The sequence below is a fragment of the Haliotis rubra genome, unplaced genomic scaffold, assembly GCF_003918875.1.
Source record: "Haliotis rubra isolate DU_JTF1 unplaced genomic scaffold, ASM391887v1 Scf1185, whole genome shotgun sequence".
Classification (NCBI taxonomy): Eukaryota; Metazoa; Mollusca; class Gastropoda; order Lepetellida; family Haliotidae; genus Haliotis; species Haliotis rubra.
This window is the reverse complement of record NW_025765098.1, coordinates 1-72,089: the sequence shown is the minus strand read 5'-3', so window position 1 is coordinate 72,089 and position 72,089 is coordinate 1. Positions and strand designations below refer to the sequence as shown.

Sequence of the window (72,089 nt, the reverse complement as noted above, 5' to 3'; positions counted from 1 at the left end):
CGACACGCCCATATCAAACACACATTTGGGAGATCGTTGTGTCTACACCCTTAACCTGCTTCATTCAAAGAATTCGTCGTTATAGACAGATTAACTTTTTCCCCAACAAATGTACTCCATTGTGATTGTACTGTTCAACTGTAGAGATAGGACACGCCTAACTTGAAATGAACATGCCATTGTAAGCCGTGTACTATGTATTTGTGATCAACAAAACATATTCTTAGGGAAAGGTGTGTAGAAAATAGTTCCCATTTAATTCCTGTTGTGCATGACAACGTATTTGTTACCGCCACGTGATCCGCACGCGCCGACAAATAATGCGCATTCGATCAATAGCGCCATATTGTGCTGTATTGCATAATCCGGCTGAAATAGACCCAACACAGACACACATGTCACCCCGGGTCAGTAGCTGTCAATCAAATGTATATCTCTTGCACATAGGTCACCCCACATCCCGCCAAGTTGGTCCCATGCTGACCCGTTTATACTACACACCTGGGTCAAACGGGAACCATGGGAGGGATTGGCAGCGGGAGGGTCGGGAAATATTTCATCAGATGTCTGAAAACGAACAAAACTGCATGTACTCATAGGTATTTATAAATTCTTTTCGTAATATGATAAAATAACAAAGTCTCAAATTTATGCTATACTGTGAGGCTGTACCACTCTGAAACAGTTTCATTTCTTCTTTTGTGCGATCTGGTAGGCAACAGTAAATGCAATGTCAAATATGTTTGGAAAAAAACATTAAAACATTCTCATTCTCTATTCTACTTGACGTTTTGGAACCGACACCACCACTCTGTAAAGTTTACTCCACTGCTAATAAATATGAAAACGATATATTTATCATCCGACTCGTCAGTTCTCGCTGCTATATGGCTGAAATAATGCCAATGTGACGGAAAGCCCAACTCAACCAACCAACCAAGCAACCTCTTGATATTGTTTGTAATATTTTGACTGATTCTAAATTTTCCTGTGTGTAGTTTATGTAGCCGGGAGTTTAGTTTACATCTAAGATACAAAGTGAGTGAGTGACTTTAGTTTTTCGCCGTACACAGCAATATATCAGCTATATGGCGGCGGTCTGTAAATAATCGAGTCTGGACCAGATAACCCAGTGATCAACAGCATGAGCATCGATCTGCGCAATTGGGAACCGATGACATGTGTCAACCAAGTCAGCGAGCCTCACCACCCGATCCCGGTAGTCGCCTCTTACGTCATGCATGGGTTACTGAAGGTTCATTCTAACCCGTACTTTCACGGTTGTAAGATACACGGAAGTGTGTACTGTAAATATATTGTTTCGAACTAAATGTTATTTCGTTTCAAACCCAAACAGTTCCATGATCGCATTATGATCACTTAAACATGATCGCCCGTACTGTGGACGAAGGTGGAACAACTGTCTGAGGCCGTAGATTTATGTCCCTTGTGAGTGAGGGGATCCGTGAAGGTCCGGGTTAGAACTGGCCTTCAGCAAGCCATGCTTATCGTAAGAGGCGACTAACGGGATCGGGTGGTCAGGCTCGCTGACTTGGTTTACACATGTCATCGTATCCCAATTGCGTAAATTGATGTGCATGCTGTTGATCACTGGATTGTGAGATCCATAGTCGATTATTTACAGATCTCCGCCATAGAGCTGGAATATTGCTGAGTACGGCGTTAGGCAACAAAGAAAACAAAACAAACATGAGTGATCATGAATACGCCCATGCATATGGTTGTGGGTTCGACCTCATCATATTCCAGTATTGTCCACACCACATCCGTGCTCGTATTTAACACATAGATTTTGTGAGATTAAATTGTTCAATGAATTTATGTGTAGTTATCTCACACAAGACTAAACAGTTAACTGTACAGTTCAGAAAACTATGACGTCATATACCTATACTTTCAGTTTACGTTTTGGGTATTTCCATGTTCAACTTCCCTTTTTATGAATGTCATGGCAGTTTATACGGCGGAAATGACGTCATGCGCCGTTTAGGATATGACGTGACTTTCACAATATTTGAAATAACTCGAGTGTAACGTTTACGATGATGTCAGCTTAAAAACATATCGGAAAAATCAGATTCGATGACAACTTTATCTTCTAAAACGTCGTTTGGTTACTGTAGCTTTAACGGCCTTCGTTTGTATAATCCTGGCCAGTATTTCTCTTAGATTTTATGTTCAGAGACCGAACCTATTTCCACATTTTACCAGCAACATGCGCTTCTTGTTCTACCAATTGTCATTCAAATAGTTCTTTAAATACCTCCTAGTCAGGGGTTACTGTCAGCGATTGCCTCTGATAACACGATTACTGTCACAATGGAGTTACGTATGATCTAAGTTTATTCCAACATGCTGAGGACATGCATTATCGGTTACAAGATCTAGACTGTCCAAAAATTTCAAGACATTACGACGCACTTCCATATCCACGCTTATTTCAAGACCACATGTCAGAGCTTTTACGTCTCCGCCCGAATATGCTTTGTCAAACAGCAATTTATGTATTGAATAAACCAACACAAGCTCTTGTTCGTCTGCCTTTATCTAAACGGATATCGCCTGCCCGGGCAAGTGTCAAGTGGTGGAGTACTTCGTTGCCCATGGCAACCAGCGCGTGTCAGACGGCGATCGCCGCCATGTTGAATTCGCGAATCTCATTCATAAATAGCTGTCTGAAAATAGAGCTGCGTGTTGGTACAAGCGTGATATGGCCAGAGATAGGCGTACTCAATACTCATTCATGTTTACCGTCCCAATATGTAATACACATGCGCGTATTCGGTGAATACTTGCTCAAACAGACGGACGTCGCTGATCTGCACGGTGACGCTGGACGACGTCGCCTTGTATATTGATGAGCATTTGATAAGCCAAATGACGGAGCCCGGAATATATATAGGTCCCTCCACTAAGACGCTATTAAAGGATGTTCTCTTTAACTCGTGATCAATTGCTTGTTGATAGCAATCAGTCTACAAATCCTCTGTGACCTACCGTTTGCATTCTGTTGTCAATAGATGTGCTATATCATGTCCATATCGCTCCCCGTGTGCACTGTCAATATCGTTAGATCACTTGATTGGTGAAATATTACAGTGATTATTTTCATGTTTATGCAGTGGCTTAATATAATCATGTAAGTGATCTTGTTATCTGAGGCCAGATCTACAAGGTAGTTACCAAAGCGCCCCTAATGCATCGAACTAGCGCTGTATAACCAGGAGACTTCTCCTTTTCGCACTACTTTTGGGAACCTTTGGGTTAAGCGGCTTAAGCCTAGTGGTTAAAGCGTTCGCTCGCCACGCCGAAGACCAGGTTCGATTCCTCAGATGGGTAAAATGTCTGAAGCCATTTCTGGTGCCCCCCGCCGTGATATTGCTGAACGATTGCTAAAAGCGGAGTCGAACCATATACAGTCACACTGCCAGTTTCATCGAACATTTGAGATCAGACAATGTTGAAACAAGTCATCGAGAGATATATTGCCATGCTACAAGACAGTTAACCCGTATGATGCTATAATGTTATACGGCACTAGCTTTCAAAAGTTTATACAAATGTTAAAAAAGAGTCACAGGGGGGCACGTACTAGTATCTATTCTCGACATTGTTAAAGTAAACTGTCTTTGGAGATGTCGTTATTCTGATATAAATCGAGATATGATGACAGCAATTCTAATTAAGGCAACATTGCAACGTCGAACACGTGCCCTTTGAGGTACGGCAATGTAGAATGGCAAGGTGCACACTGTCAACCGAGAACTACAAACTTGGGCCTAGATATTCGAAACTCTCTTAGCGCTAAGATAGTCGTAAGTGCCATACATTAACATTAACTTACGACTATCTTAGCGCTAAGAGAGCTTCGAAAATCTAGGCTTTGGTCATTTGGACATGATACAATGTTAATTCTTAAGGATTAAAAGTAATTCGAAATAATAACTGTTTAATGAAGCTTCAAGCTTCACCAAGCCATCGGGGCGGTGGGGTAGTCTAGTGGTTAAAGTGTTGGCTCGTCACGCCGAAGACCCGGGTTCGAATCCCCACATGGGTACAATGTGTGAAGCCCATTTCTGGTGTACCCCGCCTCGATGTTGCTGGAATATTGCTAAAAGCGGCGTAAAACCAAACTCAGTCAATCACCAAGCCATCTTAACTGGTGTATTATTAGATCACAAGGTATCACACAGTATCCTGAGATATTGAACTTTCAAATGTCTGATCGCACAGTCATTCGATACATTGAACTGCTGCTATGGACTCAGACAGTCCTTTGATATTTGATATGGTTGATTCCCATGGATCATGCATCCATTGATTAACAATATCTTTGTTAAAAGTAACTGATTGTAAAGTCGTAGGAAAATCCCTAACTGTACTTGTCGATCATTAAACCTTTTCTTACTAACCATTATAAGAACAATACCAAAGGCATCTTTTCATGAACAGTATTTGATGTTTGGTGTTCGAGTTTAAATGTGCTTAAGAAATATCATAAACCAGTGTCCCAGTAGAAATCAATGCATGCTACATTCATTCATTCAATCATTCATTCATTCATTGATGGTGATACTTCCACCCAGGAACAATATAGAGCAGAAACAACTAAACCTTGTCAACTCTCTTCTCAGATAAAAAGACCAATGAGTAATGAACGTTCAAATAATAAAATCTTCTTCCGTGGACAAAACCGTAGATAAACCACTGTCAGCCTGCCTCGAAGTACAAATACCCATGCCGTGGGTATCTGACCAACCATGATCAACTTTCTGTTCAGGATGAAATATATCGAGACTCACTTCAAAACACTTCGAAAATCTGTCTCTGCCCCGGAGATCTGACCACACAGTATAGACAAGATTTATTGGCAATCATGTGATACCCTCTTGGGCATTCATTTTGCTATTTACCACTTATATCACATGTAATAAACTCATTTAGATAGCTCTCCGTTCGTGTATAATAATCGGTTCTAGATACAAAGGAATTTCAAGTGTACGCGCGCATGATATACCTTTTATGAATACACAATGCTTTTTAGAAACTGGTCAAATGTTGTAGCATATGTTTTCATGTTAAAAAAGTATACATGGATATCGATACACACACACAAACACACATATATACATAAACAAACATATATAAATACAAACATACACACACACTCACACAAACATACATAATACAAACTCTCACACAAACATACATACATAAACACAAACATGCACACATACACTCACACAAATATACATACATAGATACAAACAAACACATATACACTCACACAAACATACATAATAAACACAAACATGCACACATACACTCACACAAACATACATAAATACAAACATCACACATACACATCACACAAACATACATACACATAAACACAAACATGCACACATACACTCACACAAACATACATAAATACAAACATACACACATACACTCACACACTCAACATATCTTTCCATCATCCATTCCTATTTCATACCTCCTTTCCTTCTTTTCTTTTCATCCTTCCTTCCATCCTTCCTTTATTTTCATACTTCTTTTCAGTCCATTTTCCTTTCCCTTCATATATACTATTTATACCTGTCTGTTCTATACCTTCTATTTCTTCATGTCTATTTTCATCTCATTATATCCATGTTTCTATCCATATACCTTTCATGTCTGTCTTTCCATTTATTTTCTGTTACCTTTCTCCTTATGTGTCTCCATGTCCACACCTCCTTTCTGGTTTCCTCCACACTGGTCTGTCCTGTCCTCCTTATGTCTGTCCATGCACTGTCTCACTGGGTCTGTCTGTCTGTGTCTGTCTGCATAATGCTCATGTCACAAAACTCTAGGCAATGTCTCCATGGTCTTTCCTGGGTCTCTGGGATGTGTCTACTGGAGCATCAGTGTGTCTGGGTCATGTCTGTGTCCTGTGTGCACTGTCTCACTGTCTCCTGCACTGTGTCTCCTGCATCATGCTGGCTGCATGTCTTGTGCGTCTCTTGTGTAGTTTCACTATATTGTTCACAGAGATGTATTTTGTAACAACATACAATTTCTCTAGATGATGTTGGAGCGTATATAGTTTCCTGCGCCAGTGTATATAACAGAAACTAAATAAAGATTCTGTTTGCATAAACACTGTATTGGCTATCAGAGGGAAAGCCTACACCCCAGCTCTGTGTCACTGAACAGAGTTTATGGAGACACGTCGTTAATTTCTTGTCAGCCCTATATACTTGTTTCATTGAACTCTCTTCAGAACGATCTCTCATAGTCAAATCGCAATACATTATTTAGTATGTGATGAAGTTCTGAAAGGAATAAAGACTCTTTCAAACACCACCTCACAACGACCTTTCAACACGATAACCGACCAGAACCATTTGTCGTCATCAGGTAAGGATGACGTCACACTACACAACCATTTATAGCAATTTAAGTCTTTGACATCTCAATTATATACTAGATAAGACTGGTGTGAAGGAACTGCTGCAACACGCCTCAGCCCTGACAGGCACAAGATCCCACATTAAGCCGTTGTTAAGCTAACAACAGTCCCCTTGATGCCAACATAGCCGTGTGTTTATGTTGTTAGAATGCTATCATCTGACCACTGATGTGATAAACGACCCAGACATATTCAAGTGTGGTAGTGGACTTTCGACGAGGGATTAAGATCGGATATCGGGGTTAAAGTAGTACATAAACAAGAAACACTGCTTGTGACAAGTTAGAGGCATTAAATAGGCATGTCTCTTTTCGCAAACGTATGGAAGTTAAAATGTGTTTGTGCTTTGCGTGTGCGAGTATGTGCGTTCATGTGCGTGTTGTCACCGCGTGTGTGTACGATTGCGAAACTGTGCGGATTTCCCTTTTCGTATGCACGTGCGTGAACTATTTAGTTTCATGATTGTGTTCCCGTTCGCTTACGTGTTCATGCACGTGATCGTGTTTGCGTACGTGTTCGTGGAAGTGCTTTTGTACGTATGTGTGTACGTGTTCGTGTACGTTTTGTGTTTGTTTCAGTGTACGCGTTCGTGTACGTTTTTGTGTTCGTGTTCGCGTTCGGGTATGTGTTAGTGTGTGTACGTTTTTGTGTACATTTGTGTACGTGTTTGTATTTGTGCGCATGTACGTAATCGTGTATGTGTACATTCGTTCGTACATGTTCATGTAAGTGTTAGGGTACGTATGTGTGTGCGTATCCGTGTACATTTGTGTTAATTGTTTGATCAGCATTCTAGAAGTTGGTGAGTCAAAAAATGAAACCTACAACTTTATGGATGACAACTTCTTGTTTATTGCGTTGAGCGACGTTTCGATGTAGTTTCATCTTTATCAAGGCTTGATAACAATGTAAGAATCTACATCGAAACGTGGCTCAACGCAATAAACAAGAAGTTGTCATACGTAAAGTTGTAGGTTTCATTAATTACATTCGTGTACGTGTGCGCCGCCATGTATTTGTGCTGATCTGTTCGCATTCGCAGCAGCGTAAGGTCAATGTCATATCACAGATATCAATGTCAGCCATTATATATATGATTGTAATAATTTTAACTGTAAATCAAAATAAATGATGAGGTAAGGAGAAACGGGTTACAACATCGCGTTCAGGATTATTGCACATATAATACTTGTTTGTGTGGCCCCTAAGTCCGGGCGTGTGTCAGCCTCATAGTGCTGGCGTAGTTTTACACAATGCTCCAGTTATACAGCGATACCCTACACATTATATTGACTCAGATCCGAAGTTCTCCTCCACCTCTCCTCCGTAGCGTTATGGTAATCCATGCTTGTCGTAAGAAGCGACTAACGGCATCGGGTGGTCAGGCTCGCTGCCGTGGTTGACACATGTCATCGGCTCCCAATTTCACAGATCGATGCTCATGCTGTTGATCACTGGATTGTCTGGTCCAGACTCGATAATTTACAGACCGTCGCCATATAGCTGGAATATTGCTGAGTGCGGCGTAAAACTAAACTCACTCACTCATTCACCGTAGCGTTATAATACATGTTTAGCCCCACCCCTACCGCTTCCTCTTTCGCATGACACCACCCCTTAATCATAACACACCCCCATCTCACATAATGACCAGTCCCTTATAGAAATGCCCCTAATAGAACCCAGTACAGGCATCGATTATAATGCAATGTCTTTAAATGTCCAAGGTGTGAGGTTCGTTTGAACATCGTTTAGTACAAGAGAGCAAATAAAACTTCAAATTTTCTCTTGAGATGATATTGATTTCAAAACAGCAAAGAGTATGATCCCGACGGTATATCATACCTAACTGAAAGTGTTTGAGTGACAGAATGAGTGAGTGCGGTTATGACAATATTCCAGCAATATCTTGGCTTCGGATACCAGAAATGGGCTTCACATATTGTATCCATGTTGAGAATCCAACCCGTCTTTGGCATGACGAGCAACCGCTTTAACCACTAAACTAACCCACCGCGCCCCTAACCAAACGATGATGGCATGCATAGTGTCCTTGCTCTTCTTTGAAGTCGAACCTTATCCTGCACGTTTGACATGGAGTCAAGTAAGATGTTTTCCAAGTAAAACCTCCAGTGTCTAGCGTACTTTGATATGACAGTTTCAATGCCCAACCTGTTCCTTATACATGTTGCTTTACGGCACGTTGTAAATCTGTCACAGCACATCGAGAACATAAGGACTGTTTTGCTGTGTTCATTTAGACACCTTAAACCCTGACAATGCAATGCATCTACATGGGGTTGTTTGTTTATGTGAAAAAATATAATCTCAAGAGGTGCCTGAAGCACGATAAATATATACACGACTGACAGTAAGTGTTGGACTTTGGACACCATAGCACGACAGATTCCAACACGAGGTCGTCATAGGAACAACAAAAGATACTTCAGTTACTGGGATCACTATATATCATATACACATGTACACATATAACAAGTGATTCGATGTGGTTGTCCCTGTCGTATGGACAGGTGACTCTGCCACAAACAATTTTTAAATGCAGTTGAATCATTGCGATACCGACACATGTCATTTTCACACATGACCAATACTGTTTCTTCTTAATAATATATTTGTTGAACAGAGTGTGTTTGAGGCTTTGGTTATAAAACAACAATACACATATGGTCACAATGGCAGACTAATGTTAGAGACCCTGTCCCGGACATGGTAGACTTAGAGGGAAATACAGGGAAAGAGACCAAAGCATTGCGTCAGATTGACATATTGCAACTACTTCATACCATGAGACGATAGTGAGTGAGTTCAGTTTTACGGCGCTTTTAACCATATTCCAGCTATATCACGGCGGGGGACACCAGAAATGGGCTTCACACATTGTACCCATGTGGGAAATCGAACCCTGATCTTCGGCGTGACGAGCGAACGCTTAACCACTAGGCTACCCCACCGCCCCCATAAGACGATAACAGTCAAGAATGGGCTTCAATGTACTCCTAAAAACATAGGTGTGTCTTAAATTGAGATAACACGGTAATTTATCACATCAGCAATAGGATTGCAGTATTTGGTGGGCCGATTGCTCTTCTTGCTAATGAAAATAGTTGTATAGATTTGTTTGCACACACAATAAATTACGTTTAAAACGAACACAAATGGACCACTAGTAGTTATAGTTGTACTCATTTCGACTAAAACATGCACTCAAAACCGTTCGTTATATGCATATTTGTAATAACGTAGTTTACGTGAGTATTGTTCAGTGATAAATATCTAAATATAGATTTCGAATTTAAGAGAAACATTCGTATACTAACCTATGTCCGAATATACATATGTTTTGTCTTGTCTGTAGATATGTTACAATGGTATGTTCTAAAGGACACAAAGACCCGTGTTCGATTCCCCACATGGGTACAATGTGTGAAGCCCATTTCTGGTGTTCCCCGTCGTGATATTGCTGGAATATTGCTAAAAGCGGCGTAAAACTAAACAGACTCACTCACTCAAGGACACAATCGTTGATTATATAAAGCAGATTACAACACCTACACTCAGACTTTAAATTCTGAAGTGGGAGTACATCAGAGAGATTGCTTCCCTCCTTATGATTTCAGGTTAAATAAATAAAACATCAAGAAGCTTACAGTTAGTAATCTCAATATTGCCATTGTCACCACGTGGCACAAGTTTTGGAGTCAAAGGTCTTTCAAATAGGTCCTTATCAAATGATGGAATAAGTAAAATGAAAACTTGAGTTTAGCTTATGTCTCGTAAATTACAAAACTATGAGACAAGTCAATAAGCCCCTGGATACACATGCCTCCCACAAATGTTTACTCATAGATGGCCATTGTATGCATTATGACTGCTGACATATCTTATCTTTGTTCTAGATTTACAAAATGGTTCTGATCTTTGGCTTAAGACCACACAGGATCGCCCGTATGTAGAGCTTGTTTGCTTTTGTTGGTTGCATAAATTAAAGTAAGATTCAGTGAAACATATGCAGTAAACTACTGTTAGAAAGAAGGGACTACTGGTTTTAGGTCGCTATAACCGTAGTTCGTTACACTCATTACCACTAAACTATACTCATGCCAATAATGGTTGTCACCCCCTTCAATTTTTTTAATTGGAGAGGGGGTGTGGTGTGTGTGTGTGTGTGTGTGTGTGTGTGTGTGTGTGTGTGTGTGTGTGTGTGTGTGTGTGTGTGAGGTGTGTGTGAGGTGTGTGTGGGGGTTGGGGTGGGGAGGGGGATGACAACCATTATTGGCATGAGTATATATTGCAAATTTGATGAGGTAGGCATTTTGTTCCTTACAGCTGCCATGGCACCTATGTAGGGCCTAGATATGAATAATTTTTAGAATATAACAACAGCTCGCCTGTGCTGCAGATTTCTTTGGCGTGCATATTGTCAGTCGTGAGTGAGTGAGTGACTAAATGTGTGAGTGAGTATGGTTTTACGCCGCGTTTTGCAATATTCCAGCAATATCACAGCGGGGAAAACCAGAAATGGGTTTCTCACATTGTGTTCATGTGGGGAATCGAACCCGTATCTTCGGCGTGACAAGCGAACGCTTTAACAACTGGGCTGCCCCACCGCCCCTGTTAACGAAAAGACATCTTACACATGAACTAGCGGACCTACAAATTGTAGCATGTTGCGTATTTACTTGCATTTAGCTATAACCGAGGTCCTTGTGATACTCGTGCTCTCAACGCGTAGCTATAGTCATGTGACATTGTGGCATTACTCTTCAAAACTGGTGTCAGGTTAAAACTCGAATTTGCTTGTTTCGATTGAAAATAACGGGATTTCATTTTAAGTAGTATTTATTACTGCTTATACAGTTATACAGTTTATGAACGTCGAAACAAAGGATGACCGATCTTTCTTATCGGGATCAAGTGTTTCTGCTTATGTACACAGCCAGTACCACTGTAAGTTCAATATTACACTGTAGTTATGGCAATAGCATACACTAAAAACTTCCCCGAATGGAAAAGTTCAGACGTTGCATGAACGACAATAGAGGACAAATGTGCAATTGTTTTAATGAACAATGGCCTATATTTGCACAAAATCATAGTTCAAATTGGGGACCACTTGAACAATGTGGTAAATTGTTAAAGTGGTAAAGTGTCGTTCACGCTGCAAATCCATCAATCTTCTTTGACGGAGACAAATCAAACTTGAATCCGAAAAAGTTAACCGACGGTGTGACGTCACAATGATGATATTGTCCTGAAATCTCTGATGGGATTTGATAAAAAATGTTATTACATTCTTTATTGAGATCGAATATGTATATTTGAAATGCTACATATCGTAAATGCAAATGTGTGATATGAAATGAGTGATCTGATTCTTTACCTCAAGAAACTTTTTTTATTCCCCAAAGATGTTTATTCACTCTTTATGCCTTCTCTTCTGGGTTATTAAATACACATATGTCAAGAATCTTTACAAGCTCAGGAAACTATTCAACCTCTCAAACAAGAAAATGACAGTCACATTGACAGCTGAGGCCACACTTGTCAGATATGTACTTCCTCGGACTGTACAACCCGAAGAGACAGACTTGCAACGATATCAGAAGATGTCCTTCGTTTCTGATATATCTGGGGCGATGGGGTAGTCTAGTGGTTAAAGCGTTGGCTCGTCACGCCGAAAACCCGGGTTCGAATCCCCACATGGGTACAATGAGTGAAGCCCATTTCTGGTGTCCCCCGCCGTGATATTGCTGGAATATTGCTAAAAGCGGCGTAAAACCAAACTCAGTCAGTCAGTCAGTCTGATATATCTACAATTGCAAGAAGGTTCAGTCCAAACGTTTATGAAACGTTTTGGAAACCCACATGAAAAAAACCGTTTTCAAAACGTTTTTAGAAGGTTTCTAATGTTACTCGCCGTCGTTTTGTCAGAACGTTTTTAAAAATTAAAAAAACTCCACAAAATTACGTTTTCAAAACGTTTTTTTTTAACGTTTTTAAAACGTCACGGAAACGTTTTCATCTGTGTTAACTGGGATGCCGCTTTTAGCAATATTCAGTATATAATATCCAGTAACATCACGGGATATATAGACTTCACACATTGTATCCATGTGGGGAACGAACCCGTGTCTTCGGCGTCACGAGCAAACGCTTTAACCTCTCGGCTACCCTCGACAATCAGAGAATAAATTGATTTTAATCAAATTTCACTCGTTTCCAAGACAAATGATGACGGAATGTAAACGACAAACCGGCAAGAGGTTAACAGCATGAACAACTAGTAATGCATGGGGCACGAATACACAATCAGCCAAATCACATCCGAATTTTCTCTGATGTGAAAAGTCCGCGGATGTGTCGAATTACGTGTCAGAACTGTTTCATTCTGGTGGAGTGAGTGGAGAGAGTTTAGTTTTACGCCGCACTGTAAATAATCGAGTCTGGACCAGACAATCCAGTGATCAATAGCATGAGCATCGATTTGCGCAATTGGGAATCGATGACATGTGTCAACCAAGTCAGCGAGCCTGACCACCCGATCCCCTTAGTCGCCTCTTACGACAAGCATGGGTTACTGAAGATCAATATTCTAACCCGGACCTTCACGGGTTCATTCTGGTGGAATAGCAAGGTTAATGTATCATTGAATTTCCATGTTTTGTTCGTTCCACTTGCAGAAGCGTTGTAACAGTATTGGACCCCAGCAGGAGATTCCAGGTCTAAACATTCTTGATACGGGCGAGGAGAAAAACAATATAATCACCCTGACACGAGAGTTGTGATAAACTATTCAAATGAACTGACTGACTGAGTTTGGTTTCACGCCGCTTTTAGCAATCTTTCAGCAATATCACGGCGGGGGACACCAGAAATGGGCTTCACACATTGTACCCATGTGGGGATTCGAACCCGGGCCTTCGGCGTTACGAGCGAACGCTTTAACCACTAGGCTACCCCACTCCCCCTATTCAAATGAAGGGACGGTGGGGTAGCTTAGTTGTGTTAAAGCGTTCGCTCCCCACACCAAGGACCTGGGTTCGATTCCCCGCATGAATACAATGTATGAAGCCCATTTCAGGTAATCTCCCGCCGTGACATTGCTGGGATATTGCTAACAGCGCCGTAAAACTAAACTCACTCATTATTCAAATAAAAGGGTATATACTTTTTATTATGTCATCGAAGCACACGAGTGCCTCCCAACCAGAAACACGATCTTTTCAGGTATGTCGCAACTGGCAAAACATGTGAGCATTTGCGGTATTTCCAAATATTTATTGAAAGGACTTGCATAGAAATCTGGTACGTTTATCACTTTATCATGCCGGTGACATGTTTTAACTTTGGCTAGTATAAATTGGATGTGCCGCCCCACCCGAGAATTCACGAGACTGCACGAGATTTGATCTCTAGATGGTGCCCGTAGGTCACCTCCACTCTTTAAACAAACCACAAATCGCCATTGTACATGCGTAACTGCTGATTTACTTCCTATAGTTATGAAGCACTCGAGACTTTTACAAACCCGATGTCAACACGCAGAGCTTTTGGAAAAAACCTTCGGGCTAAAGTGCCACAAATTCAGCTGTGGCCTACCGTACCAAGCACGGCTCCTCCACGCCCACCACGTTATACTGCTGTATTGTGTCGTCTCTGCCGTCCCTGGAGATTAGAGCAGTCTTTACGTGACTACCCTTGCATCTTCCATACCCTCCCAACACAGCCCTTCTGCCACCTAAGCGTTCACACCCGTGTAGAATGCCTCAAGAGGGTGATCCACCCTGATATAAGTATGACAGCGTTGAAAACAGCCGTCATTTATCGCAATGACTATTGACAGTATTAGTCATCAGTACTAGAAAAAGGCAGGTTTATAACGTGCTGTAACTGTTCTGTATTTGAACTCCTTTAGTAGACCATAAAAATGACTAATGCTAAATACTATTTGCTTCCTTTCAACACTAAAAATGTTATGACATCTCTGAGCAAGAACTAAACGCCTGTGATATTTGTTTTTGGAGATATATAACCTGAAGTTATCATCTGTCAAATAAATAGTAATTTAGTAACTTATCTGTTGACGTTTTGTGAAAGAACGTTGTTTTCCAGTTGTCTTCAATAAAGGAGGGGTGGTGGCGTAGCCTAGTGGTAAAAGCGTTCGCTCTTTACGCCGAAAACCCGGGTTCAATTCCCAACATTGCCGCTTTTAGCAATCTTTCAGCAATATCACGGCGGGGGACACCAGAAATGGGCTTCACACATTGTACCCATGTGGGGATTCGAACCCGGGCCTTCGGCGTTACGAGCGAACGCTTTAACCACTAGGCTACCCCACTCCCCCTATTCAAATGAAGGGACGGTGGGGTAGCTTAGTTGTGTTAAAGCGTTCGCTCCCCACACCAAGGACCTGGGTTCGATTCCCCGCATGAATACAATGTATGAAGCCCATTTCAGGTGTCTCCCGCCGTGACATTGCTGGGATATTGCTAACAGCGCCGTAAAACTAAACTCACTCATTATTCAAATAAAAGGGTATATACTTTTTATTATGTCATCGAAGCACACGAGTGCCTCCCAACCAGAAACACGATCTTTTCAGGTATGTCGCAACTGGCAAAACATGTGAGCATTTGCGGTATTTCCAAATATTTATTGAAAGGACTTGCATAGAAATCTGGTACGTTTATCACTTTATCATGCCGGTGACATGTTTTAACTTTGGCTAGTATAAATTGGATGTGCCGCCCCACCCGAGAATTCACGAGACTGCACGAGATTTGATCTCTAGATGGTGCCCGTAGGTCACCTCCACTCTTTAAACAAACCACAAATCGCCATTGTACATGCGTAACTGCTGATTTACTTCCTATAGTTATGAAGCACTCGAGACTTTTACAAACCCGATGTCAACACGCAGAGCTTTTGGAAAAAACCTTCGGGCTAAAGTGCCACAAATTCAGCTGTGGCCTACCGTACCAAGCACGGCTCCTCCACGCCCACCACGTTATACTGCTGTATTGTGTCGTCTCTGCCGTCCCTGGAGATTAGAGCAGTCTTTACGTGACTACCCTTGCATCTTCCATACCCTCCCAACACAGCCCTTCTGCCACCTAAGCGTTCACACCCGTGTAGAATGCCTCAAGAGGGTGATCCACCCTGATATAAGTATGACAGCGTTGAAAACAGCCGTCATTTATCGCAATGACTATTGACAGTATTAGTCATCAGTACTAGAAAAGGCAGGTTTATAACGTGCTGTAACTGTTCTGTATTTGAACTCCTTTAGTAGACCATAAAAATGACTAATGCTAAATACTATTTGCTTCCTTTCAACACTAAAAATGTTATGACATCTCTGAGCAAGAACTAAACGCCTGTGATATTTGTTTTTGGAGATATATAACCTGAAGTTATCATCTGTCAAATAAATAGTAATTTAGTAACTTATCTGTTGACGTTTTGTGAAAGAACGTTGTTTTCCAGTTGTCTTCAATAAAGGAGGGGTGGTGGCGTAGCCTAGTGGTAAAAGCGTTCGCTCTTTACGCCGAAAACCCGGGTTCAATTCCCAACATTGGTACAATGTGTAATTTCTGGTGTCCCCCGCTGGATATTGCTGGAATATTGCTAAAAGCGGCGTAAAACAGAACTCACTCAATGAGAGACCGTAATGATATTCCAGTCAACATGGAAGCAATGTAAGTATTGTGATATTTTGTACACAGTTGCACGAAAATGATGCTGAAAACAACCAGGTCTGTTTAAATTTTTAAAAGTATAAATTTAAAAATCTAATTTAAAATTCAAAAACACTCGACGCAGGTGCAGAATGAAAAACGAGGTCAGTTGTAATTCACCCCAGTGTTTAAAACACTCATGTCATCACGTTTTAAAAATGTCATGCTGCTTTTCACACCCCATAATCTTATAACAAAAGCATGAAGCCTCCCGGTAGAAATAGCATGGACATCAAATGTTTTCTTAAACCGTTATCATCCCGAAATCCAATTCCTTCCCATCAGCATCTTTCAGATGAGATACATATATCAGAAAGAAAATCTACATACTTCAAGCAGAATAACGGAAGATGATTCAAAGGGTACAGTTTTTACCGTTAAGGTATTGTGTGAAGGTATTCTCAGAGGGATTATATCCCCATTTACGCTGGACCTATCGGTGACCGTAGGAACTGATGCAGAAAATGAAGCTAGCGGGGGTATAGCTGGCACAATACATAACGTTGCCCTCTAAACTACCCCGTATCACATGTCTTGCATAAAGAGCCTCGTGTATGTTTTATTACCCTCGTGCTGGCGACATACAGGCTTTCGGTAAATTCCAGGAAAGCAGTCGTGTGATTTTTGTATATATAAAAGTTCAAATGTCGTTTCAAAGTGTTGATTTTATTGGCTTGAGCATGACACAACAGTTTTAACGTGATTTACGAGATATACCGTTATTCATTGCTTTGCTATCTAAGATTAAAGTTTCAGTATGTTTTTATCAGTTTACCTCCCGAGACGCTGGGTGAGGAACATCATCGTCCGTGACAACAAATAATAAGCAACGTGAGCTACAATACAAGTAGCAACATTCCAGACACCACACACGTGATTTGTAGCAACCGTCAGCATGTGATGACAAACATCAACACAACATATCATAATAAGTTTGTTGATATTACACTGGTACAAGTATCAGTATGACAGTCGGTACATATCATTAACAGTGTTTAATACAATACAACACAATTGTATCGATGTCATGTCGACAAGCGTCAAGTTGACAATTGTCAACATATCACAGCATAAACTTGTGATGACGGTACTGACACTCCGCCCCACTATATTGTCACTACACTCATACAAAACTGACACTGTATGGACGCTACACTGTCACAATGTTGTCACAACGCTGACACAACGCTGACACAACACTGACACAACACTGACACAACACTGTCACTAAACTGACACAACACTGTCACCAAAGTGATGCCCCGCAGACACAACGCTGACACAACACTGTCACAATACTCTCACCAGTGATGCTTCGCTGTCACAACAAGGATACAACACTGCCAAAACACAGTCACAACACTGTCACAACACTGATACAACAATGTCACAACACTGATACAACACTGTCACGACACTGATACAACACTGTCACAACACTGATACAACACTGTCACAACACTGACAAAACACTGTCACAACACTGATACAACACTGACAAAACACTGTAACAACACTGTCACAACACAGTCACAACACTGTCACAACACTGACAAACCACTGTCACAACACTGATACAACATTGACAAAACACTGTCACAACACTGATACAACACTGTCACAACACTGATACAACACTGTCACAACACAGTCACAACACTGTCACAACACTGTCACAACACTGACAAAACACAGTCACAACACTGATACAACACTGACAAAACACTGTCACAACACTGTCACAACACAGTCACAACACTGTCTTAACACTTACAAAACACAGTCACAACACTGATACAACACTGTCACAACACTGACAAAACACAGTCACAACACTGACAAAACACTGATACAACACTGACAAAACACAGTCACAACACTGACACAACATTAATACAACACTGATACAACACTGACAAAACACTGTAACAACACTGATACAACATTGACAAAAACACAGTCACAACACTGTCACAACACAGTCACAACACTGATACAACAATGTCACAACACTGATACAACACTGTCACAACACTGATACAACACTGTCACAACACTGTCACAACACTGATACAACACTGTCACAACACTGACAAAACACTGTCACAACACTGATACAACACTGACAAAACACTGTAACAACACTGTCACAACACAGTCACAACACTGTCACAACACAGTCACAACACTGTCTTAACACTTACAAAACACAGTCACAACACTGATACAACACTGTCACAACACTGACAAAACACAGTCACAACACTGACAAAACACTGATACAACACTGACAAAACACAGTCACAACACTGACACAACATTAATACAACACTGATACAACACTGACAAAACACTGTAACAACACTGATACAACATTGACAAAAACACAGTCACAACACTGTCACAACACTGTCACAACACTGATACAACAATGTCACAACACTGATACAACACTGTCACAACACTGATACAACACTGTCACAACACTGTCACAACACTGATACAACACTGTCACAACACTGACAAAACACTGTCACAACACTGATACAACACTGACAAAACACTGATACAACACTGTCACAACACAGTCACAACACTGCCACAACACTGTCACAACACTGACAAACCACTGTCACAACACTGATACAACATTGACAAAACACTGTCACAACACTGATACAACACTGTCACAACACTGATACAACACTGTCACAACACAGTCACAACACTGTCACAACACTGTCACAACACTGACAAAACACTGTCACAACACTGATACAACACTGACAAAACACTGTCACAACACTGTCACAACACAGTCACAACACTGTCTTAACACTTACAAAACACAGTCACAACACTGATACAACACTGTCACAACACTGACAAAACACAGTCACAACACTGACAAAACACTGATACAACACTGACAAAACACAGTCACAACACTGACACAACATTGATACAACACTGATACAACACTGACAAAACACTGTAACAACACTGATACAACATTGACAAAAACACTGTCACAACACTGTCACAACACTGATACAACACTGTCACAACACTGTCACAACACTGATACAACACTGTCACAACACTGTCACAACACTGATACAGCACTGTCACAACACTGATACAACACTGTCACAACACTGATACAACACTGATACATTGAAAAACCACTGTCACAACACTGATACAACACTGTCACAACACTGCCACAACACTGATACAACATTGACAAAAAACTGTCGCAACACTGTCACAACAATCATTAAACACTGTCACAACAATGACAAAACACTGATACAACACTGTCACAACAATGATACAACACTCTTACAACACTGATACAGCACTGACAAAACACTGTCCCAACACTGATACAACACTGTAACAACACTGTCACAACACTGATACAACATTGACAAAACACTGTCACAACACTGATACCACACTGTCACAACACTGTCACAACACTGATACAACACTGTCACAACACTGATACAACACTGTCACAACACTGATATAACATTGACAAAACACTGTCAAAACACCGATACAACATTGACAAAACACTGTCACAACACTTACAAAACACATTCACAACACTGGCACAACACTGACCAAACACTGTCACAACACTGATACAACAAGGTCACAACACTGTCACAACACTGGTACAGCACTGACAAAACACTGCCACAACACTGATACAACACTGTCACAACACTGACACAACACTGATACAGCACTGACAAAACACTGTCACAACACTGATACAACACTGTCACAACACTGACACAACACTGATACAACACTGACAAAACACTGACAAAACACTGATACAACATTGTCACAACACTGATACAACATTGTCACAACACTGTCACAACACTGATACAACACTGACAAAACACTGTCACAACACTGTCACAACACTGTCACAACGCTGTCACAACACTGATACAACACTGATACACCATTGATACAACACTGTCACAACACTGATACAACACTGATACAACACTGTCACAAACCTGATACAACACTGTCACAACACTGTCACAACACTGATACAACACTGTCACAACACTGATACAACACTGACACAAAACTGTCACAACACTGATACAACACTATCACAACACTGACAAAACACTGCCACAACACTGATACAACACTGTCACAACACTGACACAACACTGATACAGCACTGACAAAACACTGTCACAACACTGATACAACACTGTCACAACACTGACACAACACTGATACAACACTGACAAAACACTGACAAAACACTGATACAACATTGTCACAACACTGATACAACATTGTCACAACACTGTCACAACACTGATACAACACTGACAAAACACTGTCACAACACTGTCACAACACTGTCACAACGCTGTCACAACACTGATACAACACTGATACACCATTGATACAACACTGTCACAACACTGATACAACACTGATACAACACTGTCACAACACTGATACAACACTGTCACAACACTGTCACAACACTGATACAACACTGTCACAACACTGATACAACACTGACACAAAACTGTCACAACACTGATACAACACTATCACAACACTGACAAAACACTGTCACAACACTGATACAACACTGTCACAACGCTGTCACAACACTGATACAACACTGACAAAACACAGTCACAACACTGTCACAACACTAATACAACACTGTCACAACACTGACGAAACACTGTCACAACACTGATAGAACACTGTCACAACACTGATACAACACTGTCACAACACTGATACAACACTGATACAACACTGACAAAACACTGTCACAACACTGATACAACACTGCCACAACACTGATACAACATTGACAAAACACTGTCACAACACTGTCACAACAATGATACAACACTGTTACAACAATGATTAAACACTGTCACAATAATGACAAAACACTGATACAACACTGTCACAACAATGATACAACACTCTCACAACACTGAAACAGCACTGACAAAACACTGTCACAACACTGATACAACACTGCAACAACACTGTCACAACACCGATACAACACTGTCACAACACTGATACAACACTGTCACAACACTGATATAACATTGACAAAACACTGTCACAACACTGATAGAACACTGTCACAACACTGATACAACACTGTCACAACACTGTCAAAACACTGATACAACATTGACAAAACACTGTCACAACACTCTCACAACACAGATACAACACTGTCACAACAATCATTAAACACTGTCACAACACTGACAAAACACTGATACAACACAGTCACAACAATGATACAACACTCTCACAACACTGATTCAGCACTGACAAAACACTGTCACAACACTGATACAACACTATCACAACACTGACACAACACTGATACAGCACTGACAAAACACTCTCACAACACTGATACAACACTGTCACAACACTGACACAACACTGATACAACACTGACAAAACACTGTCACAACACTCATACAACACTGTCACAACACTGATACAACATTGTCACAACACTGTCACAACACTGATACAACACTGACAAAACACTGTCACAACACTGATACAACATTGTCACAACACTGTCACAACACTGATACAACACTGTCACAACACTGATACAACACTGTCACAACACTGAAACAACACTGTCACAACACTGACAAAACACTGTCACAACACTGATACAACACTGTCACAACGCTGTCACAACACTGATACAACACTGACAAAACACAGTCACAACACTGTCACAACACTAATGCAACACTGTCACAACACTGACAAAACACTGTCACAACACTGATACAACACTGACAAAACACTGTCACAACACTGATACAACACTGACAAAACACTGTCACAACACTGTCACAACACAGATACAACACTGTCACAACAATTATTAAACACTGTCAGAACACTGACACAACACTGATACAACACTGACAAAACACAGTCACAACACTGATACAACACTGTCACAACACTGATACAACATTGTCACAACACTGTCACAACACTGATACAACACTGAGAAAACACTGTCACAACACTGATACAACACTGTCACAACGCTGTCACAACACTGATACAACACTGATACACCACTGATACAACACTGTCACAACACTGAACAACACTGATACAACACTGTCACAACACTGATACAACATTTTCACAACACTGTCAGAACACTGATACAACACTGTCACAACACTGATACAACACTGTCACAACACTGTCACAACACTGAAACAACACTGTCACAACACTGACAAAACACTGTCACAACACTGATACAACACTGTCACAACGCTGTCACAACACTGATACAACACTGACAAAACACACAGTCACAACACTGTCACAACACTAATACAACACTGTCACAACACTGACAAAACACTGTCACAACACTGATACAACACTGACAAAACACTGTCACAACACTGATACAACACTGACAAAACACTGTCACAACAATCATTAAACACTGTCACAACACTGACAAAACACTGATACAACACTGTCACAACAATGATACAACACTCTCACAACACTGATTCAGCACTGACAAAACACTGTCACAACACTGATACAACACTGACAAAGCGCCGTCACAACACTGATACAGCACTGACAAAACACTGTCACAACACTGATATAACACTGACACATCAGTGACATAAAACTACATTTACACTATACAATCTGAAACATGACCCCACATTGACACATTAACACTACATTGACACATTAACAATGTATCAACACTACATTGACAAATGAACAATATATCAACACTACATTGCCACATTAACACTACATCAACACTGCATTGACACATTAACAATATATCAACACTACATTGACACATTAACAATATATCAACACTACATTGACACATTAACAATATATCAACACTACATTGACCTATTAACACAACATCAACACTGCATTGACACATTAACAATATATAAACACTACATTGACACATTAACACAGCATCAACACTACATCGTCAGTATATTGTCAGGATATGGACACAACATTGACACTAAATTGACACATTAACACTACGTCGACACTACATTGACACATTAACACTACATCAACACTGCATTGACACATTAACAATATATCAACACTACATTGACACATTAACAATATATCAACACTACATTGACACATTAACAATATATCAACACTACATTGACACATTACCACTACATCAACACTGCATTGACACATTAACACTACATCAACACTGCATTGACACATTAACACAGCATCAACACTACATCGTCAGTATATTGTCAGGATATGGACACAACATTGACACTAAATTGACACATTAACACTACATCGACACTACATTGACACATTAACACTACATCGTCACTACATTGACACATTAACACTACATCAACACTCAATTGACACATTAACACAGCATCAACACTCCATTGACACATTAACACAGCATCAACACTACATTGACACATTAACACTACATCAACACTACATTGACACATTAACACTACATCGTCACTACATTGACACATTAACAGTACATCAACACTACACTGAGACATTAACACTACATCAAAACTGCATTGACACATTAACACTACATCAACACTGCATTGACACATTAACACTACATCGTCACTTCATTGACACATTAACACTACATCAACACTGCATTGACACATTACCACTACATCAACACTGCATTGACACATTACCACTACTTCAACACTGCAATGACACATTAACACAACATCAACACTACATCATCAGTATATTGTCAGGATATGGACACTACATCGACACTAAATTGACACTAAATTGAGACATTACCACTACATCGTCGGGACGCTGGCACTACATTAACACTAGATTGACACATTGACACTACATAGTCACTACATTGACACACTGACACTACATCGTCACCACATTGACACACTGATACTACATAGTCACTACATTGACACACTGATACTACATAGTCACTACATTGACACACTGATACTACATAGTCACTACATTGACACACTGATACTACATAGTCACCACATTGACACACTGACACTACATAGTCACTACATTGACACACTGACACTACATAGTCACTACATTGACACACTGACACTACATCGTCACTACATTGACACACTGACACTACATAGTCACTACATTGACACACTGACACTACATCGTCACCACATTGACACACTGATACTACATAGTCACTACATTGACACACTGACGCTACACAGTCACTACATTGACACATTGATACTACATAGTCACTACATTGACACACTGATACTACATAGTCACTACATTGACACACTGACACTACATAGTCACTACATTGACACACTAACACTACATCAACACTGCATTGACACATTAACACTACATCAACACTACATTGACACATTAACACTACATCAACACTACATTGACACATTAACACAGCATCAACACTGCATTGACACATTAACACTACATCGTCACTACATTGACACATTAACACTACATCAACACTCCATTGACACATTAACACAGCATCAACACTACATTGACACATTAACACTACATCAACACTCCATTGACACATTAACACTACATCGTCACTACATTGACACATTAACAGTACATCAACACTACATTGACACATTAACACTACATCAAAACTGCATTGACACATTAACACTACATCAACACTGCATTGACACATTAACATTACATCGTCACTTCATTGACACATTAACACTACATCAACACTGCATTGACACATTAACACTACATCAACACTGCATTGACACATTAACACAACATCAACACTACATCATCAGTATATTGTCAGGATATGGACAAAACATCGACACTAAATTGAGATTAAATTGAGACATTACCACTACATCGTCGGGACGTTGGCACTACATGAACACTACATTGACACATTAACACTACATCAACACTGCATTGACACATTAACACTACATCAACACTCCATTGACACATTAACACTACATCGTCACAACATTGACACATTAACACTACATTAACACTACATTGACACATTAACACTACATCAACACTACATTGACACTTTAACACTACATCAACACTGCATTGACACATTAACACTACATCAACACTACATCGTCAGTATATTGTCAGGATATGGACACTACATTGACACTAAATTGACACTAAATTGAGACATTAACACTACATCGTCGGGACGTTGGCACTACATTAACACTACATTGACACATTGACACTACATCAACACTACATTGACACATTAACACTACATCAACACTACATTGACACATTAACACTACATCAACACTGCATTGACACATTAACACTACATCAACACTGCATTGACACATTAACACAGCATCAACACTACATTGTCAGTATATTGTCAGGATATGGACACTACATTGACACTAAATTGACACTAAATTGAGACATTAACACTACATCAACACTGCATTGACACATTAACACTACATCAACACTGCATTGACACATTAACACTACATCAACACTACATCGTCAGTATATCGTCAGGATATGGACACTACATTGACACTACATCGTCACCACATTGCCACACTGACACTACATCGTCACCAGATTGACACACTGACACTACGTCGTCACCAGATTGCCACACTGACAATACATCGTCACCACATTGCCACACTGACACTACATCGTCACCAGATTGACACACTGACACTACATCAACACTGCATTGCCACACTGACACTAGATAGTCACTACATTGACACATTAACACTACATCGTCACTACATCGTCAGTATATCGTCAGGATATGGACACTACATTGACACTACATTGAGACATTGACACTAGATTGTCGGGACGTTGGCACTACACTGACACACTGACACTATATCGTCAATACATTGACACACTGACACTACATAGTCACTACATTGACACACTGACACTACATCGTCACTACATTGACACACTGACACTACACAGTCACTACATTGACACACTGACACTACATCGTCACTACATTGACACACTGACACTACATCGTCACTACATTGACACTACATCGTCACCACATTGACACATTGAGACTACATCGTCACTACATTGACACATTAACACTACATCAACACTACATCATCAGTATATTGTCAGGATATGGACAAAACATCGACACTAAATTGAGATTAAATTGAGACATTACCACTACATCGTCGGGACGTTGGCACTACATTAACACTACATTGACACATTAACACTACATCAACACTACATTGACACATTAACACTACATGAACACTACATTGACACATTAACACTACATCAACACTGCATTGACACATTAACACTACATCAACACTACATTGACACATTAACACTACATCGTCACAACATTGACACATTAACACTACATTAACACTACATTGACACATTAACACTACATCAACACTACATTGACACTTTAACACTACATCAACACTGCATTGACACATTAACACTACATCAACACTACATCGTCAGTATATTGTCAGGATATGGACACTACATTGACACTAAATTGACACTAAATTGAGACATTAACACTACATCGTCGGGACGTTGGCACTACATTAACACTACATTGACACATTGACACTACATCAACACTACATTGACACATTAACACTACATCAACACTACATTGACACATTAACACTACATCAACACTGCATTGACACATTAACACTACATCAACACTGCATTGACACATTAACACAGCATCAACACTACATCGTCAGTATATTGTCAGGATATGGACACTACATTGACACTAAATTGACACTAAATTGAGACATTAACACTACATCAACACTGCATTGACACATTAACACTACATCAACACTGCATTGACACATTAACACTACATCAACACTACATCGTCAGTATATCGTCAGGATATGGACACTACATTGACACTACATCGTCACCACATTGCCACACTGACACTAAATCGTCACCAGATTGACACACTGACACTACGTCGTCACCAGATTGCCACACTGACAATACATCGTCACCACATTGCCACACTGACACTACATCGTCACCAGATTGACACACTGACACTACATCAACACTGCATTGCCACACTGACACTAGATAGTCACTACATTGACACATTAACACTACATCGTCACTACATCGTCAGTATATCGTCAGGATATGGACACTACATTGACACTACATTGAGACATTGACACTAGATTGTCGGGACGTTGGCACTACACTGACACACTGACACTATATCGTCAATACATTGACACACTGACACTACATAGTCACTACATTGACACACTGACACTACATCGTCACTACATTGACACACTGACACTACACAGTCACTACATTGACACACTGACACTACATCGTCACTACATTGACACACTGACACTACATCGTCACTACATTGACACTACATCGTCACCACATTGACACATTGAGACTACATCGTCACTACATTGACACATTAACACTACATCGTCACTACATCGTCAGGATATGGACACTACATTGACACTACATTGAGACATTGACACTAGATTGTCGGGACGTTGGCACTACACTGACACACTGACACTATATCGTCAATACATTGACACACTGACACTACATAGTCACTACATTGACACATTAACACAACATCAACACTACATCGTCAGTATATCGTCAGGATATGGACACTACATTTACACTACATTGAGACATCAACACTACATCGTCGGGACGTTGGCACTACACTGACACACTGACACTACACTAATTTTACATTGACACATTGACACTACATCGTCGGGACGTTGGCACTACACTGACACACTGACACTACACTAACTTTACATTGACACTACACTCACTCATTTACTACATTTACAGTACATATTGACATTTGCGGCTTCTGACATCCTTCACGGTTGTTGGGTAGGGGCATGCTGCAGAGGGCATTTCACACAATTTTCAGATAGTAAGTTTTGTCAAGCCCTTAAAACCACACTATCCATGTGTGTATCATAGATTACTTGAAACAAAAGATGAAACCAGTGAGGACTGCATACAGCTGATGAATGCATGTTTTGATCAGCGTATGTAATACAAGTATATATAATTCAGATATAGACTATATTACACACTCGGCTTTTCTCACGGCACTACCCATCACAAGGTGACATTTTCTTTAAGAAGAAGTACGACGTGGAGTGTAATTTATGATATCACTTGTCAAACTCGAGGTACGCCCTTCTCTTCAATAACCATGGCGTCAGAATAGCAAGTCCTTTCTATCTGCGTTTTCATCTTTCTGTGCTTCTCACTAGCAGCAAGGGATGGTTGATGGTTGATGATCTTGCAGATACCCCAACTTAAAGAATTCCACCTAAAAAAAGAAGCCCATTTGTCAGAGGTGTCATTTCGTGTAATCCTACACCGATATAAAAGCTAAGCTGACATCTTAACGGCCTTCACCTTTCAGCAGTCTCAAGGACGATTTTTGTAAGGTCAAAACGAGGTTACGCATGCGCGCAGGATTAAGAACACTCGTACTACATTCCGTTATGTTGTAAGAATCTTGCCTTTTGTTACAAGGACCGCTTGAAAGAAGTTGTAACAAAAAGCGCGATCAGAGGCGAAGGGACGGTTGTAGTTACATGCAAGGCTGTGTCTATTCATACCGCATGACCAAGCAGTATTCTCACAGGGCGTGTCGTTTAAGCAGCAAGCATGCATAAAACCGCAGTCTGAATGTAATTGTGGACACGGGGTGGGCGAAGAAGCGGCCCAGATACCTAAGGCACTAAGCTGTGTAAACAACTCCTCGAGATGGTTTTATCATTAACAACCTAGTCTAATCATAAGCATTCGACATATCTGTCCTTTTGTCATCTTTTAAGGCCAATTGTCGTAGGGTATGGAAGCATTTCAAGCACTGCCTTAAAATAAGGAGGCCAAGGCATTTTCAAGCTTTAAAGAAAAGTGTTTTTGAGAGAGAGAGAGAGAGAGAGAGAGAGAGAGAGAGAGAGAGAGAGAGAGAGAGAGAGAGAGAGAGAGAGAGAGAGAGAGAGAGAGAGAGAGAGAGAGAGAGAGAGAGAGAGAGTACGTACGTGTACTTGGTATTTAAGTCATGGTTGTCTTTGCAACTCAGTTACTTTGCTAGTTTGGCGACAAAAGATTGCAACTTATGTAAAATAGCTGGCGTCATGTGGTTGCTTCTAAAATTGTGTGATGAACAGCTATACCTATTATCTTATACAAGATGATGTTGTTGCAGCAGACACCTGAACGCTCGACTCGAAGATTAATGCTGGTAGTGCGGTATAGGTCATATCTTGTAGCAGGTTATAAAGCCAATGGTATGTCATGATTAAAGCAAGTGTTGTGCAATGGCTGATACGTTGGTGCAGGCTCTACCATCGAACTCTTGTTAAAGTGAATGTCTTGGCTCAATAATTTGGCTCTAATACGTTGTTTTATGCCGTATCGTGAATGTTTTGTCGTGGTAAGAGTTAGCCCAGTGCTGTAGGTCAGCTGAAGTGGGATTGAACGCGATGCGCAAGATAGTTCATCTTACTTGACTTCAATCAAGCACATGTGTGCGTGCTGGTCGTGTGTGTACGTGCGTGCGTAGGTGTGCAAGCATATGCGTATGCATGCGTTTGTGTGTGCTTGTACCAGTCGAGACATATGCTTGTCTCTGCCGGCTGAGATAGGTGTATGCTACTAGATGTACTTCAAACACACCAGTTCTAATTTCGATCACCAGATTATCGCAAGTACTGTCTTTCAACATGACTATCTTGATAGCTAATTTTCAGATGGTTTAACTGTTTGAAACCCTGCACTACTGAGGCCGAACCTGACGCGATTCAGCGCGAAGGACATTTTATTGACTTTGAGAACATGCTCATTGTCGAACAACATTTGAAAATCTGAAATACGACTTGTAGTTTGCCACAACATAAGGGAGGTAACCCTGTTTGGTTCTAACTGTGGAAAGGTGCTGTAAAATGACTACCGCTGTATCCATTTGTTCCTTTTCTAATGGAGGCGATGGGGTATCCTAGTGGTTAAATCGTTCTCTCGTCACGCCGAAGACTCGGGTTCGATTTCCCACTTAGGTACTTTGTGTGAAGCCCATTTCTGGTGTCCGCCGCTGTGATGTTGCTGGAATATGGCCATACTCACTCACTCACTCCTGTTCCCAGATATTGGCTTGAATTGGAGGCATAAGAGTGTTGTTGTCCTGGTCATATAGGATGCATTGTTTTGTTGTTTACACAGTTGGCCTGAAAGAGCCGATTACTTTAACGACATGTTGCAAGTCAGTCTATTATATGAATCGATAAGCCGAATATTACATGCTGTGTGAAATTGTTGGATACACATCGTAATGTAATGACGTACAAATGGAGGTACATACCAATCAAAACACATTTCAAACTCCCGTCACTTACCTTATTCATTTTGATCAAGGGTATAAGCTTCAGGCATCTTCTTGTAACGTTTCACTGATTCGAGATGGTTATTGCATTGCCAGACTCCGAGTTTCGGTGGTAGATATTAATGTACTGCAGGTTCCATGTATAGAAGGGGCGGTGGGTAGCCAAGTGGTTAAAGTGTTCGCTCGTCACGCCGAAGACCCGAGTTCGATTCCCCACATGGGTACAATGTGTGAAGCCCATTTCTGGTGTCCCACGCCGTGATATTACTGGAATATTGCTAAAAGCGGCGTAAAACTAATCTCACTCACTCACTCATGTATAGAACAAACTCGAGACTGGGTCTCATGGAGATGTGAGACTACAGACATTAATGGCATCCCCACCGAGCTGCTTACCATCTCAATTATCATCCTGTTCATAATGATAGGTGTACTTCGTGCGAATGTATGTTTGTTGGTTAACGCCGCAATCGCAAACGCGAAAACACCAAAGCACGTGCATTCGAACATGTATATGTAGACATACTCGCACACGCAGACGAACACATATCCTCATACGGTGACAACAAGCACAAGGAAATGAACAGGCAATGCACACGCACACGCACACGCACACGCACGCACGCACACACACACACAGACACATGGTTTGTGAAGAAACCAGGCCTATTTTCATCTCAATAGTTTGTCACTAGCATGGTCTATAGTGTTTATGTACATAACTACTTTAACCCTGATCGAAATCCCCAGTCCATAGTCCACTGCCACACTTGTCTGGGTCATTTATCACGTCAGTGGTCAGATGACACATTCTAGCAATATAAACACACGGCTTTGTTAACATCAACAAGACTGTCCCTGGCTTAACAACCACTTCATGCTCTCTTCACTTCACTTCATGGGACTCAGTTCCAAACAAAGGAGGCGGTGGGGGTAGCCTTGTGGTTAAAGCGCCCGCTTGTCACTCCGAAGACGCGGGTTCAATTCCCACATGGGTGCAATGTGCGAAGCCCATTTCTGGCGTAGAAAACATACTAACTCGCTCCAAACAGTAGCCTTCACAGAACACCACCGGGACGTATAGATATGTCACCGCTCACCAGTGGTGTGAAAAATGTTGATCTTTTTTGGTCACTTTTCCTCAGAGTTACTTCTCCGATATTTATCGATTGGATTCAAGATGCTCAAAGAAAATTTTACTTTTATGGGGGGTGGACGACTTCCGCAATCATTAACTCTGAACGGTCTGCCTCTTGGATTGAAACCAACAGAAATGCTCTCTTTGATCAACACGGCATAAAATAGCATATATCTATATCAGTATTGACCCAACAGTTTCCATATTTTGTATGTGACTGCGGCATCTCATGAGAGCTGAGATCCTGGTGATTCCACAGCACTATTTGTTTGATTATAGATCTAAGAACAAGAGAGGTACAGCATGTTCAAGAGGGAAATATTTCTTCTCACGGACTATTTGGAAGGTACATTGCCCTGCGACCTCGACTGTCTTCCAGAGACCCGCTCTCGTGTGTATCGGTTGTGTTTTGGGAATTTATTCGTGATTCCCTGCCTTCACGTACACTCCAACCACATGTACCTCAGACGTGAGGTGACCCGTGAAGATCCGGGTCAGAATGAATCTTCAGTAACCCATGCTTGTCGTAAGAGGCGACTAACGGGATCGGGTGGTCAGGCTCGCTGACTTGGTTGACACATGCCATCGGTTCCCAAATGCGCAGATCGATGATTATGCTGTTGATCACTGGATTGTCTGGTCCATACTCGATTATTTGCAGAACGCCGCCATATAGTTGGAATATTGCTGAGTGCGGCGTAAAACTAAACTCACTCTCTCGAATATTTATTGGCCGTCGCCATATCGCTGGAATATTGCTGAGTGCGGCGTAAAACTAAACTCACTCACTCAAACATCAGGTACATTTCGACCAAAGTTTGTATGTGCATGGAGGCTATGATTGTCAATAGTATAATACAACTGCAGCCCAGTTGCTATGACTAGGGAGAGATGATGATTCCTGGAAGCTAATAGAAAGAACCCGAAAGCTGGAGACATGTATCGATGTCGTATTCTGAATAGTTTCTGTTATGTGGTGCACATTAAACATTACACCGTTTGATTCACTAAAGTTTTTCCAAGTTCCTTGCAGTTTGAACAACAGGTTCTTGTCCTTTAAAAATACTATTCCTATGGCGCCAAATGATATTCCTAGATCCATGAATATAAGCTTTGAAATAAATTCAATTTAATTCAGATCACATAACTCCTAATTAGGAATCCCTACACTGGCCTCTATTGCATCTCGTATTGACTTCCTCCTCTGAGGAAGTTCTCAATAGCTAACCTGGTAGTAAAGGACTAAATCGCATAAAGACCATGGAGCCTCATCGCTATGTTTCATGTGAAAATGCAATTGTCATACTCTCCTCATGCTGTCCAAAGGGCTGTAGGGTGAGACTATTTCTGTTGTCCCCCGCCGTGATATCGCTGGAATAATTTCTAAAGGCGTAAAACACACTCATGCTTTTACAATTTATGATGGTTACTCCACATACTGCTGTCCAGAACTTTTGAAAAGAGAGCGTACAACGTACGAATATGATCTGATTCCTCATATTTAAGCGTATGGAGATCGATTGACATAATAAAGAACCTGTAAAACAAATCGTAGACTTACGGCAATGGTGTGTGTCGGTGCACGTTAACGAAATGCTTGAGTTTGATAGACATAAAAACCTAGCAGCGAAGAGGACATTCAGCATATATTTTATCACAGTAAAATCCGCTCTTATTCAGAATGTGCTCACCCTAGTGTACAGTTTGTTGAATTCTGTGACAACAAAAGTGAATGTACAATGCACAACTTGATTGTATCTGGCTAGATACATAGATAGATACATAGATAGATGTATAGATAGATAAACAGATACATAAAATAGAAACATTTTAAAACAGTTTCAAGTGTAACGTTTCATTCAAAACACCTGATTCTGTTCACAATATCACATACACTCATTTACATAGATAGATATTCTTTATTTCCTCCAACTGAATGAAGATTACAATGTGTGGTAATAATATATTTTACGTGAAATGATTAAGAAAGATTATTGATAGAGTCACAAATGTTCATATACATACAAGTGTTTTAGCAAGTATCGCCATTCCCTTATAAAATGGCTTACATTCATTATTACTTTTGCCCATACATCTCCTTCTAGTTCCATGATACACTCTATTGGACATAAACCAAGTAAAAATGCAGGAATAACATCATAATCTTGATCCCAGATCTTAACAAAAGTTTCTACATCCAGAATATCACACATGGAGTTAGAAAGTTCATTTCTGTCATTCATATTTCTCGTACATGACATAAACACGTGCTTTACAATATCATTGGCGACAGTTTTACATAAGCATTCTCTTGAAACAATTTCAGCTGATCCATAGAATACAAGTCTTGCAATATCAGTTAACTGGTCGTTCTTCTCTGCAGCTAGCATCCAGAGATAGTGTTCATTACTGGATCTTATATTCATATATCTTGACAGACTAAGTCTTGAATTAAGATGAACATAAAATAGATTTTCTCGATGAGATTTAGTAGCATCATTTACGGCATTGGACCAGCATTTCTGACTGATAAATTGACCATTATTGACATAGTTAGCTAGTATATCGTTGAGGTTACACTTATGTACAAGTTGCAGCATATTGAATATCGGGCATTTTCTACTATATACATTGCATGTAGAGCTATCTGTACACATAAATTGACCAAGGCGAACTAGAAACATTACTTTAAAAACACAGTTATACTTTGCATTACGTAACTTCCCTAATAGGTAGAGGGCTCTTTTATCTATGTAATACTGTAGTGGCATGGTGCCGATACAATCCAATACAACAATACTGGGAGTGCGCGTGTGTAGTCCTTGAACTTTTTTACAAAATTGTCGTTGTACAACTTCAAGCATTTCATGCTCTTTAAGAGGAAGTTTACCTGATTCCTCATCACGCTGAACACCGGGGTTCGATTCTCAACGTGTGAAACCCATTTCACGCCGTTATTGCTGGAAATATTTCTAAAAGTTGCGAAACACCATTCTCACCCAGTCTTATAGTACATGAGGGAACAAGGAAGACGCCTAGTCAGAGAGTTATATCCCTTGTGTGTATCAGGAATGGTGTTCGGATTTTTGAATGCCTTCATAATAGGTTTGCCAGCATACAGATAATCATAGGTTTCACAAAAAGACATTTAAACCCACCATACCAGAGGGATTTCCTTCCTTAGCAAAACTGACAGGCTCTGAAAAATTACACCTCATATACACATGAACCCTCGAGTAAGTATTTGTGGTATCGTAGACATGTGGGAAAACCAGATCAATGCCATGTGCTCATTTATCAACATTCGAGACACATGGACAAAGAGGTGGTGCTTAGTGTTTCTACAGATTAATATTGATCCAGTAATCTTCTCATTTGTCAACATTGGGGATGCATGGTCAAAGAAGTGTCTTCCTCCAGATGAATATTGTTCCAGTAATCGTTTGTTCATGCATGGACATAAAATATGAGAGGTGCCGAGCATTTCTTCAGATGTATATTGATGTATCTTGATCCAGGTTTCTGCACTGGTTGTGGCTGAGAATAATATCATTCCCCTTGAGCATGTAATGCCTCCACTTCCCAAACATTACTGTCGAGGTCCAGAAAAGTGACACTATGACACTGCTTTCAGAATGAGACCTTTCTTTCGAGTGTTCATTTCTACATCTGCTCCCGAGATCAGCTTCAACTTCACTGTGAAAGGAATTTTTGTTGAAACACCAAATGTCAGCCACAACGGTGAAGTATGCTCCAAGTCAAACACCCTTAAAACATCATTCTTTGAAATGTCTAGAAATGTAAGTTTCGACTTTGCAGCATCCAACACAACGCCGAATTTCAAAACACTCTCTGCTTTTGAGATTGTGACACATTTCATGTGTTGTCCATGTTTCCATATCTGTTTGCAGACCCAGTCGTGCTTTGGACAGAAACACAACACAATGCACCAAGAGAGTTCGCCAGTTGACATAAAGGCACTTTTATCCAACGCTGTCTCCTCAACAACGCCTGTCTCCAAAACTGGTTCTCTACTTCGAGATTTAATGGATTCTTCATCAAGGCCAGTTATGTCAGCTTCAACCTCCCAATACACAGGTTCATGGTGAATTTGACAAGGTGCTGGAAGAAGCGGCTCGGAACCGGCAGTGCCCCAAAATCTTCGAAATCGTAGTTGGCTGGGCTCCTCGTCCTTTGCAAACGACGGCACGTTGGTTAACTCCCCCTCCTGCACACGGCAAAATCGTGTATTTACACGATGGACACACATCTTAAGCCTGGGGCCTGTGGGAATTAGGAGACCAGTATTACACTCAAATCATAATTTTATTAATTGATTAATCGACTTATTCAGGTTATCAACACTTGAACTATACATGTCACAACGGCACGAAAAGCTAATGCAATCTATGATCCTGAATTCGAAATGACAGTATACCTAAAAAGCACTGTGTTTATCAATGAATTGATTTCAATCAACAATAATGTGCTATTGACTTTTGTCTCAGAAGCAGAGGGCATTATCTGTAAGCTGATACAACGTTTACCATGATCAGCTTTCTATGGTCTAGTGTGTACAGCCGCCATATAGCTGGAATATTGCTGAGTGCGGCGTACGACTTAACTCACTCACTCACTCTAGTGTGTACAGATGAAACAGATTATTATGAGACAAGTTCCTATGCAAAATATGAGTATTTCTTATTTTATAAATATCGACATCACGAATGAATATTAAACCCGGTTTGATTGCTGTTTCAGAAAGACTCATCACCTACAACATTCTCTGGTGATCAAAAGCTACAAAACTTTCTCCGTGGCCAGAAGAAGTTATAGTTAATGTAGAGATACTCACAAACGATGAGAATGTTGTCCAGTCCGTTTCGATGACTGCCAACACAAACTACTGTTCGTTCCAGTGCTGGAAGAATGAATTAAAATAGTATTGATATTGGTGTGTGAATCTAAAATGGGGAGAAACCTCGAATTGCACATGTTGCTGAGGGTAACAACTGCTTCAATTCTGCTAACACAGAAATTACGCTGGCAGTCCCAGGATCAGTACTACAAAACGAGTGAGTGAATTTAGTTTTGCGCCGCACTCGGCGATATTCCAGCTATATGGCGGCGGTCCTACAAAATGACCATAATCAATGTAATATAGTCTGTTTAAAATGATACTTTACATTAGTAATATTGCAACCTTGGGGCGTTTGGACATGTTAAAACCGCCACGTCCCCACGTGTTTATCTCATGAGAGGAAATAGGTTTTAAGTTAATAACCATTTTAGATTTTTGAATTATGAACGTGTATCTTTCGCTTGTACTCAAACATGTCAAATCAGTGTTTGACACAATGAGCAACGTTCGAAATGCCGTCGAAATACGATGACACTGTGTCAGTAATGTCACCTTGCCTAATACCCCTACGCATTCGCTCTGCCCATTCAAGCAAATGTTATTGGCAAATTACTGGAACCTGTACATATATGCTGAAGTAAGGAAGAAACTGATTGCGCACCTTGCTCAAGCTGTCGACATCTTTTTCGAAAAACGTCAATGGTTTCATTCAGAGATATAATTTTCTGTAACAGAAAAATGTATGTATCGATCTAGCCATTCACCACAGCTGAGGTATTAATATTAGCTTGTGGAGAAAAGAAAATACAATTTTACAGCTGTATGTAAGATTTGCTTGCCTTTTCGTATTGACTCAGAAGTTCCTTCTTCACATTTGTTTCTCTGGTAAGTTCTGAAAATGTTATGCATGTGTATTATCTTATGAGTAAAGTATATTTTATGTTCATTATGTTTTATGTTCACTGCGTGGTTTTTCTTAGTAAACACATGAGGTTGAGGTTATCACAAAGATAACCTATACTACATGAGCAAATAGAATGTTCTAAATGAAAACGATGAAAAAAGTCACTTGAATACATACTGTCCTCAAGATCACTGCATCGTTGCTCTAGAAACGGCAAGTTCTTCAATTTCTGTTACATGAAAAATATAGAGCCCAATGTATATTTAGACCTAGATCTATGGACTAGGTCAGGTTAGCGCTCAAAGACCCATTGTTAAATATTCTACGATTTTTTAAAACATGTTTTAACCGGTTATTGTACTCTACTTTATCTCAAACAAAATGGCAGGCCACGCAGAAAGTAATTTGTAGTTCCTTTTATTTAAAGAAATTCTTTTGTTTGATGTAAATGTATTAAATAATACCATGGGCTAGCAGCTAGGATGTAATTTCAACTTCACATTCCAACACATGGTTGTAATAGAAATTCGCTTTTTGTGGAACAGGAAGATGTATTACCATGTCCTTCAAAGACAAAGCATTCTCGGTGGACTGCAACTGTTGTGCCTGTAGGTCAAGTTCTAGAACAAAAGAGCATTCGAAATATTTCAGGTTATGTGCTTGGCATTACATGCATTTTCATTTTGTAGCCATTAACTCAAAATGCTTTATGAGCGTGAATAAAATATAACCTTTTCACATCCATACACAGTCGATAGTACTATTCCGACTATATCAAGAGCATTTGTTTATGAATCACGACAAATATAGTTATTATACCAGGATTTCGTGAAAGGGCTATCGTATCCTGCCCCACCTGTGGCACACGCCTTTAGGCAAAGGCTTGTGAGCATTTCCATACCAATACTGAGTGTCATTAACTGTAAATCCACTTACTTCGCCTTGCAATCCCAATATCTCTGTTCATCTGAGACAGCATGCTTGTGTGGCTTGCCATCGCCTGGAACATGAACAATGGATATATTCATCACTTGAGAGACGACCAAGGGAGATAGTTCTATGGATATACAGTTACTTTATCACAATACATGAGGCACGTCGGAGTAGATGCTAACACCGTTATCAAGCTAGTATCGTTAACATCTACACCGAAACGTCGAATACTAGTATATTGTAATAGAGAAGTCCATGTCCATAGAGCTATCCCAACCTGTTCATCACACTAACCTCTAAATGATACTCAAAGAAGAGACTGAATCCGACTTCCAAGTAAAAAACGTACAAACACATCAAGTACCTCAACTCTTGTTCAGGTTCCATGTTACTGAACATAACATCGACTTACTCTTTCGTTTTCATGTACTCTTTCCTCCAGAAAGTTGATTCTCCGGAGGTAGTCTGAAGAAACAATGGAGACACAACGCTTTGATAATCCAATGTGTGTCGAAACACCTTTACAACACTTTAGCCTTGTTTGTGATTGGGCATTTTCCAGCAGTAGGAAAACCAAGTTCTATGGATAGTGAACTTCTTTAATGCAATGAGTGCGACGTTTCGGTGTAGGTACTAACACCGTTATCAAGCAAGTGATGCAATGAGTGCGACGTTTAGGCTTGACTCCTGAGAGTTTCTAGGACTTGAGTCCTGCCCCACAACGAAGCACATGTGACACATGTGGCACACCTTAGGTAAGTGAGTTTGTTCAAAATTGGCTCTGTTCACCCTGCAGGAAAATGGGTACCTGTTGGAAAAAAGTCCTATGACTATAACCTTCTAGCGCCTAACAGGCAGCTTGGGTTATCCGGGGAATAAAGTGCTGTGCCTTGATTGTTAGAGCTATGAGCATACCTAGTGTGGAGTTTGGCGCTACATAAATGGACACATTATTATTATTTTTAGGTACTAACATCAATGTCAAGCAATTGATAACGGTGTTAGTACCTACACCGAAACGTTGCACTCATTGCAATAAAGAAGTTGACTATCCATAGAACCTGGTTTTCCTTCATCTATACAACTTCTAAAATGCCTCTCAAAGAAATTTTCCAGCAGTATTCCAGCAATATCCTGGCGGCTCATGTTTTGAAGATACGAAGCCTGCTTTAATACTTTTTCACTTAAACTAATTTCTTTTATTGATTGTTTAACCGAAGTTACTCTGAGGGTCTTAAGACAAGCAGCACCTAGGTGGGATGAAACAGTTTGCATAATGTCCTCCAGGACATCGTATACGTTGATATATAAAATCAGGACACCTTGCTATCACATTATAGTTTTACTTAAACAACAGCATACTTCATTCTGAGTATGTCCATAAACTAAAACTGTTCTGTTTGTGTCAGCCATTGTTATAGAGTAAAACATCAATACAAATCCAAAGAACTGCCTTGAAGCGACATTAATTTTGTTTACTCATATGGACTTCCCTCAAGCAGAAGCGTCGGGCAAAGGGAATATATACATATATTACATACCCTCAACTGTTGGGGTAGCATCTGAGAGTGGTTCTGCATCCATTTTCATCGGACTGTATAAACAAAATAGAGACTGCACCGCTCTCTCCAGATTGTTCTGCCCATCCAACAATAGCCGTACTTCATTACCACGCCTGTCTGAAGAAGGCAAAGGTATTGTCAAGTCAATCCTTGACCTATCATGTAAGATCTGCTTCAACTCAAGAAATTCAGATTTCGAACAGTACTGAAGAATTTGTTTCCCAAATTCAACTGCATTGTTCACAGAATTGAATGTCTTGAGCAAACAGCTCAGCTTGTCCTGCAGGACCATTCTGGGCGCTTCCAGACTTTGGATGACTTCCTTCTGCAGTTGTCTGCCTCTCCGGAGCAGCAGAAGCGATAAACTCTCCCGTGCTGCAGATATCTGGTCACATAAAGATGCTTCACTTTTGTCCAAAGCAAGCCCTTGGTCTTTCAGGTCTAAAACGTTTCTCTGTATTTCTTCTGATCTTGCTTCAAGACCCCCCAGGAGAACCTCCAATTCCTTCTGTTCTTGCTGATATTCCTTTTTGAGTTCAACTGTTTCATGGTTCTTGTGGACATCTTGAATGCAGACTAGACATAAGGCCATCTTACAGTTTTGGTCATAAAGCATAAGATCATACTCGTCATGATGTGCACACATCTCCTTTTTCTTAAACTGTGGATAAGGACTGGTTTGGATTTCATCAATGGAGTACGTTGTGTGCCTAGTAAAGCTCCTAATTTGGCCGTGATTGTTGTTGCATTCTAAACATAGGTAGTCGTCACATCCTTCACAAAATGATACCGCTTCTTTGTCATTGTGGTGAAAGTTATGTGTGCATGTCCTACTTGTCTCACTCTTCTCCCATCGTGCTTTGTTCCTACTGGACGTATCAAGTTTGATGTCTGTACGATCGAAAACTGTTGAACACTCAGAACAAATTCCGCTGGTGTCGTTGAGTTGTTCAAAGCAGGTCTGGCACATCACGTGAATACAAGGAAGCCTGTAAATGATGTGGCTCTCATCATGGCGTTGTCTGCATGTCATACAGGTATCTGCGCGAAATGTAGAATATTCAAATTTCTATGTTGTCTTGCATGAATTCGAGCTTTACGCTCATTACATATGATTGATACTAAGCTACAATAAATACTCAAATATGGAGAGGTGTGATATAAGAGACTGCGATAAATGTATAGTCACACTAGAGTACTGTCGAAATAGGAAAAAACTGTTTTATGGCTGTTACTCTGTATCCCTAAACTTTACACAATTGCAAATGACATATGTCGAAATAACCCACATCGGCCTAACTGGGCGTTCAGTGGGATGCGTAATACGATATCCGGAAAAACATGTTTACTTGTAAAATCGAGCAAAACTTAGAAAAAATACGAATAGCTGCTGAAACAATAGATCAGACTATAGATGGCAATTAGGTCGCTCAGCCAGGTATGATGACGGACCGTCGACTCACCTGGCATAAAATTCACGTGCTGCCTACAGGCACAAGGCGTCATCTCAAGGATATTCGATGCGTTTTCTTGTGTGCTGAATATGTCTCATATATTGATTAACACCTGACGTCTTTCTTTCATAAAGTTTATGCTGAGATATGTAAAACAGTATGATACCCACAAAAAGGCTTAAATTAGCCATCGTATTAAATGTCTCAAAATATATAGTTAGCATGGCCACCCGAAGATCGACAGGACTGGATATTATTTGTAAATTGTTACTTCCCAGTTTAAGTCCCTTAAAAGATTAGCTGATATCTCTACTCATGGTATGATGTGATATATGATAAATAAATTATCATTTCATTGTGATCAGAAAATAACAAATAACAGAAATAAATAAATTTTTGTCCTTCAACTACTTCAACTAGAAGAGTCCACTTTTAGATTACAGGGGTGACACTAGTTTATCATTGCATAATCAACAGTCAACAGACCATGAAATGTTGTTTAAAGACTGTAGGCGAATAGAGAACAAGCCCTCAGCCCGACCCCAGCCACAGTCTGCGACACCCGACCTGGTTCTGCTTTTGAGACGACCCCCTATGTCTGTTTGTTTTTATAGTGGTAGTGAGACTCTATGGTAGCTTCATCCTTAAGAGTTTCACAAATAAAAATATTGTTTTGTACGTCAGCTATCGTTTCTAATGAAGCTAAGTCTCATTTCAAAATGGGAATTTAAAAAGTGTCCTTTGTAATATAATATTATCGCACACTAATTTGCATAAAGCCAAGGTCTGTTCAAAATAAGTCGACTTGGACTTAACCACATTGCTCATTTCTGCACTAATCTCTCTTCAGTAAAGTCCTTTTTTAACGTTTCCTATCTCCCTACCACTGAGACTGTAGTTAGGCCCAACTTAGTTTGATAGATAGTTCACACTTTCACATGTGACCTACATAAATTGTGGACATAAATGTGAAAAAACAGTTTTTTTCTAGTCCGATAGTACTTCAGTTTGAGTTGATGGTGGTTTTAGGGGAAGGTGTATATTTTGTACACAGGAACATTGTATTATGCTTAAAAATTATGGGGTGGGGTGGGGTAATTGATATTGTACTTAACATGCAGGGTGGTCACTTACTTTGTACATAATATTTAGATAGTGAGGGTTTCACTCACATTGTACATGCTTCTCCATGCAAATACACACACACACACACACACACACACACACACACACACACACACACACACACACACACACACACACACACACACACACCGGCCATAAATTATGAACGGTCATTAAATGGGAGTTACATGACCTGAATTTATATTGATTGTAGCCCCACACATGAAGACAGAGTGAACGTGGCCATGTATACTGTGCGGAGCCTTCTATACGTTCAATTTCTATTCCGTTATCATGACCATGATGATTCGGGTTAGAATTGGTCTCCAGGGTCTAGATTTTCGAAGCTTTCTTAGCACTAAGATAGTCGTAAGTGCCATACATTAACATTAGCTTACGACTATCTTAGCGCTAAGAGAGCTTCGAAAACCTAGGCCCAGCAACCCATGCTTGCCGTAAAAGCGACTAACGGGATCGGGTTGTCAGGTTCGCCCACTTGGTTGACACATGTCATCCTTATCCCAATTGCTTAGATCCATGCTCATGATGTTGATCACTGGATTGTCTGGTCCAGCTGGAATATTGCTGATTGTGGTATTAAACAACAAACAAACAAACAAACGGGATCATCGTAAATGAATTGTTTTCATCTCGGTGACGGTATTTCAGTCTCATTCTCGTCTAGCTGCGATTAGATACAAAATTGCTGATACGGCTTAAAGCAGCATTTACTCACCCACTCTCATTCTCGTCAATGACTGTAACATCATACTCGCGTTTTCTGCGGTGAGGCATCGTTCAGGCTGGAAGGACTTTGTAATAGCCGCATACTTCTCTTTACATGCAGCAAATTCCTGAAATTGATGTATGAAAACCTCTGAGATGTATGGAATACATGTGTACGAGCTTCGAAATAACTCCGATAACATGTATCAAATATTGATTTGCAGATGTACTAATATATACTAAGCAGCAAAAGAAACGTCAGTTTTGAATTTTCCTTCGCAGAAACGGCAAACTGTAAACTCATGTAATGTTTTGATTGTATATTTTTGACAACATCTCCAACTTTTAATTTATCTGTGCAAAGACATTCCTTCGCAAATTCAGAATTGAACCAAGGAAATGGTCTCAATGATCGCCCCCGTTCTGGCAGACAAAGGGTGACCACAAGACGACAAGAACACCATGTTGTGCGACAGCATATACAGAATCCGTTCATGCAGGCATCCGAAACAGCACGCCAGACAGTGGGAACACACGGAAGACCAATCAGTACTGATACAATACGCCGACGTCTTAACAGCGGGAACCTCCATTGCCGTAGACCTTACCGTGGACCTATCCTCACCCCTCGTCATCGGCGTGAACGTCTACAGTTTGCCCTACAACACCAAAACTGGTGATACAGGTAGTGGATAACTGTTCTGTTCACAAATGAGAGTCGGTACTGCGTATCAACTGCAGATGGCAGAACAAGAATATGGCGACGACGTGGCCAGCGTTACTCAGACCAGTTATGGAAAGAAACTCATGGGGAGGTGCAAGCGTCATGGTATGGGGTAGAATAGGCCTGAACCAGAGAGTAGGTCCTGTGGTGTTCCAGAACCTTGGTCCAAGGAGAGGAGGCGGCATCACAGCGGTGCGCTAGATCGACCAAGTTGTCAGACCCCACGTCATACACATTTCGCACGTCACCGGAACAACATTTCCCAGCATGATAACGCCCGGGCCCATACTGCCAGAGCTACACGGAACTTCCTACAGCCCAACGGTGTCAACATTATGCAGTGGCTAGCCCTTAGTCCTGATTTATACCCAATTGAACATCCTTGGGATGAAATTCAGAGGAGACTGAATAATGTCATACCAAGGCCGAACACAGCCGTTTTATTGCTCCAGGCTTTTCTCAGAGTGTGGTTCAAGGTGCCAATGGCCTTCATCAATCGATTGGTGCACTCCATGCATAGAAGCTGGGCTGCAGTTATTGCCGCTGGTGGTGGTCGCACTAGATACTGAAGTCAAGAGTCAGTGTCAAGAGTCAATCTAAGTTTGAATTCGTACTGACGTTTTTTTGCTGCTGAGTATAGTTTATACGGTATCGACGTGGCTGGAATTATTCAGAATTACACCGGTTAACAGCAAATTCAAGCGTCAGTTGATCAACCGAAAAATATCGGGAGCGTATCTTGTCACTGATGGTTCAAATTTTGAAATTTCCTCCACATATAGTATGACCAGAAATTATTGAGAATTTTAGGAATATGTTTAATTGGATTTTCTAGTATAAACAACCTTGACCAGCTATCAAGTGCTTGGTTTCATTCAAGAGATACAACTCCGTTAATCCTTTTTCATTAGTTTGTGAAGAGTTATCCCCCTTTGTTTGCTTACTAGCAGACGACATTTTCAGTGATCCTCAGTATGGATGATTTAGAGAAGAGGAAGTTGATTGTAGAGTATTTAACAAGGACATCAGATCAGCTAAAGTGATTTCAAGTAGAACAGGCATCCCTTTGTCCACTGTTTAACGTGTTTTGAAAAATATTGCAAATGGATATGGCATTGAGCACCAGGGAGGCGCAGGTAGGCCCAGATAATTGACTGTCGGTGACAGGAGGCGGCTTGGTATTCTTGTTTCTAAAAACAAACGAAGGAGTTTAGAAAACTTAAGGCTGGATATGATTGATAGAGGAACTGTGGCTGTCTGTAAGGAGACAATTAGAATTGAGCTGCATGCAATGGGTTGGCAGAAAAGACCAGGAATTCCATCACCGATCATGAAACCCGAACCAAAGGAGCGAAGGTTGAACTGGTGCTTACAGGATAAGAAATTTTAACTGAGAGAGAGAGAGAGTTCTGTGTGGCTGTTTCCTAATACACTGAAATTCTGGACCAAACAAACTGAAAAACCTTTGTATCAGCGCCCAAAGTGCAATCCGAAATTTAACGTGTGGGGTGGCATATCTGTTAGGGGCAACGCCCCTCTGTGTATTTGAAGGGAATATGAACAGTGAGCTGTACACAGATATTCTCGAGGGACATTTACTTCCATCTGCTCACGTGTTCTATGGCAATGTTTGGATTTTCCAGCAGGACAACGATCCAAAACATCGTTCAAAACATTCACAGGCCTGGTTTCGGACCCAAAATATGACATTATGAGATTGGCAAAGCTATAGCCCTGACCTAAATCCAATAGAACATGTTTGGGGACTTATGAAGGAAAGTGTCAATAAGAAAAATCTGACAAATATTTCTGAAATGAAAGAAGAGGTGGTCCGATATTGGGACAGCATGGACCACGACTTTCTAACTTCTTTGATCAGTAGTATGCCCCGCCGCACTGAAGCCTGCATTGCTGCCCATATGGTGACTTGACAAAATACTAACTGTTCACCTGTCTTAGAATCTGGAGTTATGCTCTGCTAATATTCACATTTAATACGTGAGTAATGAGAGAAAAAAATTAAAAAATATAAATCTTTAAATTCTCAATAATTTCTGGTTGTACTTGTATCTACCATAAAACCTTTTGAAAGTTTTACCGAGGCCTTGGATATTGTAACCTTGATCAAACAACTTCTGTTTGTCAACTTTTTAGTCAACCCCAAATCTTTTATTTATTGTGTAATATAATATCATGCTGTTGTGTTCAAGTTATGTTGGCAAGATTAGCCTATGTTTTCCATGACAATGTCAAAATAAGATATATTGGAGCTTGTTGCTGAAAACACTGCAGCACAATATTCTTTGTATCACTGTGAGTTGCACCCTGTACTTCCACACCCAAGCTCAGTGTCAAGCCAACTCTATATGAATGATTAACACTGTGTTACACTCATAAATTCCATGTGAAACAGACATAAAGTTAGTCTTACCTTCTCCAAGAGCTGTATCCGGGATTGCAATTCCTCCTGGAGAGCAACGCTTCCTTCTAGCGCTTTCTCAGCTGGAACATTAGTTTGCCTGCAGTTATTTAATGAATCCCAGCTAATAAAGCCATATCTGCTGAAATGTTCTATCAGGGATTGCATTTCACCCAGAAGAGTTACACGGTCACTTAATGAAACCTAGGTAATGAAACTGCATCTGCTGAAATGTTCTATCAGGGATTGCATTTCACCCAGAAGAGTTACACGGTCACTTAATGAAACCTAGGTAATGAAACTGCATCTGTTGAAATGTTATATCAGGGAATGCAGTTCTTCCAGGAGAGTTACACGGTCACTTAATGAAACCCAGGTATTAAAGCCACATATGTTGAAGTGCCTCCCTTACTAGGTAGTATGCTATTCACACTTTGCTAAGGATCAAATCATGGATTCAACAGAAAACTATTATGTGGGGTCAAATTTGGTTTTAATGCCAAAGCTTATTTGAAGCATGGATCCTAGGTTTCAGTATGTCATTGCATCTTGTGGATCCCATATCTGCTATTAACATGTGTTGTTTATTTGTCAATGACTCGTTCCATGATTTGCAAAATGGTTGACTGGTGCCATGAAAACCATTTTCATGGTTACTCGTGTATCAAGTGCATAAGCTTAGATTAAAGTGACTCTTTGCCTAATGAGGGGTTACCATATTATTATTTATCCAGTTTTGAATGGATACAACTTCAAATTATGAATCTACGTTTAAGTAAAGTTGTAACGTTTTGTGATCCTTAGCAAACTGTGAGTAGTATATATTAAATCAGCAATATTCCAGCTGCATGGCTGTGGTCTGTAAATAGTCGTGTATGGAGCAGACAGTCCAGTGATCAACAGCATGAGCATCGATCTGCGCAACTGGGATAGGATGATATGTGTCCACCAAGTCAGCGAGCCTGACCACCCGATCCCTTTAGTTGTCAAACATTAGGTTGCTGTAGATCAATTCTTACCCGGATATTCACGGGTCAGATCAGTCAATGCCATGGACAAATATTTGAAACATAAAAGTACCTTAGGAGCGTGTTGGCCTTCACGGACTAAAAGACGCAAAACAATCTTCTGGCCCAGGTTTCTCTTGTATTGTTAGGTTACTCACCTTTCAGCTTCCCACTTTCCTCATTATGAATTCTTTGCTGCAGATCACCAATGATCTCTTCCTTTTCTTTCACAATCTCGTCCATTGCTAGCTTCGCTTGTGACTTACATGTGGTCAATTCCTTCTTGTGCTCACCACACATATGCGTGATGTCAGAATTTCTTTCTTCTAATTCCTAAGATAAGACAGAAAACACGCACATGACTGGCTTCAACTTTTAAGTACTAAGTAATTCATCTACAAAGACCACATTCTAGAATACACACTGTGTTTTCATCTATTCGATTGAATAGTTTTTCTACGTTTGCAAATCCTGCAGTGTCTTGGTACGAAAATGTTCAAATTGAAAAAAATAGTATTTTGCTTACTAAATGGCATCTTTCTGTTAACTGTTTCATAAGGACATATGTTTACTTTTCAATGGAATGAGGGCATATTAGGTTCTAAATTAAATCCTGTGATGGCACACAGAAGGTTTCCAACGGAGAAAAAGGTCCAAACACGAATACTCACTCTTTCCAGTTTAGCAATATGTTTATCTTTTCCGTCTATTAATGCTTTGTACTTGCATTCAATCTTGTTCTTATTGACATACAACGCTGTCTCTTGTCCATCTGAAAGAAGAACACAGTAAACATGTGTGCTAACGTTTTGCCTCATTTCTTCCAGTCCACTGACACTATTTATAGTATTTATTTCCCTTTAAAGGCTTCGGGAAGTCAAAGGACACTTCACTTTCGGAGAAGAAGAATGTCAGAGGAAAAGGCGTCACATAACCAAACAATGACTTAACTGACAACGTTTAAGCTTGACAAATTGAAAGCTATATAGAGAAGCTATACCAGAGGTTTCTGTAAAACCAGGGTTTTGTATCAAAGTCAACATGCCGCGAGAAGACACAAATGACTAATTCATTCAACGAAAACAGTTGTACACTTGCTCACAACAGGCAAATGATACACAAATTAGACTACATGTTATGCTATGGATAAATAATGTTCATAGTGCACAGATGGCAATGCAGACATAGCAAAAGTACAGAAAGCAGTTGCGTTGAGTGAGGTGCCACTGCCTTGTCTAACTGATTGTCCAACCAACCATTTTACCACAGAGGTCGGAGCAAACAGATTTCAATACATACGCAGGTCATTTTCGCCATAAATTGATCCAGCGGTGGGAGTAAACGTATTTCGTTAACTTTGTGTGGGAGGTTCGACAAGGAAGTAATTTCCACCCTACTTATTGAAATGGGCTATATCTGTTTAGTGACACAGAGCTGGGGTTTAGGCTTTCCCAGTGATAACCAATGCAATCTTTATTTAGTTTCTGTTATATACAGTGGCGCAGGAAACTATATACGCTCCAACAACATCCGTGGAAATTTTATGTAGTTATAAAATTCATATCTGTGAACAATATAGTGAAACTATACAAGCGCCGTACAATATAAAGACAATGTTTGTATGTATGTATGTATGTATGTATGTATGTATGTATGTATGTATGTATGTATGTATGTATGTATGTATGTATGTATGTATGTATGTATGTATGTATGTATGTATGTATGTATGTATGTATGTATGTATGTATGTGTGTGTGTGTGTGTGTGTATGTATGTGTGTATGTATTTGTGTGTATACATGTATGTATGTGTGTGTATGTATGTATTTGTGTGTATGCATGTATGTATGCGTGTGTGTGTGTATGTACGTATGTATTTGTGTGTATACATGTATGTATGTGTGTGTATGTATGTATTTGTGTGTATGCATGTATGTATGCGCGCGCGTGTGTGTGTGTGTGTGTGTGTGTGTGTGTGTGTGTGTGTTTTAGCTTCTTTCGATGTGAACATTATACCCATGGAGTCACAAGAAATTATTTCAAGAGATTAAGGCGAGCCTTTTGGACAGTGTTTCGAACAAGCGATTGAATATGTAGACAAAATATGACATCATACATCTTCAACTGATCACCAGCATAAGAATCGCTAAATGCAAATGGGCAAATATAGGAAATAAATTACACTTAATCATTATTTTATTTTGAATAATATTATATATTTTCACGACACAACCTTCCTCTATATATCCTTATTCGTGTATCAGTGTAAAGGTTTTTCCCACTTATTCTTCCTTGAATGACTGTTTCATATCCGCATAATCGCTTTTACTGATCCTGGTTCGCTGCGAACGATACTGTTATAATATGCGACTCATTGTCTATGTTATAGTCCAATTGCAGCGTGTCTCCGTACTGAGAGCATTGACTAGTACATGGTACAAATATTTACGGGTTAAATGACACAAATAGGACTGACGAACAGCTGGATGTTTACTCAAGTTTCTTCCTGGATGTTACGATCGCGAAATCGTGAATACCGCATTTCCTCTAATAAGCGCCGGGCCTCTAAAAAGCACCGGGGTTAAAGCAGCTGTTACGAAATATGCGCCGGGTACGTTTTATATACATGTATTCTCCCTTGATCCAAAACCTTATTTATTAAGGACTGGTCCCTTTAGTCATAACGTCCTGTCCTACACTTGTGTAAGGCAATGACCAAGGCAATAAGCGCAGGGCCTTGTCAACAAAGGACAGTAAAAACTAAGCTATCACAGATCTACACTTAAAACTGGCCTGTCACCTTAAAACTGTATATGTGTTTCCATGCTATTGTAGACGAAATAACAACGAGCTATAGATCGCCAGCAGCTAAAGGTACATCACCACACTGGAGACCATGTAGACTTACAGTACTATATATATAGATCGCCAGCAACTAAAGATACATCACCACACTGGAGACCATGTAGACTTACAGTACTATATATATAGATCGCCAGCAACTAAAGATACATCACCACACTGGAGACCATGTAGACTTACAGTACTATATATATATAGATCGCCAGCAACTAAAGGTACATCACCACACTGGAGACCATGTAGACTTACAGTACTATATATATAGATCGCCAGCAACTAAAGATACATCACCACACTGGAGACCATGTAGACTTACAGTACTATATATATAGATCGCCAGCAACTAAAGGTACATCACCACACTGGAGACCATGTAGACTTACAGTACTATATATATAGATCGCCAGTAACTAAAGGTACATCACCACACTGGAGACAATGTAGACTTACAGTACTATAGATATAGATCGCCAGCAACTAAAGGTACATCACCACACTGGAGACCATGTAGACCTACAGTACTATATATATAGATCGCCAGCAACTAAAGATACATCACCACACTGGAGACCATGTAGACCTACAGTACTATATATATAGATCGCCAGCAACTAAAGATACATCACCACACTGGAGACCATGTAGACCTACAGTACTATATATATAGATCGCCAGCAACTAAAGATACATCACCACACTGGAGACCATGTAGACTTACAGTACTATATATATAGATCGCCAGCAACTAAAGGTGCATCACCACACTGGAGACCATGTAGACTTACAGTACTATATATATAGATCGCCAGCAACTAAAGGTACATCACCACACTGGAGACCATGTAGACTTACAGTACTATATATATAGATCGCCAGCAACTAAAGATACATCACCACACTGGAGACCATGTAGACTTACAGTACTATATATATAGATCGCCAGCAACTAAAGGTACATCACCACACTGGAGACCATGTAGACTTACAGTACTATATATATAGATCGCCAGCAACTAAAGATACATCACCACACTGGAGACCATGTAGACTTACAGTACTATATATATATAGATCGCCAGCAACTAAAGGTACATCACCACACTGGAGACCATGTAGACTTACAGTACTATATATATAGATCGCCAGCAACTAAAGATACATCACCACACTGGAGACCATGTAGACTTACAGTACTATATATATAGATCGCCAGCAACTAAAGGTACATCACCACACTGGAGACCATGTAGACTTACAGTACTATATATATAGATCGCCAGTAACTAAAGGTACATCACCACACTGGAGACAATGTAGACTTACAGTACTATAGATATAGATCGCCAGCAACTAAAGGTACATCACCACACTGGAGACCATGTAGACCTACAGTACTATATATATAGATCGCCAGCAACTAAAGGTACATCACCACACTGGAGACCATGTAGACCTACAGTACTATATATATAGATCGCCAGCAACTAAAGATACATCACCACACTGGAGACCATGTAGACCTACAGTACTATATATATAGATCGCCAGCAACTAAAGATACATCACCACACTGGAGACCATGTAGACTTACAGTACTATATATATAGATCGCCAGCAACTAAAGGTGCATCACCACACTGGAGACCATGTAGACTTACAGTACTATATATATAGATCGCCAGCAACTAAAGGTACATCACCACACTGGAGACCATGTAGACTTACAGTACTATATATATAGATCGCCAGCAACTAAAGATACATCACCACACTGGAGACCATGTAGACTTACAGTACTATATATATAGATCGCCAGCAACTAAAGGTACATCACCACACTGGAGACCATGTAGACTTACAGTACTATATATATAGATCGCCAGCAACTAAAGATACATCACCACACTGGAGACCATGTAGACTTACAGTACTATATATATATAGATCGCCAGCAACTAAAGGTACATCACCACACTGGAGACCATGTAGACTTACAGTACTATATATATAGATCGCCAGCAACTAAAGATACATCACCACACTGGAGACCATGTAGACTTACAGTACTATATATATATAGATCGCCAGCAACTAAAGGTACATCACCACACTGGAGACCATGTAGACTTACAGTACTATATATATAGATCGCCAGTAACTAAAGGTACATCACCACACTGGAGACAATGTAGACTTACAGTACTATATATATAGATCGCCAGCAACTAAAGGTACATCACCACACTGGAGACCATGTAGACCTACAGTACTATATATATAGATCGCCAGCAACTAAAGGTACATCACCACACTGGAGACCATGTAGACCTACAGTACTATATATATAGATCGCCAGCAACTAAAGATACATCACCACACTGGAGACCATGTAGACCTACAGTACTATATATATAGATCGCCAGCAACTAAAGATACATCACCACACTGGAGACCATGTAGACTTACAGTACTATATATATAGATCGCCAGCAACTAAAGGTACATCACCACACTGGAGACCATGTAGACTTACAGTACTATATATATAGATCGCCAGCAACTAAAGGTACATCACCACACTGGAGACCATGTAGACTTACAGTACTATATATATAGATCGCCAGCAACTAAAGATACATCACCACACTGGAGACCATGTAGACTTACAGTACTATATATATAGATCGCCAGCAACTAAAGGTACATCACCACACTGGAGACAATGTAGACTTACAGTACTATATATATAGATCGCCAGCAACTAAAGGTACATCACCACACTGGAGACCATGTAGACCTACAGTACTATATATATAGATCGCCAGCAACTAAAGATACATCACCACACTGGAGACCATGTAGACCTACAGTACTATATATATAGATCGCCAGCAACTAAAGATACATCACCACACTGGAGACCATGTAGACTTACAGTACTATATATATAGATCGCCAGCAACTAAAGGTACATCACCACACTGGAGACCATGTAGACTTACAGTACTATATATATAGATCGCCAGCAACTAAAGGTACATCACCACACTGGAGACCATGTAGACTTACAGTACTATATATATAGATCGCCAGCAACTAAAGATACATCACCACACTGGAGACCATGTAGACTTACAGTACTATATATATAGATCGCCAGCAACTAAAGGTACATCACCACACTGGAGACCATGTAGACTTACAGTACTATATATATAGATCGCCAGTAACTAAAGGTACATCACCACACTGGAGACAATGTAGACTTACAGTACTATATATATAGATCGCCAGCAACTAAAGGTACATCACCACACTGGAGACCATGTAGACCTACAGTACTATATATATAGATCGCCAGCAACTAAAGGTACATCACCACACTGGAGACCATGTAGACCTACAGTACTATATATATAGATCGCCAGCAACTAAAGATACATCACCACACTGGAGACCATGTAGACTTACAGTACTAAATATATAGATCGCCAGCAACTAAAGGTACATCACCACACTGGAGACCATGTAGACTTACAGTACTATATATATAGATCGCCAGTAACTAAAGGTACATCACCACACTGGAGACAATGTAGACTTACAGTACTATATATATAGATCGCCAGCAACTAAAGGTACATCACCACACTGGAGACCATGTAGACCTACAGTACTATATATATAGATCGCCAGCAACTAAAGGTACATCACCACACTGGAGACCATGTAGACTTACAGTACTATATATATAGATCGCCAGCAACTAAAGATACATCACCACACTGGAGACCATGTAGACCTACAGTACTATATATATAGATCGCCAGCAACTAAAGATACATCACCACACTGGAGACCATGTAGACTTACAGTACTATATATATAGATCGCCAGCAACTAAAGGTACATCACCACACTGGAGACCATGTAGACTTACAGTACTATATATATAGATCGCCAGCAACTAAAGGTACATCACCACACTGGAGACCATGTAGACTTAAAGATACCAGTACCTATATATAGATCGCCAGCAACTAAAGATACATCACCACACTGGAGACCATGTAGACTTACAGTACTATATATATAGATCGCCAGCAACTAAAGGTACATCACCACACTGGAGACCATGTAGACTTACAGTACTATATATATAGATCGCCAGCAACTAAAGGTACATCACCACACTGGAGACCATGTAGACTTACAGTACTATATATATAGATCGCCAGCAACTAAAGATACATCACCACACTGGAGACCATGTAGACCTACAGTAGACTTACAGTACTATATATAGATCGCCAGCAACTAAAGATACATCACCACACTGGAGACCATGTAGACTCTTACAGTATATAGATATATATATAGACTCGCCAGCAACTAAAAAGGTACATCACCACACTGGAGACCATGTAGACTTACAGTACTATATATATAGATCGCCAGCAACTAAAGGTACATCACCACACTGGAGACCATGTAGACTTACAGTACTATATATATAGATCGCCAGCAACTAAAGGTATACATCACCACACTGGAGACCATGTAGACTTACAGTTCTATATATATAGATCGCCAGTAACTAAAGGTACATCACCACACTGGAGACCATGTAGACTTACAGTACTATATATATAGATCGCCAGCAACTAAAGGTACATCACCACACTGGAGACCATGTAGACTTACAGTACTATATATATATACATCGCCAGCAACTAAAGGCACATCACCACACTGGAGACCATGTAGACTTACAGTACTATATATATAGATCGCCAGCAACTAAAGGTACATCACCACACTGGAGTACCATGATAGCAACTAAAGGTACTCACCACACTGGACATGTAGGCTTACAGTACTATATATAGATCGCCAGCAACTAAAGGTACATCACCACACTGGAGACCATGTAGACTTACAGTACTATATATATAGATCGCCAGCAACTAAAGGTACATCACCACACTGGAGACCATGTAGACTTACAGTACTATATATATAGATCGCCAGCAACTAAAGGTACATCACCACACTGGAGACCATGTAGACTTACAGTACTATATATATACATCGCCAGCAACTAAAGGCACATCACCACACTGGAGACCATGTAGACTTACAGTACTATATATATAGATCGCCAGCAACTAAAGGTACATCACCACACTGGAGACCATGTAGGCTTACAGTACTATATATATAGATCGCCAGCAACTAAAGGTACATCACCACACTGGAGACCATGTAGACTTACAGTACTATATATATAGATCGCCAGCAACTAAAGACAGGTACATCACCACACTGGAGACCATGTAGACTTACAGTACTATATATATAGATCGCCAGCAACTAAAGGTACATCACCACACTGGAGACCATGTAGACTTACAGTACTATATATATAGATCGCCAGCAACTAAAGGTACATCACCACACTGGAGACCATGTAGACTTACAGTACTATATATAGATCGCCAGCAACTAAAGGTACATCACCACACTGGAGACCATGTAGACTTACAGTACTATATATATAGATCGCCAGCAACTAAAGGTACATCACCACACTGGAGACCATGTAGACTTACAGTACAATATATATAGATCGCCAGCAACTAAAGGTACATCACCACACTGGAGACCATGTAGGCTTACAGTACTATATATATAGATCGCCAGCAACTAAAGGTACATCACCACACTGGAGACCATGTAGACTTACAGTACTATATATATAGATTGCCAGCAACTAAAGGTACATCACCACACTGGAGACCATGTAGACTTACAGTTCTATATATATAGATCGCCAGCAACTAAAGGTACATCACCACACTGGAGACCATGTAGACTTACAGTACTATATATATAGATCGCCAGCAACTAAAGGTACATCACCACACTGGAGACCATGTAGACTTACAGTACTATATATATAGATTGCCAGCAACTAAAGGTACATCACCACACTGGAGACCATGTAGACTTACAGTTCTATATATATAGATCGCCAGCACCTAAAGATACATCACCACACTGGAGACCATGTAGACTTACAGTACTATATATATAGACCGCCAGCAACTAAAGGCACATCACCACACTGGAGACCATGTAGACTTACAGTACTATATATATAGATCGCCAGCAACTAAAGGTAAATCACCACACTGGAGACCATGTAGACTTACAGTACTATATATATAGATCGCCAGGAACTAAAGGTACATCACCACACTGGAGACCATGTAGACTTACAGTTCTATATATATAGATCGCCAGTAACTAAAGGTTCATCACCACACTGGAGACCATGTAGACTTACAGTACTATATATATAGATCGCCAGCAACTAAAGGTACATCACCACACTGGAGACCATGTAGACCTACAGTAATATATATATAGATCGCCAGCAGCTAAAGGTACATCACCACACTGGAGACCATGTAGACTTACAGTTCTATATATATAGATCGCCAGCAGCTAAAGGTACATCACCACACTGGAGACCATGTAGACTTACAGTTCTATATATATAGATCGCCAGCAACTAAAGGTACATCACCACACTGGAGACCATGTAGACTTACAGTACTATATATATAGATCGCCAGCACCTAAAGATACATCACCACACTGGAGACCATGTAGACTTACAGTACTATATATATAGATCGCCAGCAACTAAAGATACATCACCACACTGGAGACCATGTAGACCTACAGTACTATGTATATAGATCGCCAGCAACTAAAGGTACATCACCACACTGGAGACAATGTAGACTTACAATACTATATATATAGATCGCCAGCAACTAAAGGTACATCACCACACTGGAGACCATGTAGACTTACAGTACTATATATATAGATCGCCAGCAACTAAAGGTACATCCCCACACTGGAGACATGTAGACTTACAGTACTATATTTATAGATCGTCAGCAACTAAAGGTACATCACCACACTGGAGACCATGTAGACTTACAGTACTATATATATAGATCGCCAGCAGACTTACAGTACTCGCCGTATATATATATAGATAAATAAAGGTACATCACCACACTGGAGACCATGTAGACTTACAGTACTATATATATAGATCGCCAGCAACTAAAGGTACATCACCACACTGGAGACCATGTAGACTTACAGTACTATATATATAGATCGCCAGCAACTAAAGGTACATCACCACACTGGAGACCATGTAGACTTACAGTACTATATATATAGATCGCCAGCAACTAAAGGTACATCACCACACTGGAGACCATGTAGACTTACAGTTCTATATATATAGATCGCCAGCAACTAAAGATACATCACCACACTGGAGACCATGTAGACCTACAGTACTATGTATATAGATCGCCAGCAACTAAAGGTACATCACCACACTGGAGACAATGTAGACTTACAATACTATATATATAGATCGCCAGCAACTAAAGGTACATCACCACACTGGAGACCATGTAGACTTACAGTACTGTATATATAGATCGCCAGCAACTAAAGGTACATCACCACACTGGAGACCATGTAGACTTACAGTACTATATATATAGATCGCCAGCAACTAAAGGCACATCACCATACTGGAGAACATGTAGACTTACAGTTCTATATATATGGTTCGCCAGCAACTAAAGGTACAACACCACACTGGAGACCATGTAGACTTACAGTTCTATATATATAGATCGCCAGCAACTAAAGGTACATCACCACACTGGAGACCATGTAGACTTACAGTTCTATATATATAGATCGCCAGCAACTAAAGGCACATCACCACACTGGAGACCATGTAGACTTACAGTTCTTTATATATAGATCGCCAGTAACTAAAGGTACATCACCACACTGGAGACCATGTAGACTTACAGTCCTATATATATAGATCGCCAGCAACTAAAGGTACATCACCACACTGGAGACCATGTAGACTTACAGTCCTATATATATAGATCGCCAGCAACTAAAGGTACATCACCACACTGGAAACCATGTAGACTTACAGTACTATATATATAGATTGCCAGCAACTAAAGGTACATCACCACACTGGAGACCATGTAGACTTACAGTACTATATATATAGATCGCCAGCAACTAAAGGTACATCACCACACTGGAGACCATGAAGACTTACAGTTCTATATATATAGATCGCCAGCAACTAAAGGTACATCACCACACTGGAGACCATGTAGACTTACAGTACTATATATATAGATCGCCAGCAACTAAAGGTACATCACCACACTGGAGACCATGTAGACTTACAGTTCTATATATATAGATCGCCAGCAACTAAAGGTACATCACCACACTGGAGACCATGTAGACTTACAGTACTATATATATAGATCGCCAGCAACTAAAGATACATCACCACACTGGAGACCATGTAGACTTACAGTACTATATATATACATCGCCAGCAACTAAAGGTACATCACCACACTGGAGACCATGTAGACTTACAGTACTATATATATATAGATCGCCAGCAACTAAAGGTACATCACCACACTGGAGACCATGTAGACTTACAGTACTATATATATAGATCGCCAGCAACTAAAGGTACATCACTACACTGGAGACATGTAGACTTACAGTACTATATATATAGATCGCCAGCAACTAAAGATACATCACCACACTGGAGACCATGTAGACTTACAGTACTACATTTATAGATCGCCAGCAACTAAAGGTAAATCACCACACTGGAGACCATGTAGACTTACAGTACTATATATATAGATCGCCAGCAACTAAAGGTACATCACCACACTGGAGACCATGTAGACTTACAGTACTATATATATAGATCGCCAGCAACTAAAGGTACATCACCACACTGGAGACCATGTAGACTTACAGTACTATATATATAGATCGCCAGCAACTAAAGGTACATCACCACACTGGAGACCATGTAGACTTACAGTACTATATATATAGATCGCCAGCAACTAAAGGTACATCACCACACTGGAGACCATGTAGACTTACAGTTCTATATATATAGATCGCCAGCAACTAAAGGTTCATCACCACACAGGAGACCATGTAGACTTACAGTACTATACATATAGATCGCCAGCAACTAAAGGTACATCACCACACTGGAGACCATGTAGACCTACAGTACTATATATATAGATCGCCAGCAGCTAAAGGTACATCACCACACTGGAGACCATGTAGACTTACAGTTCTATATATATAGATCGCCAGCAGCTAAAGGTACATCACCACACTGGAGACCATGTAGACTTACAGTTCTATATACATAGATCGCCAGCAACTAAAGGTACATCACCACACTGGAGACCATGTAGACTTACAGTACTATATATATAGATCGCCAGCAACTAAAGGTACATCACCACACTGGAGACCATGTAGACTTACAGTTCTATATATATAGATCGCCAGCAACTAAAGATACATCACCACACTGGAGACCATGTAGACTTACAGTACTATGTATATAGATCGCCAGCAACTAAAGGTACATCACCACACTGGAGACCATGTAGACTTACAATACTATATATATAGATCGCCAGCAACTAAAGATACATCACCACACTGGAGACCATGTAGACTTACAGTACTATATATATAGATCGCCAGTAACTAAAGGTACATCACCACACTGGAGACCATGTAGACTTACAGTACTATATATATAGATCGCCAGCAACTAAAGGTACATCACCACCCTGGAGACCATGTAGACTTACAGTACTATATATATAGATCGCCAGCAATTAAAGGTACATCACCACACTGGAGACCATGTAGACTTACAGTACTATATATATAGATCGCCAGCAACTAAAGGTACATCACCACACTGGAGACCATGTAGACTTACAGTACTATATATATAGATCGCCAGCAACTAAAGGTACATCACCACACTGGAGACCATGCAGACTTACAGTACTATATATATAGATCGCCAGCAACTAAAGGTACATCACCACACTGGAGACCATGTAGACTTACAGTTCTAAATATATAGATCTCCAGCAACTAAAGATACATCACCACACTGGAGACCATGTAGACTTACAGTACTATATATATAGATCGCCAGCAACTAAAGGTACATCACCACACTGGAGACCATGTAGACTTACAGTACTATATATATAGATCGCCAGCAACTAAAGGTACATCACCACACTGGAGACAATGTAGACTTACAGTACTGTATATATAGATCGCCAGCAACTAAAGGTACATCACCACACTGGAAACCATGTAGACTTACAGTACTATATATATAGATCGCCGCCAGCAACTAAAGGTACATCACCACACTGGAGACCATGTAGACTTACAGTACTATATATTATAGATCGCCAGCAACTAAAGGTACATCACCACACTGGAGACCATGTAGACTTACAGTACTATATATATAGATCGCCAGCAATTAAAGGTACATCACCACACTGGAGACCATGTAGACTTACAGTACTATATATATAGATCGCCAGCAACTAAAGGTACATCACCCACACTGGAGACCATGTAGACTTACAGTACTATATATATAGATCGCCAGCAACTAAAGGTACATCACCACACTGGAGACCATGTAGACTTACAGTACTATATATATAGATCGCCAGCAACTAAAGGTACATCACCACACTGGAGACCATGTAGACTTACAGTTCTATATATATAGATCGCCAGCAACTAAAGGTACATCACCACACTGGAGACCATGTAGACTTACAGTACTATATATATAGATCGCCAGCAACTAAAGGTACATCACCACACTGGAGACCATGTAGACTTACAGTTCTATATACATAGATCGCCAGCAACTAAAGATACATCACCACACTGGAGACCATGTAGACTTACAGTACTATGTATATAGATCGCCAGCAACTAAAGGTACATCACCACACTGGAGACCATGTAGACTTACAATACTATATATATAGATCGCCAGCAACTAAAGATACATCACCACACTGGAGACCATGTAGACTTACAGTACTATATATATAGATCGCCAGCAATTAAAGGTACATCACCACACTGGAGACCATGTAGACTTACAGTACTATATATATAGATCGCCAGCAACTAAAGGTACATCACCACCCTGGAGACCATGTAGACTTACAGTACTATATATATAGATCGCCAGCAATTAAAGGTACATCACCACACTGGAGACCATGTAGACTTACAGTACTATATATATAGATCGCCAGCAACTAAAGGTACATCACCACACTGGAGACCATGTAGACTTACAGTACTATATATATAGATCGCCAGCAACTAAAGGTACATCACCACACTGGAGACCATGCAGACTTACAGTACTATATATATAGATCGCCAGCAACTAAAGGTACATCACCACACTGGAGACCATGTAGACTTACAGTACTAAATATATAGATCTCCAGCAACTAAAGATACATCACCACACTGGAGACCATGTAGACTTACAGTACTATATATATAGATCGCCAGCAACTAAAGGTACATCACCACACTGGAGACCATGTAGACTTACAGTACTATATATATAGATCGCCAGCAACTAAAGGTACATCACCACACTGGAGACAATGTAGACTTACAGTACTGTATATATAGATCGCCAGCAACTAAAGGTACATCACCACACTGGAAACCATGTAGACTTACAGTACTATATATAAAGATCGCCGCCAGCAACTAAAGGTACATCACCACACTGGAGACCATGTAGACTTACAGTACTATATTTATAGATCGCCAGCAACTAAAGGTACATCACCACACTGGAGACCATGTAGACTTACAGTACTATATATATAGATCGCCAGCAATTAAAGGTACATCACCACACTGGAGACCATGTAGACTTACAGTACTATATATATAGATCGCCAGCAACTAAAGGTACATCACCACACTGGAGACCATGTAGACTTACAGTACTATATATATAGATCGCCAGCAACTAAAGGTACATCACCACACTGGAGACCATGTAGACTTACAGTACTATATATATAGATCGCCAGCAACTAAAGGTACATCACCACACTGGAGACCATGTAGACTTACAGTACTATATATATAGATCGCCAGCAACTAAAGGTACATCACCACACTGGAGACCATGTAGACTTACAGTTCTAAATATATAGATCTCCAGCAACTAAAGATACATCACCACACTGGAGACCATGTAGACTTACAGTACTATATATATATAGATCGCCAGCAACTAAAAGGTACATCATCACCACACTGGAGACCATGTAGACTTACAGTTCTAAATATATAGATCTCCAGCAACTAAAGATACATCACCACACTGGAGACCATGTAGACTTACAGTACTATATATATAGATCGCCAGCAACTAAAGGTACATCACCACACTGGAGACCATGTAGACTTACAGTACTATATATATAGATCGCCAGCAACTAAAGGTACATCACCACACTGGAGACAATGTAGACTTACAGTACTGTATATATAGATCGCCAGCAACTGAAGGTACATCACCACACTGGAAAACATGTAGACTTACAGTACTATATATATAGATCGCCGCCAGCAACTAAAGGTACATCACCACACTGGAGACCATGTAGACTTACAGTACTATATTTATAGATCGCCAGCAACTAAAGGTACATCACCACACTGGAGACCATGTAGACTTACAGTTCTAAATATATAGATCGCCAGCAACTAAAGATACATCACCACACTGGAGACCATGTAGACTTACAGTACTATATATATAGATCGCCAGCAACTAAAGGTACATCACCACACTGGAGACCATGTAGACTTACAGTACTATATATATAGATCGCCAGCAACTAAAGGTACATCACCACACTGGATACAATGTAGACATACAGTACTATATATATAGATCGCCAGCAACTAAAGGTACATCACCACACTGGAAACCATGTAGACTTACAGTACTATAGATATAGATCGCCGCCAGCAACTAAAGGTACATCACCACACTGGAGACCATGTAGACTTACAGTACTATGTATATAGATCGCCAGCAACTAAAGGTACATCACCACACTGGAGACCATGTAGACTTACAGTTCTAAATATATAGATCTCCAGCAACTAAAGATACATCACCACACTGGAGACCATGTAGACTTACAGTACTATATATATAGATCGCCAGCAACTAAAGGTACATCACCACACTGGAGACCATGTAGACTTACAGTACTATATATATAGATCGCCAGCAACTAAAGGTACATCACCACACTGGAGACAATGTAGACTTACAGTACTGTATATATAGATCGCCAGCAACTAAAGGTACATCACCACACTGGAAACCATGTAGACTTACAGTACTATATATATAGATCGCCGCCAGCAACTAAAGGTACATCACCACACTGGAGACCATGTAGACTTACAGTACTATATTTATAGATCGCCAGCAACTAAAGGTACATCACCACACTGGAGACCATGTAGACTTACAGTACTATATATATAGATCGCCAGCAATTAAAGGTACATCACCACACTGGAGACCATGTAGACTTACAGTACTATATATATAGATCGCCAGCAACTAAAGGTACATCACCACACTGGAGACCATGTAGACTTACAGTACTATATATATAGATCGCCAGCAACTAAAGGTACATCACCACACTGGAGACCATGTAGACTTACAGTACTATATATATAGATCGCCAGCAACTAAAGGTACATCACCACACTGGAGACCATGTAGACTTTACAGTACTATATATATAGATCGCCAGCAACTAAAGGTACATCACCACACTGGAGACCATGTAGACTTACAGTTCTAAATATATAGATCTCCAGCAACTAAAGATACATCACCACACTGGAGACCATGTAGACTTACAGTACTATATATATAGATCGCCAGCAACTAAAGGTACATCACCACACTGGAGACCATGTAGACTTACAGTACTATATATATAGATCGCCAGCAACTAAAGGTACATCACCACACTGGAGACAATGTAGACTTACAGTACTGTATATATAGATCGCCAGCAACTGAAGGTACATCACCACACTGGAAAACATGTAGACTTACAGTACTATATATATAGATCGCCGCCAGCAACTAAAGGTACATCACCACACTGGAGACCATGTAGACTTACAGGTACTATATTTATAGATCGCCAGCAACTAAAGGTACATCACCACACTGGAGACCATGTAGACTTACAGTTCTAAATATATAGATCGCCAGCAACTAAAGATACATCACCACACTGGAGACCATGTAGACTTACAGTACTATATATATAGATCGCCAGCAACTAAAGGTACATCACCACACTGGAGACCATGTAGACTTACAGTACTATATATATAGATCGCCAGCAACTAAAGGTACATCACCACACTGGAGACAATGTAGACATACAGTACTATATATATAGATCGCCAGCAACTAAAGGTACATCACCACACTGGAAACCATGTAGACTTACAGTACTATAGATATAGATCGCCGCCAGCAACTAAAGGTACATCACCACACTGGAGACCATGTAGACTTACAGTACTATATATATAGATCGCCAGCAACTAAAGGTACATCACCACACTGGAGACAATGTAGACTTACAGTACTGTATATATAGATCGCCAGCAACTGAAGGTACATCACCACACTGGAAAACATGTAGACTTACAGTACTATATATATAGATCGCCGCCAGCAACTAAAGGTACATCACCACACTGGAGACCATGTAGACTTACAGTACTATATTTATAGATCGCCAGCAACTAAAGGTACATCACCACACTGGAGACCATGTAGACTTACAGTTCTAAATATATAGATCGCCAGCAACTAAAGATACATCACCACACTGGAGACCATGTAGACTTACAGTACTATATATATAGATCGCCAGCAACTAAAGGTACATCACCACACTGGAGACCATGTAGACTTACAGTACTATATATATAGATCGCCAGCAACTAAAGGTACATCACCACACTGGAGACAATGTAGACATACAGTACTATATATATAGATCGCCAGCAACTAAAGGTACATCACCACACTGGAAACCATGTAGACTTACAGTACTATAGATATAGATCGCCGCCAGCAACTAAAGGTACATCACCACACTGGAGACCATGTAGACTTACAGTACTATGTATATAGATCGCCAGCAACTAAAGGTACATCACCACACTGGAGACCATGTAGACTTACAGTACTATATATATAGATCGCCAGCAACTAAAGGCACATCACCATACTGGAGACCATGTAGACTTACAGTTCTATATATATAGATCGCCAGCAACTAAAGGCACATCACCACACTGGAGACCATGTAGACTTACAGTTCTTTATATATAGATCGCCAGCAACTAAAGGTACATCACCACACTGGAGACCATGTAGACTTACAGTCCTATATATATAGATCGCCAGCAACTAAAGGCACATCACCACACTGGAGACCATGTAGACTTACAGTACTATATATATAGATCGCCAGCAACTAAAGGTACATCACCACACTGGAGACCATGTAGACTTACAGTACTATATATATAGATCGCCAGCAACTAAAGGTACATCACCACACTGGAGACCATGTAGACTTACAGTTCTATATATATAGATGGCCAGCAACTAAAGGTACATCACCACACTGGAGACCATGTAGACTTACAGTACTATATATATAGATCGCCAGCAACTAAAGGTACATCACCACACTGGAGACCATGTAGACTTACAGTTCTAAATATATAGATCGCCAGCAACTAAAGATACATCACCACACTGGAGACCATGTAGACTTACAGTACTATATATATAGATCGCCAGCAACTAAAGGTACATCACCACACTGGAGACCATGTAGACTTACAGTACTATATATATAGATCGCCAGCAACTAAAGGTACATCACCACACTGGAGACAATGTAGACATACAGTACTATATATATAGATCGCCAGCAACTAAAGGTACATCACCACACTGGAAACCATGTAGACTTACAGTACTATAGATATAGATCGCCGCCAGCAACTAAAGGTACATCACCACACTGGAGACCATGTAGACTTACAGTACTATGTATATAGATCGCCAGCAACTAAAGGTACATCACCACACTGGAGACCATGTAGACTTACAATACTATATATATAGATCGCCAGCAACTAGAGGCACATCACCATACTGGAGACCATGTAGACTTACAGTTCTATATATATAGATCGCCAGCAACTAAAGGTACATCACCACACTGGAGACCATGTAGACTTACAGTACTATATATATAGATCGCCAGCAACTAAAGGTACATCACCACACTGGAGACCATGTAGACTTACAGTACTATATATATAGATCGCCAGCAACTAAAGGTACATCACCACACTGGAGACCATGTAGACTTACAGTACTATATATATAGATCGCCAGCAACTAAAGGTACATCACCACACTGGAGACCATGTAGACTTACAGTACTATATATATAGATCGCCAGCAACTAAAGGTACATCACCACACTGGAGACCATGTAGACTTACAGTTCTAAATATATAGATCTCCAGCAACTAAAGATACATCACCACACTGGAGACCATGTAGACTTACAGTACTATATATATAGATCGCCAGCAACTAAAGGTACATCACCACACTGGAGACCATGTAGACTTACAGTACTATATATATAGATCGCCAGCAACTAAAGGTACATCACCACACTGGAGACAATGTAGACTTACAGTACTGTATATATAGATCGCCAGCAACTGAAGGTACATCACCACACTGGAAAACATGTAGACTTACAGTACTATATATATAGATCGCCGCCAGCAACTAAAGGTACATCACCACACTGGAGACCATGTAGACTTACAGTACTATATTTATAGATCGCCAGCAACTAAAGGTACATCACCACACTGGAGACCATGTAGACTTACAGTTCTAAATATATAGATCGCCAGCAACTAAAGATACATCACCACACTGGAGACCATGTAGACTTACAGTACTATATATATAGATCGCCAGCAACTAAAGGTACATCACCACACTGGAGACCATGTAGACTTACAGTACTATATATATAGATCGCCAGCAACTAAAGGTACATCACCACACTGGAGACAATGTAGACATACAGTACTATATATATAGATCGCCAGCAACTAAAGGTACATCACCACACTGGAAACCATGTAGACTTACAGTACTATAGATATAGATCGCCGCCAGCAACTAAAGGTACATCACCACACTGGAGACCATGTAGACTTACAGTACTATATATATAGATCGCCAGCAACTAAAGGTACATCACCACACTGGAGACAATGTAGACTTACAGTACTGTATATATAGATCGCCAGCAACTGAAGGTACATCACCACACTGGAAAACATGTAGACTTACAGGTACTATATATATAGATCGCCGCCAGCAACTAAAGGTACATCACCACACTGGAGACCATGTAGACTTACACAGTACTATATTTATAGATCGCCAGCAACTAAAGGTACATCACCACACTGGAGACCATGTAGACTTACAGTTCTAAATATATAGATCGCCAGCAACTAAAGATACATCACCACACTGGAGACCATGTAGACTTACAGTACTATATATATAGATCGCCAGCAACTAAAGGTACATCACCACACTGGAGACCATGTAGACTTACAGTACTATATATATAGATCGCCAGCAACTAAAGGTACATCACCACACTGGAGACAATGTAGACATACAGTACTATATATATAGATCGCCAGCAACTAAAGGTACATCACCACACTGGAAACCATGTAGACTTACAGTACTATAGATATAGATCGCCGCCAGCAACTAAAGGTACATCACCATACTGGAGACCATGTAGACTTACAGTACTATGTATATAGATCGCCAGCAACTAAAGGTACATCACCACACTGGAGACCATGTAGACTTACAGTACTATATATATAGATCGCCAGCAACTAAAGGCACATCACCATACTGGAGACCATGTAGACTTACAGTTCTATATATATAGATCGCCAGCAACTAAAGGCACATCACCACACTGGAGACCATGTAGACTTACAGTTCTTTATATATAGATCGCCAGCAACTAAAGGTACATCACCACACTGGAGACCATGTAGACTTACAGTCCTATATATATAGATCGCCAGCAACTAAAGGCACATCACCACACTGGAGACCATGTAGACTTACAGTACTATATATATAGATCGCCAGCAACTAAAGGTACATCACCACACTGGAGACCATGTAGACTTACAGTACTTATATATATAGATCGCCAGCAACTAAAGGTACATCACCACACTGGAGACCATGTAGACTTACAGTTCTATATATATAGATGGCCAGCAACTAAAGGTACATCACCACACTGGAGACCATGTAGACTTACAGTACTATATATATAGATCGCCAGCAACTAAAGGTACATCACCACTGGAGACCATGTAGACTTACAGTTCTAAATATATAGATCGCCAGCAACTAAAGATACATCACCACACTGGAGACCATGTAGACTTACAGTACTATATATATAGATCGCCAGCAACTAAAGGTACATCACCACACTGGAGACCATGTAGACTTACAGTACTATATATATAGATCGCCAGCAACTAAAGGTACATCACCACACTGGAGACAATGTAGACATACAGTACTATATATATAGATCGCCAGCAACTAAAGGTACATCACCACACTGGAAACCATGTAGACTTACAGTACTATAGATATAGATCGCCGCCAGCAACTAAAAGGTACATCACCACACTGGAGACCATGTAGACTTACAGTACTATGTATATAGATCGCCAGCAACTAAAGGTACATCACCACACTGGAGACCATGTAGACTTACAATACTATATATATAGATCGCCAGCAACTAAAGGCACATCACCATACTGGAGACCATGTAGACTTACAGTTCTATATATATAGATCGCCAGCAACTAAAGGTACATCACCACACTGGAGACCATGTAGACTTACAGTTCTATATATATAGATCGCCAGCAACTAAAGGTACATCACCACACTGGAGACCATGTAGACTTACAGTACTATATATATAGATCGCCAGCAACTAAAGGTACATCACCACACTGGAGACCATGTAGACTTACAGTTTCATATATATAGATGGCCAGCAACTAAAGGTACATCACCACACTGGAGACCATGTAGACTTACAGTTCTATATATATAGATCGCCAGCAACTAAAGATACATCACCACACTGGAGACCATGTAGACTTACAGTTCTATATATATAGATCGCCAGCAACTAAAGGTACATCACCACACTGGAGACCATGTAGACTTACAGTTCTATATATATAGATCGCCAGCAACTAAAGGCACATCACCACACTGGAGACCATGTAGACTTACAGTTCTTATATATGGGTAGGTATGAATAAATATAATGAAGATGGAAGTAATATTTTCGTAAACCAACATGCCAACGAACGAATTAAATAGCACTCTGTCATACTTTGATAAAACAAGTTATCGAATCTCCTTATGTTTTCCCAATGCATAAATTGAGGTTTTGTTGCTCTTAACTCTCGTGAAACTATCAGAGGAACCTAAAACTTGTTCTGTTGTAGCGTTGTTATAAATGGGGCGGTGGGGTAGCCTAATGGTTAAAGCGTTTTCTCGGCACGCCGAAGACCCGGGTTCGAATCCCCACATGGGTACAATATGGGAAGCCTATTTTCTGGTGTCCCCCGCCGTGATGTTGCTGGAATATTGCTAAAAGCGGCATAAAACCAAACTCAGTCAGTCAGTCAGTCAGTTGTTATAAAAGTTGTGAGTTTCATTTAAAGATTAAACCCCATTTACATCACTCATACATATCAATATCCTTACCGTCCTTGTCTAGATGGCTCTTTACTTTCGGCTGGACATTGTGTAGAATGGCACAAAAGGTTCTATAACCATCAGCATCCTTCCTCCGCATGGTATCCAAGAGGGTATTACACTGTTTAGAGCAGATATCTCCAGCACGACACTCTTCTACTTCACAGTCCGTGAATACTCCTTCTTGGTAGAGATGGTCCAGGACACATGTCACATTAAGGTGGTCCTTCAGATATACGTGGTTTCTCCGAAGAATATCCTTATGATCCATTGTGACGTCACCAAGTCCTCCTTATTGAACTCTGATCCAAAATGTGGTTCTAGTCATTTTATGTAAAACAGGCACCGTGAAGAAATGAGCAGAGACCTATAGTGAAACACAATTTTCTTTGTTCTTTGAAGCATTTGTTTTGGTACAATGTGTCCTTGTAAACCAACATTCCTTAAGTATCTTCCCGAGTGCGTCCACGGTTCATTATTCATCAATCCGTGTTGAATACATCCATTCAAAATGAACCTTTGGTACATCAACCTGCACAATAACTGAGAACATGTAACACAACAAACAGAAGGTCAAGATTGCTTTAAAGGAATATAAAACGTCAGTGCGAAATAATGCCATGTGTTGACTATCATAATAAATAGATTCCAGTTAGTGTAAAGAGCAGAACAGAACTTTTATTGTACTCAGCCCGGGATACTCGGCATACGGTGGTATTAGTTTTATATAAAAAAAACGCTTATTCTTTACAGTTAAACAATTCCTTAAATATTCAAACATTTGGTTTTTTAAACAACGGTTTGGGATATATGTTTTCCGATAATTTTTGAAAAAAAAGGCAGATAAAATGTAATGAAATTCATTGCTAACATCACACGTGTCGCAGAGATTACACATTCTAAATTATAGGGGGGAATTTTGTGCCATCTACATACTTCTATAGGTAAACGATGGCAAGAGGTTCTAAACAAGAGGAGATTAAGAGCCAATGAGAAAACTATATGGCTGTGAATATCATATGAATGGACCCCTGAAAACCAGTGATGACATGGAAAACTCTGCGCATGAGGTGGCATTATATATCACCCTGATGTCATTTCTGAATCTGTCACAGTTTAAACTAAATCATGTAAAATACATGTACCTCTATATAGTTACACGTACAATACCAACACTCTGTTGGGTTACCAGCTTCTTAGCGTGTTTAGGGGTGTAATTTTTGTAACAAAACGCAAGAAAGATAAGTGATTGTCAGAAAGTTCAGTGGCTAACTGTGTAACGTGGTGCATGTGTCTTGTGTTTATGCAGTCACACGTGATTGAAACCACACAATGGAAACACTTGTCAACAAGTGACCTGCCGTGTTGTTTTGTGGGTATATGTGCACTACACGTAGCAAAGCTCTACACCCATCCACACGTTCAGACAGTCGAAGCTAACCGACCATAAAAAGGCAACTTGGAAGGTTTTTACATTTTACACGTACGTGTCTCTTTGATTCTGGGGATAAAGATTG

At 40.2% G+C, this 72,089-nt stretch overlaps 1 protein-coding gene across 2 annotated transcripts; it reads right to left on the bottom strand.

Annotated features, from left to right (window-relative positions):
- Positions 1 to 35,281: 35,281 nt before the first annotated feature.
- Positions 35,282 to 71,277, bottom strand: LOC124259911. 2 transcript variants are annotated; one of them, XM_046694142.1, is made up of 15 exons: positions 70,941 to 71,277; positions 70,582 to 70,906; positions 48,336 to 48,436; positions 47,823 to 47,997; positions 46,670 to 46,740; positions 43,525 to 43,642; positions 40,189 to 41,250; positions 39,060 to 39,112; positions 38,651 to 38,714; positions 38,273 to 38,334; positions 37,892 to 37,943; positions 37,650 to 37,702; positions 37,472 to 37,535; positions 36,805 to 36,870; positions 35,282 to 36,233 (listed from the first exon to the last, which is right to left on the bottom strand). In XM_046694142.1, exons 2-15 carry the CDS (start codon positions 70,841 to 70,843, stop codon positions 35,566 to 35,568), a joined length of 2,871 nt encoding a protein of 956 aa, XP_046550098.1. In that variant the 5' UTR covers positions 70,844 to 70,906; positions 70,941 to 71,277; the 3' UTR covers positions 35,282 to 35,565. The 2 variants fall into 2 exon arrangements, with proteins under 2 accessions (XP_046550098.1, XP_046550100.1); XM_046694144.1 differs by having other exon boundaries at positions 70,582 to 70,911; positions 70,946 to 71,277.
- Between the last annotated feature and the right edge of the window lie 812 nt (positions 71,278 to 72,089).

Coding starts and splice junctions, on each gene's coding strand:
- LOC124259911 (XM_046694142.1), bottom strand. CDS start 70,843: ATGGATCATAAGGATATTCTTCGGAGAAACCACGTATATCTGAAGGAC. Junction 47,998..48,335: donor ATATTGCTAAACTGGAAAGA/GTGAGTATTCGT, acceptor GTCTTATCTTAG/GAATTAGAAGAAAGAAATTC. Junction 38,335..38,650: donor TATTGGGATTGCAAGGCGAA/GTAAGTGGATTT, acceptor CTTTTGTTCTAG/AACTTGACCTACAGGCACAA.